At 38.8% G+C, this 62,264-nt stretch overlaps 2 protein-coding genes and 1 long non-coding RNA gene across 3 annotated transcripts; 1 reads left to right on the top strand and 2 right to left on the bottom strand.

Moving 5' to 3' along the window:
* Window positions 1–4,559: 4,559 nt before the first annotated feature.
* LOC131402965 (FRAS1-related extracellular matrix protein 2-like) lies at window positions 4,560–31,113 on the bottom strand. The gene is made up of 10 exons (XM_058537413.1): window positions 31,059–31,113; window positions 30,115–30,279; window positions 29,167–29,349; window positions 24,240–24,370; window positions 22,009–22,167; window positions 20,406–20,709; window positions 18,064–18,195; window positions 16,595–16,926; window positions 6,232–6,424; window positions 4,560–4,786 (listed from the first exon to the last, which is right to left on the bottom strand). The coding sequence occupies exons 1-10, from the start codon at window positions 31,111–31,113 to the stop codon at window positions 4,575–4,577; spliced, it is 1,866 nt and encodes a 621-aa protein (XP_058393396.1). The 3' UTR covers window positions 4,560–4,574.
* Window positions 31,114–31,150: 37 nt separating this feature from the next.
* On the bottom strand, window positions 31,151–36,467 carry LOC131402962 (uncharacterized). The gene is made up of 3 exons (XR_009219098.1): window positions 36,344–36,467; window positions 33,219–33,428; window positions 31,151–31,260 (listed from the first exon to the last, which is right to left on the bottom strand). It is a non-coding gene; the product is annotated as an uncharacterized LOC131402962 (long non-coding RNA).
* Window positions 33,919–62,056, top strand: LOC131402959 (proline and serine-rich protein 1-like). Its single transcript, XM_058537408.1, has 13 exons — window positions 33,919–34,077; window positions 37,167–37,232; window positions 39,076–39,144; window positions 41,687–41,781; window positions 42,788–42,881; window positions 44,754–44,864; window positions 46,920–47,003; window positions 48,558–48,636; window positions 49,272–49,367; window positions 54,047–54,091; window positions 57,352–59,137; window positions 59,888–60,038; window positions 60,636–62,056. The coding sequence occupies exons 1-13, from the start codon at window positions 34,033–34,035 to the stop codon at window positions 60,756–60,758; spliced, it is 2,844 nt and encodes a 947-aa protein (XP_058393391.1). The 5' UTR covers window positions 33,919–34,032; the 3' UTR covers window positions 60,759–62,056.
* The last annotated feature ends 208 nt before the right edge of the window (window positions 62,057–62,264 follow it).

Raw genomic sequence — 62,264 nt, 5'->3', positions numbered from 1 at the left:
CTTGTACATGAATGCTCACGGCAATATCATTCATAATTGCCAAAAAGCAGCAATAACCCAAATGTCGATCAAACTGATGAATGATTATTTAAAATGTGGGATACTCATACAATGTAATATTATTTGGCAATAAAGGGAATGAAGTGTGTCACTTAACAACCAGGATACGCTCTGAGATAGCGTCGTTAGGCGATTTTGTTGTTGTGTGAACATCATAAAGTGTACTTACACGAACCTAGATGGTACAGCCTACTACACACCTAGGCTATTTGGTACTAATCTTATGGGACCACCGTTTGTATATGCCATCCATATCTGACTGAAACATCGTTATGCTGGACATGACTGTATTGACATACGCCACAAGTTACGTGAACCTTGAAAACATCACGCTAAGTGAAAGAAACGATGCATAAAAGATCACAAACTGTAGGATCCATTCATATGAAATGTCCAGAATAAGCATATCTACAGAGACAGAAAGTAGACTAGTGGTTGCCCACACCTGGAGCAGCCAACCCTGGTAGTCTAGTGGGTAGGATTCTGAGCTCTCACTGCTGAGGCCTAGGTTCCCGGTCAGGGAATCACACCACCCATCTGTCGGTTGTCATACTGTGGTGGCTGCATGTTGCTGTGATGCTGAAAGTGGTGCCACCAGTATTTCAAATACCAGCAGGGTCACCCAGGGGGACAGGTTTCAGCAGAGCTTGCAGACTAAGACAGACTAGGAGGAAAGACCTGGCCACCCAGTGCCGAAAAAATTGGCCATGGAAACCCCGTGAATAGCAGCAGAGCACTGTCTGATAGAGTGCTGGAAGGTGAGAGGTTGGTGCGAAAAGAACAGGCAGGGTTCCGCTGTGCTGTACACAGGGTCACTAGGAGTCGCGAAGGCACTAACAACAAAACAAAGGCCTGGGGTGGAGGGTGGAGGGGAGGGAGGAAAATTAGGACAGACTAGAAATAAGTACGGGGTTTCTTTGTGGGGAAATGAAAAAGTCCTAAAGTTCGATAGTGACAATGGCTGTGCAACTCCATAAACATACTAAAATCCATTGAACTGTATGCTTTAAAAGGGTGAATTGTATGGTATACGAATTATAGCTCAATACAGCTCTTTTAAAAACCCTCATTTCCCTCCACCTCCAAGGGAGACAAACACAGCTGCAGAGCCTATCTAACACCAGGTCTGAGAAGTGCAGAAGGTATCAAATGCAGGATGAAAACAGCGGCCTCTGATGTTCTGCCTGGTGCCCAGCCTGCCCTCCAGTTCTATCTGCTGGAGGTGTCACCAGGCCCCAGGAGACGGAGTCCTGGAGTCTGCGGGGCATGTAGCCTTGTCTCCAGCCTCTACCCTGGGCTCCCACACACCTTTCCTGCTGGCCTCACCGTGGGCACCAGGGAGCTTCGTGGGAGATCAGCTCTTCTGGCAGCAAGTCCCGACGGGGCTGTGTGCATCCTCCACGTTCTGGATATGGGTCCTGCAGAGAGAGTTTGGGACACTTAGCCCTCAGGCTCGGGGGCAGGGGCAGAGGCTGAGGGCTTGAGGTCTCACCGTCTGTCTGACCAGGCCTGAAGCCTCTCGGGGCTGGGTGAGGCTGGTCCCGGGCCGTGTGGCAGCTGCAGCAGGGCCGCAGACCAAGTCCTCAATTCTGGTCCTGTCATAAGCGCCTTTCTTGTTCATTCCCTGTCTCGTCACAGCTCTATTGGACAGGTATTAATAGATTTCCACGAAGAGTGAAATCTGGGCCTTAGGTCCCACCACTCGCCGAAGCCTCGACACCTCATGGCGGTTCAATAAACAGCAGTCCTTATTACTGCCTTATTTCACTATCTTCATGGAGTGTCAGCACAGAGGGGGACACCACTGGGACAGAAGGTTCCTCGTTGCTGCTCATATACTTTGCTTTTCCTTCTTTTACTCTTTTCTGAGGGACTTGAGTACTACTTCAGAGGAGGGAAGAAATAGTCTAAAATTTTATTAACTTGACATTGGTTTTGAGTCTTTGTCCTTACTGCTCTGGTGTTGGGTATAATTAAATATCTTGGAGTTGAGATAAAAGATCTTGGCCCTTCTTCTAGAGTCCACTTAACCCCCCCCTCCCCACAAGACAGATTCAATTCTAGCCAGTTCCTAGAGATTTGTGCCTTTCATATGCAAACCAAGCAACCCAGAGCCTGTTCTTCATTCCCTGTCTGATAATGCAACCGCCCTATCAACCGTAAGGCAACTGCCTCCTTCATTAGACTTTTACAGGGCTCTCAGCTCTGGGCTACTTTCCTTCTGCTTTAATCACCCTAGGGCCAGGTACCAGACAACTAGGGCAGTCCCTATGCCCCAGAGTCTGCTGAAATTATTCAGATCAGCTAATCCTAAACCTGTTTACCCTGCCTTCCCTGTTCCTTCCCACAGAAACCACAGTAAAAGCTTTTGCCCACGTTTTCAGTTTATTCCCTCTGCCTCCTGACTGACCCTGGTGCTTCACTGTGTGGCCCCTGTGGAGTAGTGTGCCATCGCCTCTTGGGATCTGTGAGCACCATAAGCTATCTTTTCAATGTCAGTTGTCTCCCAGTCATCTGCCTCGCCATACCTAAATAAAAATAAACCCTACATTTAACTAACATACTGTCTGGGTCATACCAACAGGAAATCACACGTCTATAAATGATAAACAAAGCTTCTTTGATTCAGGACACTGCCTTTGAGGGCTTCTCCTATGAACCTTGGGTATTACCAGTGCCTCTTGATTTAGTGGTCTGTTTAGAATTCAAGCCAAGTGGTGGTGGTGGTGTAGAGGGGATGGGGGTCCTGTCATCATCAAAAGTGGCAGAACCATGTCAGGCCACAGCTATCATGTATTCTAATGCAGCCTATGTTTCTGATTCATTGTCTTCTGAATGGTTTCAACTCTGAGGAAGGCCTGGGGAGATATTTTGAGCTCTTTTTGCATGTAGCCTTCTCCAAATATTCTTCCCCTGTTGAGTACCTTGCATGCATCTCTGACTTGCCCTGACTTCCTTTGGATATAATCTTGCTCTGTCCAATAACCTTCGCTACCACATTTTGCCACTTTGCAATTAGTCACATTTAAATTCCTGGGATAAGATCTTAACATCCTGAAATTCTCTTTGGGCTGTTGGACTAGGATGTTCAACATCTGCTGTCAAACTTCCCTTGGTGCAGTTTACTGGCTTGGTTGGGGGCCAGGGAGGAATCAGTACAGTATAGGCTCAGATTGGCCTGACTCTGTTCCTGATAATTTTTTTTTCCTAGTCAGGTCCACTTTGACTAATTCTGGTTTGGGGGTTTTTCCTTTAAATTGGGTGCCTCTAGGGTGACTATGACTTTATGGCAGGGAGATCTTATCTCTCACTGTCAACATCCTGATGGGGCTGGATCATGAATCCTCCCTTCCTTGGTTCCCTTCTTGGTTCGCCAACTTCCTGAAGGCCAGGCTTTCTCCCTAGCAGCTTGGAAATTTCCTACCACACAGGCCCTTTTCTTTTTTTTCTATGGTGAATTTGTTCTTTTTCTTCTATAAGGAAGACTGATTGAGTTGCACACATCTGTTGCTGATCACAACCTTTCTGCTGCAACATGGCCATTTCTCCCCCAATCTTGAAAGCGCAGGAAGAACTTTCACACAGTTCTTTTTCTTCCACATCACCTTCTTTTGTGTATTTTGCCCTCTTCTTGGGGGTTATCCTTCAATACCTATAAAAGGCTGTCTTTGCATTTCCTTCTGGTATTAAGTGGTGGCTGCATATTAAAAATCTGACTGTATAGGGCCGGCCCCGTGGCTTAGTGGTTAAGTGTGCGCACTCCGCTGCTGGCGGCCCGGGTTCGGATCCCGGGCGCGCACCAACGCACCGCTTCTCCGGCCATGCTGAGGCCATGTCCCACATACAGCAACTATAAGGCTGTGCAACTATGACATACAACTATCTACTGGGGCCTTGGGGAAAAAAAAAAGGAGGAGGATTGGCAATAGATGTTAGCTCAGAGCCGGTCTTCCTCAGCAAAAAGAGGAGGATTAGCATGGATGTTAGCTCAGGGCTGATCTTCCTCACAAATAAATAAATAAATAAATAAAACTGTTTAAAAAAAAAAAAACCTTAGACATGGGACTTTAGCGACTGCTACCTTATTGATATTCAAAGCACAGTCTACCACAGTGAGTAAAATTGCATAGCAAATATTTATTAAAGATAATTCGTTAACATGTCTGAAACTTAAGTATGATAGTGAAGTGACCCTTCTGGCTCTATTATAAAGTTTCTTACAGTACTTAGAAAAGAGCTGTGAATAGAAAAGTGCTTGCTGAACAAATGACCTAAAATTCAATTTTTTGTAAAACGGAATAGAAGCAGAGAAGGGGATTGTTGTTGCTATGCTCTTTATCTAAGGAAAATTTCACTTAAAATTAACTCAGAGTTTTCTTTTAAATTTACTTTAATCATTTTGTATTTTCTCTAAAAGTTTACACAGACAATGATGATTTTGTGGCTTATGAGATGTAGTTGAACAATTATCAAGTCTTCATGTAGATAACTGCACATACACAATTCATTTAAAATTAAGGGCTTCTACGCTCATAGGGAAGCATGCTGAAGCATGTGTGAATATGGAAAAAGTATATTGTTGTTGTATGGGGAGTGGCTATCAATGGATAACGGGGCTTACCGGGATGTGAGAGCACAAACAAGCCATGGAATTGAGCCTCCGTCTTGAAGTTCACGACTGAGCGCCCCTCTTCCCCGATGCGCATGCCGGTTGGATAGAGAGAACCTACAACGGGATAGCGCACAAGAGTGGAAATATTGGTTACCAGGGACTCCTAATGTACAGGATTTCTTCCAAAAATGAATTCAGATTCATCTCATCTTTAAGCATTCTAGCCAAAAGGTATTATCAGAAGAATTCTGAGTGATAAGAGAGGCAGAAGTAGTTTTGTTTCTAATGAGAAAAGGTGTCTAGAAGGTATGCAAAAGAGAATTAGGTAACATGAGTGAGGCCAATATGAAATACATATACAGATGGGTTACAGTAGGCCAAGATTTTTTTTTAAAGCTTTAGTCTACATAAATGAAACTGTAAATTGAGAGACTTGATGAACTTGTCAAATTTTGAAGATTTGGACATGTAGGTGGAAATTGGTTTGTTCTTCAGGATGATTCCAAATTTTATAGGCTTAATAAAACTCAAGCTTTCCCAAGAAATTTAGCAGTTTGACCAAAGTTGACTCCAGATTCAAGAAGGAAACATGAGATCTTTATGTAGAAGTTGAGAACCACTGTATGGATCCATATTAAGATTCACTTAAATGTACATTTTCTAAGGCAAGATATGAAATTAAAACATTTGAAATAACCTGGAGTGATTGTTCAGAGTGATCGTATTACCTTTCACTTAGCTTTAAGGTAATTTGATCTGTTTAAGACAGCAGATTTTGAGATGCACTATCAACAGTATTTTCCCTCTGACTCGCAAAAAGTAATGCAGGTATGGTACTCAGACGTGCATGGAAGCATAGCACTACTAGATGCCTGAAAAGAAACAGCACTAATTCTACTAGTGGGGTAATTAGCTTTATGATTGTGGACTTTGAATTACGATTCTGACATGGAGATTGAAACAAAGTTTTATAGATGCTTATGGGCCCAATAGTTAGTGGCACTTAACACTATTGTTCTAAGATATTCAGCTAAACTATCAGAGAATAATAGAATTTTAAAACAGAAATAATAATAGAAGTCTAGCCTATCTTTCAGAAGAAATTGAGTGCCGTAAAGGTTAAGCAATATGTTCGAGATCACACAGCTAGTTAGCTGTAGAGCCAGAGCTAGAATCTAGGACACAATTCACTCTGGACTTTAAAACACACCTCCCATTTTCAGAAACAAAAATGTGTAACTTTTCCTCTCGGGTTCGTTCCTTTTTTTCAATTAGAACTTCCTCTATCCACTTTCTAGAATCTAGGGAAATATATAGACCGTGTCATGTAATGCATAAATCTCCATGAAATGTAAATGTTATATGTGACAGTCACATATTATGCAAAATTTGAGGCACCGATATGATTTAGTTAAAACAGTTTTTCCATGACAAAAATGAAATTATCTTAAAATATTGACTATAAAAATAAAATATATTGGAAGTTGCTTCTATTACTTTTAGCTACCGTAAAAATCCTCTTAAGTAATTCAAAGAGGTAAGAAAACTAGTTTGCCCACCTTGGAGTTCGGCTTCCGGTGGGCTGCCAATTCCATCATTCCACAAGATGGCAGTGTCATACACAAACGTGAGACGCAGCTCTGACTTCAAGTCAAAATGCTGCCAGCCTCCTACCCCAACGGGGGAATGGAACACGTAGGAAACGTACAGAGGGACTCGAAGAGTCACATAGGACTGCACTAAATTTAGGACCTAAAACAATAAAATGACATCTGTCAGTACGATTCAGTGTTGTTAACTAAATGAGCCTAATTTTGTACAAGCCATTTTCTCCTTTCACGTAACTGAAGATTTCATCTTCAGTTGAGGAAAGGAAATGACAACACTTACAACACTACTGTCCCCTCACTGATTTTGGAGCAATTAAATAGTTGTTACTATACTAACTTCCTTTGCAACAAAGGATATGTAGCAGAGATCTTTAAGATAAACTGCATTATTTTGAGTATGCTATAATTTACATAGCCCTTTTTGTTTTAGAGCAGCTTTATAAGATATGGTTCACATAACATATAATTCACCTATTTAAAGTGGACAAATCATTGGTATTTAATATATTCAGGGAGCTGTGCAACTTTCATCACAACCAACAGGACTCCCGTACCCATTCTCAGTCATCCCCTTATTCCCTCCTCACCTCCAGTCCTGGCAACCACTAGTCTACTTTCTGTTTCTGTCTATTTGCCTATTCTGGACATTTCATATAAATGGAATCATATAATATGTGGTCTTTGGGGACAGGCTTCTTTCACTTAGCATAATGTTTTCAAGGTGCATCCATGTTGCAGCATGTTTCAATACTTTTATTAGTGAAAAGCACCCAATTTTATGCCTATACCACATTTCATTTATCCATTCATCAGCTGATGGACATTTGGGTTATTTCTAGTTTCTGGCTATTATGAATAATACTGCTATAAGGTATTTTTTAATTATTATATAGAGGAAGATGAAATAAAGCAGGAAAGATCCAGGGAAGCAAATATGTTTAGTAATGACATGTAATATTTAAGGTGTCTCAGAAATAATTAGTTGAAATGAAGCATCTTGCTTAAAATTTATGCTTTCCTCTTTCAAGTATTTTGCAGGTGGATTGGGGGTCATGGAGGATAAACTAATATTTATTTACTGAGTGCCTACCACATTTCAGATATTGTGTTAGGTTCACAATAAAAGCTATTCAATATTTTCACTCTCCCCCAGAATTATATTTATATGTATGGATGGATGATTGGATGAATGGATGGATAGATGATGGATAGAAAGAGAGAAAGAGGAAAACTAAGATTCAAAGAAACAAAGCAAATTTCCCACAGAATTCTTTAAGCTTCTGGAGTGGCGCTGCCAATATCGGAACCCAGCTGTGGACCCATGCTTTTTCTACTCTATCACACTTTATCATATTCCAAACAAAGCTGAGGGTAGTCTTAAGATCACCTAACAAAGCTTATCATATTTAATTCTCAAAAATAGCTCTGCAGAATAGTAGGGCAAATACCACTATCATCTTCTACACAAGAGCAAATTTGGGTCAGATCACACTCCTTAGAAGTTCTAGTCAGGCTTTCTGATACAAGTCTAGTTCTCCTTCCACACTGAGCTGGCAACAGGAATAACAGTCATGAGTTAATGAATAATTTAAATCATGATAACTATAATTTGAGATAGAAGCAAACTCCTCAAATCACAAAAATGATGACTTGAATCATCAACAAATATATATATGAAAAAAAAACTATCAACCAAGCAAATTATTTGATCCTCGGCTGTGTAGTAGCTAGCACCCCCCATTATCTGCTAACCTGGCCAGCAGGAGAGGGGCCTTGCAATCAAAGTCCTTGGAGATAGTATTTTCTAAGGGTGGATATTATTGCAGTGATTGAGAAATTGATCTTGAAGTGCAATTTTAGCACTCTGACAGTGTAATGGAGAGTGATTAAGTCAATCCATATGTCACTGGTAATTGAAATTAATATTTTATCCTGTGATTTTAATAAATCAAAATTTTTTTAAAACTTAGGCTTTAGGCATGAATTTCCAATTAAACTCTCTAGGTGCTCAAAATAATTTTTGCCAACATTATACTCTATCCATCAAATGTTACTGAGAAGTGTAACAAATGTGCTATTTTGGAGAAGACTATTAACATTCACTTCCAAGGAACAAGTTACTTAGCATACACCTCCCTGACTAATTCTTATTTGATTTTATTTGATTCCCACGATAACCTAGAGTTTGATCATTTCTGGACCTGGTAACCTAGAGTTTGATCATTTCTGCACATGGAATCAGCATCTTATTGCATTTTCTTGTTCACCAGGTCTTCTTTGTCTGCTTAGAATTTCTGTCTAGAGGAATTGGAGCCTGAATGGAACTACGTTGATCACCCAGGTCACCTACCCATTCATTCCTGTAAAATTGAAGAATGCAATGTAACTTCTAGATGTCATCTTAATGAGCACTTAATTTTCTTTCAGTCTGTACCACAGGACTTTTTAAGGTTTTTGTTTATAGTAAAGAAATATATGTTAAATCTGGTATACCGCTCTTAAAGAAACTGTGACACGATGAGTGAGTTTTGATGTCCTTACTGATGTTTAAATTCTCCAACAAAGGCAAACAATACTTTAAATTCCATATTTAAAGGGATAGCGTAAAATTCAAATGCCCTGAAAAAGGTAACACACTGATGTACATTTCTACCACTACTACTAAGTGGCTAATAATGGGCAGCAAGTATGTATTTGGGGAGGTATTACCTGCTGAAGGGACAAAAGAAAGTCTGCTGATCTGTGTCACATAGGGGAAGAAGAGGAAGAAAAATGATACTCATAATGTTGCCTAAGGTGAGAACTAGTGTTGAGGAAAATTGCATTATATTTAATTGTTCGCTTATTTTGGACATGTAGCTGAAGTGATCCAACTTACATATTATCTTATTGATGTTTTAAAATTCTTATAGAAGTAGGCAGTATGTATATGTACTAATAAAAACTAATCTAGATTTATTTTGTTCTTTTGCAACTTTCACTTGAGCAAGGCTATATTTCACATGTATTGAAATCAAGCCACGAAAAAGATAGTTGGCAGGCCCAAGATTATTCAGTACAATCAGGACTGACACTCAAGTATCTAGACCAGCACTGTTCAATGGAAATATAATGTGAGCCACACAGGTAATTTAATTTAAATTTTCTAGTAGAAACATGTGAAACCAATTTTAAAAATATACTTAACTCAATATATCAAACCTATTACATTTTAATATGTAATTAACATAAAATATTTTTAATGACATATTTTATATTCTTTTTTTGTACTAAGTCTTTGAAATCTGATATGTTTTTTACCTGCACAACATATTTCAATTCTGACTAGCCCCATTTTGAATGCTCAATAGCCACACATGGCTAATGGCTACCGTATTGGACAGCACAGATTAGACACTTATACCCAAGGCGTTTTAACTAGACCACACATATTGAAAACAATAATCATTTAAAAATATTTGACAATCATGCAGCTACCCCATCTTTTTTTTTTTTTATAATTTTTATTTATTTATTCTTTTCCCCCAAAGCCTCAGTAGATAGTTGTATGTCATAGCTGCACATCCTTCTAGTTGCTGTATGTGGGACGCGGCCTCAGCATGGCCAGAGAAGCGGTGCGTTAGTGCGCGCCTGGGATCCGAACCCAGGCCACCAGCAGCGGAGCGCGCACACTTAACCGCTAAGCTACCCCATCTTTACGCAGGATATATGGTTTGCACTTACTTCAAAGATTGAAAACAGAGCCAGAGCTGTTAGAATTTTATCTGAGGGCTACCACTGGTGGGGATTTCCCACTGGTAGAAATTTCTTTCTGTTGCTGCTTTTGTTGCCAGAAGTATGTCTACATCATCAAGATGGCGGTGTTTGTGAATGTGTAACGAAGGCTCATAGATCTCAATAGCTTGAAATCTCAATACAGTGTGTACTTAGCTAATCAGCTGAGGACATTGTTTTAACAAGTTACAATTCTCAGCCAAGGTCTCTCAGTAATAGCAGTCTACACATCCAGGAACACCTGGAGGAAAGAGACCTTGGCTTCTGTTCAGCTACAAGCCTTTCTGAAGGTCTGTGGTATCAGAGATGCATGAGGGAGACTCTGGAACGAGGGAGGGTCAATATTGCTCCACAAATTTGTTAGTATTAAGGACAATTCTATGAGATATTTACAATAACAGAATTAGAAATAATCTAGAAGAAGGGTTAAATAAGTTATGCTGGCACACCCACAAGGCAAAAATATCCTGGAGCCATCAGAAGTCATGTATCTGAAGAATTTTTCTCGTCATGGGAAAATGCTCACAATATGTTAAGCTAAAAAGCAGTATACAAAATGGTATAAATAATATTACACTGCTATTATTAAAAATATGTATGTATATTGAAAAGAGACTAGAAAATACGTCTGTGTACAGTGATAGTGGGACGAGTGAGATGTTTTTTCTTATTTTACACTTTTTTAGTTCTCCAGCTTTCCAGGTGATATCGTTACTTTCATTTAAAAAATCCACATTATTAAAAAAATTAACTGACAAATTTGACAAAATAGGAAGTAATATGCTTCATGAAAGTTGTACATTTGGGATTCTCCCTGCTATTTCTTGCAAAATGATTTAGCGTGGCTTATATGTAAAAAAGAATAAATCAGTGTACTGAGTATAAAATAATGGGATGAAAAGAGATGACTTCTAAAAGCCCCAAAGTTCCATGTTCCTAAATCAAACAAATAGTAAAAAGAAAGGAAAATTATTCCTTGAACCAAACAACTAGGAATAAACATGTTTACTTTTCCAAAATCAAACTGTCTTTTCATAAGTACATTACAATTTCATGTTTCACGTGCAAAGTGTAATTGGGGTTGCATTTCTGCAGCATATTCATATTCCTTGAATGATGTTATGTCGCTGTTTACTTAACAAGGTGCGAGTTAACATTCTGACCTTGCAGTACAGCCAGCCAGGCCGATAAAAGGTGGAATGAACTGAGGTGTTTTCAAGAGAAAAATCACCAAAAATACCCAAGAGTTTAAAAAACTTAAGTTTAACTTTAATAACTATTTTGCATCACAAGTGTTTTTCATTGTATACCCAAACAATTTAAAATTTTATTTAGGAAACAGATGTCACACAAAAAGGTGGAGCAGAATCATTATTTTATTTATCTCTATTTTTCTTTTACTACTATTTATCTGCTTTTATAATTTAGAAACTAACTATTAAAAGTGATTTTAGCATTGACTATCATTAGAGAAAGTGCAAGTTTCTTTTTCTTGGCAAGTAAAATTCTTAACTTTTATAAGAGGGAGGATTTGATTCTTATAACTCTACTTTGTTGGGGTGTAAGCTCTGTATCTGGTGTCCTCAGCAGGTACCTGGTATGGTCTCTGGCACAGAGTAGGTGTTCATCGAATATTTCTTTAATGAATGAATGTGCAGTAAATAAGATGGCAAAAGCAGAAGTAGTCTTAATATCAGCTAAAGCTACATTGAAGCAGTAAAACTGCATAAAACTTCATTTGCTGTTAACAGATGACTTTCCTGGATGTTTCAGGTGATTCCTTCAGTTTGGCAACTCCTTTTTTTTTTTTTTTTTGGGAGGAAGATCAGCCCTGAGCTAACATCTGCCAATCCTCCTCTTTTTGCTGAGGAAGACTGGCCCTGGGCTAACATCCGTGCCCATCTTCCTCCACTTTATATGGGATGCCGCCACAGCATGGCTTGACAAGCGGCGCATCGGTGCGCGCCCCCAGTTGTGAACCGGAGAACCCCGGGCTGCGCAGCGGAGCGCACGCACTTAACCACTTGCGCCACTGGGCTGGCCCCATGGCAACTCTTTCTTATAAGTTAAATAATCTGCATGTGGGAGGTTAGGGAAGGAAGAAAATCCTTTTAGGGTGTGTTAGAAAGAGCTTTTCAATCACAAAGAAAAACGCAGGGACTTGGCAATATTTCACGGCAGGAGCTTTAGCTACTAAGAACATATAAAGAAAAAAAATCAATTCTTAATCATGTTGTTCCTGGCAGAAGCAATTACCAGTTAGTAAAACTTGTTTGCACAGTGATTACCTTGATCTAAGGCGCCAAGTCTAGAAAAGGACTAGAAGCGGGAAAGTAACATCTATTAGACGCTTGGCCACGGCTGTGTGGAACTGGCAGAGGACAAACAGACCCGGGCAGCACTGGCTTCCTTCGGGTGCTGCTGTCCAGTGGAGTGGGCAATAAAACTAGGAAGCTGCTCTGAAGCACATTTAGCCCATATTGATGGTTTACCTTTGTTTTTGCCCATTTTCCCATCCTAAATGCAGAAATGTAAAAGTTTGTTAGACTCTTAAGCACTTCTAAAGCAGAATGTGTTCACCAAGCATTTAGTTTGCTTGCCTTCAGGTGCTGTTTTGTGAAACTTGTTTTCATTTCAATCTGATCTGCCAGTACTCAAATGAAGCTGTAGACCAGTGTCATTAAGGTATGGATTTGCATAATTTCACCAACAGTGGGTGTGGGTATAATCTGGCACACATCTGTACGACCACTGTTGGGCAGCATTCTTGTACCAAGAACAGAGGGAAAAGTTCATTTGCCTTTCCCGTAATCGCATCTGTGACCATATCCACTCCTCACATTCACTCAATTACATGACATTTAATTCATTCAATTACATGTCCAGATAAGAATTATGACGTGGTTAAGAGCAGAGGCTTACAAGCGAATCGCTTTTGGGCAAGTTATTTGACTTCTCTTTGCTTCAGCTTTCTCATCTCTAAAAAGAGGACAAAATTAGTATTTTCCTTATAGTGGTGTTGTGAGGACAGGATTAGTGGAAATATGTAAAGTACTTAGAAGAATGGCAGGCACATAGTAAACATTAAATAAAATGTTAGCTAGTACTATTATTATCGTCGTTATTGTTATTGTTAGTACTATTATCGGATATTTTCTCTTCTTCTCTAGAACCCAAAACTAATGGGGGAAAATTAGGGAAATATCTCAAAGAGTTAAATTTCTTCTACTTTAATTTGTATTTTCTTCTCCATCACCTACATTTAAATAATGTGTGTATGTTGAGGGGGAGGCAGGGATATAGGAGAAGATCCTTAGCTAGGGGGGAAGTAGAAGTTTAAATCCAAGGAAGAAAGTCAGGGAAAACGAAATGGTCATCTCTGAGCTTCACTCTAAGAGAGGAAGCAACATGCTTTATTAGATTGTATTGCCATTTAGTTTACACTGAGGCTTTTAGAATTTTATAACAAGATTCTGAAATTCCAGTGATTTACACTGAACCTGGTCATCTCCTTTATGTTGATCCAGGTTACTCTATTAAATTTATTTTCAACAGTGCAAAAGCAGAAAAATTCTTTCAGAAGAAACTCATACAACAAGCTGGCCACCTTACTTAAGAAGATAACATGGACCAGTTAAGAACTGGATGGCTCAATAATTCTTATAGGGTGCTCTCTCTTATTCCGAGTATTATGTAATGTAAGCCTCTTCAGGCAGGTGAAACTTAACTGAAACCTGCAGTTCCCAGTTTTCACTAATGAAGCAGAACTGTCACCAACTAGGCACCTGGAGAAACTCAAAGGTGGGTCTGGAAGCAATTAACTGTTTTTCCAAGTTATTTCTTTTCCTTTTTTATGTTAAGGAGATGAAACCACCAACCATCCTGAAACTGACCAAACAAGAAACTCAAGGGAGATGTAACCACCAACCATCCTGAAACTGACCAAGCCTCACCACAAGACCTAGGCCCATGACCTTTGCCTTATTTTTAATGCAAAGATCTCTCCAGGAGGGGCTTAGGCCTCATTATGTGGAAGTATGTTCTCCAGCTGAGCCTGTGCAAGCTAATACCTGCCTCTCCCTTTTGAATATTCATTCCCCAACCGAAATAAAAGTTCCTGCTTCCCTTTGTTCGGGGATGCTATGACTTTGGAAATGATTCCTCATGGCCTCCTATTTGCTGCAAATACACTTTACTTTGTGAGACAACTTCCACTGGTGTAGAGTCTTATTTAACGCACCAGGAGGCGAGCCCACTTGGTTCGGCAACAGAACCATTGGCAGCTCAACTACAGAAGCAGAGCAATAACTTTTCTAGCTAGGAGTGGTAATGGGAAGAGAAGAATAATGAACGTAAATAATTAAATAGAGGAAGAGTGATTTTAAAAAACACAGCAAAGTATAATCAGTTTAGCTGAGTGTTTTATGGTAAGGTTTGGCCGGAGAGATGAACACATTAGAGGCAAGATTTGCATTCAAAATGCACTTGGTACATTGGAGAAGTGGGCAGATATAATAGAACAAGGCTTAAGCAGGATAAGCGCAGAGTTTTCACTAGAGAAAGCTCTCTGGGTTGCATATCTAAAAGACAGAAAAGTGCTGCCATTTTGTGGAGAAGATAGAAAACGTTCTTGAGCATGAAAAGAGGCTATAGACTAAGCGAGATCCACAGAGAAGCTCCAGGTAAGAAGTGATTTTTAACAAGGAAGAACTAGAACTACAATATAATCCTATTACTATATCCAATTTGTGCGTGTGTGTGTGTGAGGAAGATTAGCCCTGAGCTAACATCCGTCGCCAATCCTCCTCTTTTTGCTGAGGAAGATTGGCCCTGGGCTAACATCAGTGCCCATCTTCCTCTACTTTATATGGGACGCCACCACAGCATGGCTTGACAAGCGGTGCGTTGGTGCGCGCCCGGGATCCGAACCTGCAAACCCTCCAGCTGCTGAAGCAGAGTGCATGCACTTAACTGCTACGCCACTGGGCAGGCCCCACTATATCCAATTTTGTTTATGCCAATAGATCCTGTGACTTAAGCAAGATCCTGAGAGAAAAGCAAATGGAAAGAAAACAGGAATGATTTAATAATGGATTGAAAATAAGCTCTTTGAGGAAGAGCTAAGGGAACCAGAGATATTTGACCTATAAAGGAAAAAGGCTGAAGTAGATTTGTTAACATGAGTCCTTATTTTTATTCTGGGGATAGGGTTTTTTTTTTCTTTTGTGTTTCTTTCAGGTGGCAAAGATAGGTTGGGGAAGAGGGATCTGAAGAGGTAACACTTCTGAGGGCTTAAGTGACTTGCCTAAGGACACATAGCTAGAAAACATCAGAGTGACATTTAGGTCTGCATTTGCTTGATTCCAATATCCAGGCTCTTTCCACTGTTCCACACTGTCTTCCCATTGGTGTTTTTATTTGGGATTTTTACTAATCCACGCAAGTTTCTGAATATTTTGCTGCTTTCAGAGGAGGTGGTTAAGATAATGTCTCACTACCTTGGAGTCCAACAGTTCCCAGATATAATATAACTGCCCATTTAACATAACACCACCTCAACTTGTCAAGTTTCACACTTGGCTGTAGGATTAAACTGATAGTGAGTTATCATCTACTTTTCTCTTGCTACCACTTGTTTTATATTTTAACACCACAGGAATATAGCACAGAAAAAAACCAGCCTCACCTTTGCCAAATCTTGAAAGACATGATCTATTCTGGGTACCATTCAACACTTTAATGTATAAGCCTATTTACATAAACTCTTTTGTTCAGTCCTGTAGGACAGAGCATAGCTTTTAGTTCAAATACTCACTAAATTCTCAACTACACCCTACATATTTTAGATTCTCTATAATAACTGCTAGTGGAGACCTTGCTTCTTTATCATTTTAACAACAACTTTGTTGATGATGGTGGTGGGGAGGATTGTGTGTGTGTGTGTGTGTGTGCGCGCGCGCGCGCGCTCACATGCGTGTAGTATGAAGAGGAGTCAATAATTGTAGAGTAGAAATAACAATAAGCTTTTAAGGAAAACACTTTAGACCATGTTAGTGATGAAGAAATGAAAGAGAGGGAGGAAAAGGGGAGAAAACTAGAAAGAAAAGAGAGGAGAAATGAGGATAGAAGGAGAAAAATAGAAGGTAGAGGAAGAAGAAAGATAGTAAGGAGGGAGAAAAACTAGACTGACCCTGAGGATTGTAAATCCTCATTTTAGATGGTTTATGAGATATCACAGGCATCTATATACATAAGAAATGATAATGTATACTTTCAAGAGTAATTGGTGTTTCGATTTTTATAATATCAGAATAGATTTGGAGCATTGCTAAAAAATACATATGCTTTTGACACATTGTTCCAGAAATAGACATGGATTTTTCACACCAGTCATGCCAATTTTCTAGTCCCTCTTGTACCTAATGACCTATATCACCAAGATGGAAGACTGGAGTTGAGATTTAGTCCACATCTATGTAACTGAACAAAACCAACTAGTTTATCCAGTGACCAAAGTTCAGATGTTAAAAATCCATACCTGCCCATCTGTTCCAATGGTGCCTCCACAGTCAGTAAGAAGTTCCGACATGTCATAGCAGCTAACAAACTCCCATAAGCAGGCCTCTAAGTTCAGGTTTCGGTAGAAGCGTAAGGTATTGGAACCTCTGATAGATGAGCTGTACTGGTAAGGATACATCTCTCCAACTATTTCTGGATTTTTTGTAGCATCAGTCAAGAAACCGTGGTGGGTCTTCACTTCAGTATAATCCAGGAGGTTGGAGCACTTGTGGTTTCCAACCCTCGTGCCATCGGGCCTGAGGGTGAGCTCAAAGTTGGAAAGCTCTTTGGTGGAGATCACAGGGAGCATGCCTACAAGGAATTGTCATCATTGTTACCATTCTCACCAACAGCAAAGGGCTTAGAACACTTCATAATTTCCTTATCTCTTGAGAAGACAAGTCTTATAAAATACTGCAGAGGAGTGATTATTAAAGTGGTGTCCTAGGACCCCTGGGGGTCCCAGGAATTTTCCTGTGACATGAAAGCTATTTTCATAATGATACTAAGACATTATTTGACTTTTCCACTCTGATTCTGTCACTGTTATAGGTCTGTTTTTCCCTCCTCAGCCCTTTGCACCCCTGAGTCACATGTCCAATGTGAGCCTAGAGATGGTGTAGTCAAATGTGGGACCAACATTATGCTGTAAAGTAAACAGGCACATATTCCTGTCTACCTACCGTCCCACTCAACACAAATTTGGGTTTGTAATAAGCAGACAATGCAGAATTGTGTCCTTTTTCTGAGAGAGGTAGATTCTACCTTGTAGTTGCTAATGCTGCCTAATATTTCCTTTTCCTTACCTACTTAAAATATAACTAACATACCAAATAGTAAAATTAATATTAACAATTTACTTCAGTATAAAATGAATTGAGTCAAATACAACTTGAAAATGTCTCCTGAACATGAGGAAATATTCATAAAGTGTGGGTAAAGTTACTGACTCTCAAATTGTGGCCACACTTCCCTGTCCAGAGAAAAGGAACACAAACATAATACTGTTAGTTGCATTTTTTATTTTATTTTAATGCCTAGGAAATGTCTTAGTTATTGCAATAAATATTGGGAGGGATCTATAAAACTCCAGCTATGAAATATCAAATACATGTTGAAAGTGAGCGTTGAGATACCAAAATGCTTTACAGTAAGTCTAAGTTCAAGAGTTTTGAAGACATACTTGTGCTATTTCCTAAAAGCTATCATATTAATCCATGTTTTGTTTTATTGTGTTTGGACATGTATTAAATTTATCTAATTTTAGAGAATGCTTAAATTGTCAGACTTCAAAAAACTGGACAGAAAGAAAGCAGAAATACTTGAAAGGAGCAGAAGCAGCAAATTGAGCAGTTATTGTCTGCTTGGTTATTTAGGGTATTCAGTAAAATAACCAGGTAATGTGGAGCCCAAACCACCTCCACAGATTTGCTTACCCAAGTCACCTACCGTCTATGTGTGGCATCGTGACAGTGAGCTTGATAAGGTTTGCGTAGTCTGGGTCCTCGGGGCCCGTGTAGCGCAATTTAGCTGAGAATGGCTCTGCTCCCACTATCCCTGGCACCCGGGGCTGACAAAGACCTCAAGGAGAAATGAACATATTTATGCTAAGAGAAGAGAAAAGACAACACCTAAAGAATATTTTTAAAATAGGCACTATTATTTTTTTTATGTACTTTAAAATTCTCTGTGGACTAAGGCATTGCTAAGAGTAGATATCATAAGGAAGCAGAATAACATAGAGTAAGAAGTAATCACAGCAGACAGTTTAGTGTTTACTTCTTAATAGTTGGGGTATTTTATAAAGTATGAGAAAAAATAGTTATTGTTCAATGTGATTTAATATGTGCTGGACATTCTAGGTTATGATCACATTCACAAAATCATTTTAATATAAAGTGTGAACTGACACAGTAAAAATGATTAAAAGCCAATAGGAAAAAAGTAAGTATAATTTAATTAAGTGAATGGGATGCTTACCCTAGAATAATATACTTACGACTAGTTATAAAATATACATTATTTATAAACAAATAAAACTAAAAGTGCCCTCATTTTTAAAACAAAAAATGTCTCTTTAGAGGGGCTGGCCTGGTGGCATAGCGGTTAAGTTCGTCCGCTCTGCTTCTGGCAGCCCGGGGTTCACAGGTTCGGATCCCGGGGGCGGACCTACGCACCACTCATCAGGCCACGCTGTAGCAGGTGTCCCACATAAAGTAGAGGAAGATGGGCACAACTGTTAGCCCAGGCCAATCTTCCTCAGCAAAAAGAGGAGAATTGGCAACAGGTGTTAGCTCAGGGCTAATCTTCCTCACACACACACACACAAATGTCTCCTTAGAACCAGGGAGCAAAATGTGTAGTTTTCTCTATATATGTAATTTCTTACAGTATTATAATTTATAATATACTGATAATAAAACATATTGTTGCTGATATACACATACGCATACTGATATACATACTGATATATATCATTTTCTCTCTCTCTCTCTCTCTCAGTGATCTTTAAGAATTTTGACATGAAAATCTTCCTCCAATGTTTGCTTTAAGAGAATTTTGATGTTTCCATTTTAATATCATTTAGGGGACCAAGATGCTAGATTATAACTTCAAGAGAACTAGGGAACATATATTTTCTATTTGTACGAAACAGAGGAAATAGACAGGTATTTATTAGCATAGCAATAAAATCAGAGGCAGTCCTTAGCATCTGATCTGTGTGTTTTATTAATAGGGGAACTCATTTTAAGGCATTGTTTATTTATTTATTTTTTGGCACTAACACAATAGTTTGTTTTTAAGGCAAACTTAAAAACCATATATTTTAATCCTAATAAAAGAACATGTTTCCTATACATGATATCAATAAATATTGATCCTGAGTATATAATGGTGGGAGGTGGTACATATAACTCTTCTTTCTGTGACAAAGAAACTTCTAAAATTTTGTATGAAAATGGAAGTTTTAGAAATAGAATCTTATAAATAGACTGTTATATTAAAAATCTAATTTAAAAATTCTTCTTCAGAGTGAAGGATTTGTTATAAAGTGGATTTCCTGTCTTTTCAGTGTTGTCTCCAGCTACATCCTATTCTCCACCCACAACGTGTCTGGGCTCCAGCCTGGAACATCCCCCGTAATAACAAGGTATGGGCACTGGTACATACTTCTGCACCTGGACTGTCCTTCTCCTCCTGCCCCCAGCAAACTTCTACTCATCCAACAACCAGCTTGGAGTGCCTTGGCATCACGTATGTCGTTGCATACCATCCTGCTTCACCTCCTGATCCTTCCTCCTCTCTCTCTCACATGCTTCCCCACTTCTCTGCTTGTCGTTCCCAGAATATTCCAAGTTCTAGCATGCTTCTGTGAGTCATTGCTCATGCTTTTTTTCTCTGCTGTTTTCAAGATGCAGCTAAGCATCTCCTCTTTGATGAAACCTTTCCTGACCCACTCAGGGTAGAACTAATGACTCCTACTTTTGCATTTTGAGCCTTGTACAGACCTAAAATTTGTCTGTGTCCTCAATTTGAGTATAAACTCCTTGAGGACAGGAATCTCGCCTTATTTTTCTTATTGCCAGCATAAAGTATGGCATATAATAATAAGTGATCAAAAAATGAAATGAATTAATATTTGTTTTCTAAAGAATATTTTCATAAAAATGGATTTTATAGGGTATTAAGGAATATGTGAGGGCACTTGGAAGAATTAATAACCAGAGTTAGAGATTTATAATATTCCACGGTATTCCAGTGGTCTTCATGTGGGAATGGCAATGCATTACCTTCTTCTTTGCCAATGGTTACAATAGGACTCATCAGCTCCAGGCCCTCATTGCCATTGGCATTCACGGCACGAGCCACACACTGCACCCTGGAGCCAGGCTGAAAGTATATGGAGTCTAAAGTGATCATCTTGGATGACGTAAAAAAGGTGTCAAAGTCCACTTCTCTCATGGGGCTGGTCACACCATCAGGGCCAGCGGGTGCACTAATCAGCCATCGGTACCGCGTCGATGTGTCATTGATGTTCTCACTTGCACAAATAGAGCCTGTTTTGTCATAGTCTGAATATTTAGGGTTGCAAGCCTATGGAAAACAAACAACTATGTTAGGGCCACGGTACAGAACTATGTGGAAATGATTCCTCTCAAGGTCTCACAGTGTTTTCACTGCTGCGTTTTCCATTTCCAGATGCTAGTCCTGCAACTTTCAAATTCCTATTCTAGCCATAATAGCTTTTATGAACTCTAATCTTCCATTTCAAACAGCTTATTGGACATGTCCACCTCTACCTTGATACGTGTAAAATTATTATTCATTTTATCATCTCTCAAATCCTCAGAGTTGCCAAATCATCTTTTTTCTTTCCCCCTCCCTTCCTTCCTCTCTCTCTCCCTCCCTCCTCTCTCTCATCTTGCCCCCACATCCAGTGGGTCAGTGAACTTGGTCGATTCTTTTGCAATACTTCTTAAGTTGCTCCCTTCTCATTCCCAGGGACCACCTCCCCATCTAATTCAGAGCCTTTCTAGTCCAGTGACACACCTGCCCTGGTAACACTCCAAAATATACTTTCTTCTCATGCCATTCTTCTGTGCAAGAACTCCCTGCTACCCAACAAATGAAGCCCACTTTCCTTAATATAACATTTAAAGACCTCTACAACTTGGCAGCAAATTATGATGTCTGCCTTGTGAATTCAATAAACGTTTATGTGTAGCTACTGTATGTAGGTCATTATACCAGGGCTGTTGTTATGTAAAAATAAATATGACCCAGTGTTTTCTCACAAGGAGCTTATAATTTAGAGTCAAGAGAAGGCAAGTAAAAAAGTGATGATAACATGTCATTTTTTATGCTATTCCTCTAGATGTAGTTTGTGTTGCAATCACTTCTTCCTGGAATGACCTTCCCTTATCTGACTCTTATCTGAAACTACTGAAATTCCCCCAACTATCCCAAGCCTTCCTTCACACATGGAGCTGCAGCCCTAGCTAGTCTGTATCATTCTCATAATAATAATGATCACATCTTGCCCTATAGTACAGTAACTGATTCCTGTATATTTTTCTCTTCCTTATTTTTAAATTCCTTGAGTTCAGAGTTCAACACTTATTTATTTTTCCATCAGTGACAGACCCTGAGGTAACACAAGATAACACACTATGTACACATCAGTTAATAAACCTCTAGTGGATAAAGGAAGAAAAATGGGAGCTTTAATTGATTAATGTTATATTTTCCCTTCTAAAGTTCAAAGCTTCAAACTTGTAGTATTTTCCCACTTTTATTTCTGCATGACAAAGCCAATACTATATTGGTTAATGTTTATAATTATTTTAAATAATTATTTTACAAGTTTCTCAATTTTGTCAATTTCCTACTCACTGTGATACAGACGACAGGATAGCCAGACACAGGTCCAGCACTCTCTTTAGCTCTGGAAGTGTCATCATACATCAGTAAGGACACAATTTGAGGGACAGAAGGAGAAGTGACATCTGCCATGCTGTTCATTTCTTCTATATACACAATGGCTTTGGTCATCTAGAAGAAAAAGATAATTATCTGTAGTTACTGAAATAATTGACTCTTGGTGCATCTATTGTACAGGATAATACCCATGATGCGCGGCAAGTCCTTGGCTTCATTATGATGAAAACTGTCACATGCAGAGCCCCTGCAGAGTGACAGGCCCTATGCAGCTTGTTCCATGTAACCCTGACACCTTGGCCATATCTTATGGTACAGGGGAGGGTACCTGAGCCCAGGGCTTGCTGCGTTGGCCAGTGGTCCACAAGGTATTTGGGCTCTAATTTTTTGCTCCAAAGTGATGATAGTAGCTAAATCTGTCTGGGCATTGTGAAGTGGAAGATCCACGAAAAAGTCAATTAGTTGATAGTGGGAGGAAAGGTGAAAGACACCCCAAGAGAAGGCAGATCCTAGACGTCACATGATAGCACGGGCCATGTGGAAGTGGATGCTAGAGAAAAGCAAAGCTTTAATGAGCAGAGACCAGAAGCAGAGCCTGAAGCACAGGCAGAGGGAGAAGTTGAGCCACAGACAGAGGAGGAATCTATGAACATCCACTGCTGGGATGGTGACAGGAACACCTCGATGATAACTTTTCCTTAGCTCCTGAATAACCTTCCAATATCTGGCTATAAATCACAATTTCCAAATCTATATTTACATGTGTATTCTCTTTTTGTTCAGATATAAGCAATCTTTCTTGGTTACATGTAAAAAACCCTTTTATATTAATTTTAATATTTTTCTCTCTTTTTTTATTGTGGTAACATTAGTTTTTAACATTATATAAATTTCAGGTGTACATCATTATATTTCGACTTCTGTACAGACTACGCCGTGTTCACCACCAAAAGTCTAGCTGCCATCCATCACTGTCCACATGTCCCCCTTTACCTCTTTTGCCCTCCCCCCAACCCCCTTCCCCTCTGGTAACTACCAATCTGTACACGTGTATTTTTTGGTGGGGGAGCTGAGGAAAATTAGCCCTGAGCTCACATCTGTGCCAATCTTCCTCTACTTCATACGTGGGTCACCGCCACAGCATGGCTGACAAGTGGTGTAGATCTGCACTCGGGATCTGAACCTGCAAACCCCGGCTACCAAAGTGGAATGTGCCGAAATTAACCACTATGCCAGGGGGTTGGCCCCAATCTTCCACTTTTTTGCTTGAGGAAGATTAGCCCTGAGGTAACATCTGTGCCAATCCTCCTCTATTTTGTATATGTGTCGCCGCCATAGCATGGCTGATAAGTGGAGTAGGTCCACACCTGGGAGCTGAACCCGTGAACCTGGGCCGCGGAAGCAGAGCATGTGGAAATTTAACCACTTGGCCACGGGGCCAGCCCCAGCTGCCGTACATGTGTATTCTTAAAAGAAGCTTTTATCACTTGAGGTGATCTGAGTGAATCTCTGTTCCTTTCACTCAAAAGAGTTTAATGCAATGCTACATAAAAATAACAATAAAAGACTCATTTTTTATGTGATTAAAACTTTAGTTTTATAAATTACTTTAGGTTTAAAGGTCAAAATTCTGTGAAAATTATGTTTACCTTAAAGAAAATCTGGTTGATGATACAATATAAATAAACACGGAAAAAAAATGTTAGGACAGGAACATTTTGATCACTGAGGCTCTGGACATCAATTTAATAAAGCTAGAATGAACAAGTAGGAATTTTGAGGGTTAGCAAACTACCTTTGTGAGTTAAAATGTGTGTTTTAATGAGTTGTAGCACTGAATTAATCATCTCATCTTTGTGCTGAGATGAGACTTTCTTTCTGGAGGTTAATCCCAAATTCAAGTATTACTGACTGAAATGGGGAGGGTAAGTGGGCTGATGTGGGGCTCAGTGACTCTAGTCTTTGAGTTTCTACAAACGTGATTTTTCAAAGAAAGAAACAGAAATTTCTTGATTACGATCTAATAGGAACAAAATTTATTTAGGAGGTGAAAAGAGATTATGCGCATCTCCTTTATAAAGGCTTATACAAAGTCCCATTCCCTTATTGTATACTATATGATGCTTACATGCATTTTCCCTAATAATATGCTGGCCATGAATTTATATCCACATTTTATTGCTTACCTGTGTCTCTGCTATCATATTTTCATCGGGTTTTAGGTGAACAGTGAAGGACTCTCTCATCTCTCTTATCCCATCAAACATTACTTCAGTTTCAACAACGTGCTGGGTTTCTCCCTCCTTAAATTCAATTTCTACAAATGCAAAATCACAGATTTAAATCTTTTATGTATGAACATGAGAAGTTTTTGTCAAGCTTTCTTGACAATGGCTCACAGTGAGAAGTACATCTTACATTGTGGCCCAGTGTATTTGTGTGTGTGTGTGCGAATAAAATGGAATAAAAAGTTTAAAAACATCACTTATGCTTACTATATTCATTGCACTCTGATATTTTCTATTCTATTCCATTTTATCCAGAAGAAAATTCGAATCATAAGCTACTAAATTGAGTTATTGACCCACAGTTTGAAAAAATGCTGAGGTATGCAATGGAAAATCAGCAGGTCTAATGTTAGGACATAACCAGTCGAAATCGCCTCTCATTTCCCAGAATTTCTAAACCAACAGGACACAAGTCAAACAAATATGATCACAGGTATTATTGAGTGTGAATAGCATTTACATTATGTATGTATCTAGAAAAGCTGGATATAAAATTGAGACTTTTAATATCATATCAAACTATATTTTAAAAAGACTTCTTTTTGCTGTTGATGTAAATCTTGGAAACTCTTTTTTAGATCAATGTTAATGGTATTTTTCTCTTACCCCTATCCGTCCTCACAAAAAGAATGCTTCATTGTCACGAAAATCAAATGCAATTATGAGAATCCTTTTCTTAATGAAACCGGCAAAGAGTTAGCCATTGATAATTAAACAGCTAGTAACTATGGGGGATCAGAATTGGCCCCACCCCCACTAACTAACCAAAGGAGTATGGGATGGGAGGCCTGCCCCCAGAACAGACCATCACCACAGACATCTCTGGTGACTGGGTGGGTCCCTGCTAAGCCCATTCTTAGTTCTGGTTGCCCTTTATAAAAGACATTTACATTTGTAAAGAAAATCTCCATTTGTAAAGGTATCTTCTTCCCTGTACCAGGAGGAAGGAGGGGGATGGCCTTACCTAGAAACTTATCAGAACGGAAGATGAGGACTTAAATCTGCATGATAAACTTACGCATTGTTAACTGTGCTGTTTAGGTAATATGCTATCTGACTCCCACTAGGTTCCTACAGGTAACGTCACCCTGGAGTCGGGGTCACCATGGTAATGGGTGTTTGAGCTATTTTTTCAGGAACTGAACCCCTTGTCCACTTCAGGCCGGTTTGAGACCACCAACCCATCAACTGGGACTTTTTGATGGTAAGAGGTTGGAACTCCACCCTCAGGGCATGCTAATGCCGCCATTCTGTGAACATGTGTCCTACAAAGAGGCATGAAGCCTGACTACGCTTGTGCAGATCATCAATTACCTCATCTCTCCTCACCTCCAATCATTTCAGACCAGCTTGCCCCCTTCCCCATAAATACCCGAGTCCCTATCTTCGGGGAGGCGGATTTGAGACTTGTTCTCCCGTTTTCCTCACTTGGCTGCCTTGTGATTAAACCCTCTCTCTCTGCAATCTCGTCCGTCATCTCCGTAATTGGCTTTCTGGGCGTTGGGCAAAAACGGACCTGGTGCGGTAACATTAACCATTTCAAAATTATTAAAACATTAAGAATTAATTGATTTTCTTGAACTCATGAGTAAGCAGCTGACCATACTGTGAAACTTGGATAGACTATTTTGCTGGTTTTACCATACCTTTTGAGAAACTGGCTCAGAAGAGAAATAAAGAACATAATGCATAATCATTCCAATTAGAGAAGATAACAGATGCTGCTTTCTGACATAACTGCAGTTCCATCATTATAATTCTAAATTATAAATCCTTTAAAATGTGGCAGAACAAAATGTGTCTCCAACGTATTTTTCTTTTCCTACTTCTATTTTTTTTGTCAATTATGGAAAAGTAAGCCAGATTCATCTTTAAAATTAGCTCTGTTTCTAGATACAGCCATTATCCACATCAGCCTTAGCATGTTCTATAGTCTGAGATTTCTCATACCCTAAGAGATCTTATGGTTCTTGTTCCAGAGGATGAAAGTAGCCAATCATCTGGCCCACCAATTTGTTTGGTAGCACCTGTGGGATGTTGTATTAATTAGTTTCTAACACTTAAAAATCTGGAGATTTCATAGGCAGATGCAGATCTTTTTTCAGTTCTTTTGCATTTTTCTGCCTAGCAACAGTCAGCTGGCTAAGAGAGGACAGGCATTTCCCAGCAGCGAATGGACTTTCCAGTTCAATACCATCCCTGTCACTCCATTTTCCCCTCAAACCTCCTTGGTTCCTCATTTTCATTGCTTGTCTTAGCCCTGTAAGCATTCAAGTTTTGTAACTCTCTGAATTATACAAACCCAATTTCCAAGAAGTTAAAAAGTTAAGAATTTATTTTAAATATTTAAATTATTGTTTTCTTAAAGTACAATTGCTAGATGATAGACACTTTTCTCAATCACTGTAGCCTTTATCTGTCATTTTAGACACTTTTAGCACAACACATATTTCAACTTACATTCTATATTTAATTTTTTCTGTTTATTTGTGAAGGACTGACCTCAATTTGGAACACAAAAAGAGAAATTAAGATATGTTTCAGAAAATATTACTAAATTTTTATTATAAATAGCATGTTGACATTTATGGGCTAAAAGAGACAAAGGCTGATTTAATGTTATTTAACTTTTTTCTGACTTCATTTGTCAGTTTACTATATAGGTAGAATTTTGTTTCTGTTTTAGCAAAAAGAATTGTTTTATATTTTAAAAAAACATTTTCTGTTAAAGGTCATATTGTCCATATTTAGAAGGTGTTTCCTTCATGTAAAACCTACTCACTACAGAAAGACTTATTTTAGATTTTATAATTTAGTAGCTAATCAGGGTTTTTTTTTCTTTCCTTTTGGGTTGTATGTGATTTATATAAAATATATCACTGATGCCAGCCCTGATATCAGTTCCCCTACATTAAACCCAGCATATATGGGGTTAAAACCAAAAGTACTCATCCTCTTTTCCTGTTTCTCCAAGTTACAGTCATATGTAAATATCAGGGTTCTTTTTGAAGTCTTTTTTTTTTTTTTTTTGATGAAGATCAGCCCTGAGCTAACATCCATGCCAATCCTCCTCTTTTTGCTGAGGAAGACGGGTCCTGAGCTAACATCTATTGCCAGTCCTCCTCCTTTTTTTCCCTTTTTCTCCCCAAGGCCCCAGTAGATAGTTGTATGTCATAGTTGCACATCCTTCTAGTTGCTGTATGTGGGACGCGGCCTCAGCATGGCCGGACAAGTGGTGGGTCGGTGGGCGCCCGGGATCCAAACCCGGGCTGCCAGTAGCGGAGCGTGCGCACTTAACTGCTAAGCCACGGGACCGGCCCCAAATAGCGGTTTTTTAAACCTTTGTATCCCTGAACTTCACGAGGCAAACAGAAGTTACAAATTGTTAAAAGGCCAGGTGGCCTCACACTGGGCTCACACTGAAGTTTTGGCTAATTACCAGTTCTTGAGGTTTATTAAAGGGAGGCTGATATCCAGAGAATATCAAGAAGCTGAAGCTTCCCAGACCCCAACTCCTTGGCTTCCTGGCACCAGGATCCACCCATCATGGAGGCAGACCATCAAAGACAGTCCCGCCTTTGATTCTCTTATCTCACCATCCTCCTCCCTGCAAACAGCCTCACAAGGCCAAACGCAGGCTGCTGGGAAAGCGCCAACCAGCAAGGCCACAGACTCCCCCTCCCTATAAGCAGCTACATTCCTCACAACCTTTAAAGCCCCTTGCCTCCCATCTTTCAGGGAGACAGGACGAATTTGAGGGCTCACTCTCGTCTCCCGGCTGACGTCACCGGAAATAAAAACCCTTTCCTCGCCACAAGCCTAACGTTCCAGTTTTTATTTGGCCCCTCTTGTGTGGCGGGTAAAGAACCTGTGTAGGAGTCTGGTAACATTATCATCCTTTACATAGAGAATAATCTGAGGATAACTTTGAAGCTCTTTACCATATATGCAAAAAATACACAAGCTCCTTTGTAGAAGATGCTCTTTTTTCCTATTGTCTCATTAAATTTATTACTTAGTAATAACTATCAGTCACTTTCCAAATTTTGTTCGCAAGTTAGGAGATCAAGAAGAATGCCTGAAGCTCTAAGATCATCAAGAACTCATGATGGCTGGTAGTGAGAGGTAGGAAGCTAGAAACAAAGTGGAAAGTAGAACTCCAAATAATTCATAAACTTAATTTTGAACATCAATTTACGTCTGTTCTGTTGGCAAATAATTCATAGAAACAGAGAGAGAAGAACTGATTTGTTAAGAACTTACTTAAAAGTAAGTGGTAAAATGGTCCAAAAATTTGAAGGAGGCGGCGGATGGATGAAAGCCATCCGTAATGGGCTTCTAAGGCCCAGAGAATTCATTGTCTCTGTGTTTGGTATTTCACCACTCTTTCAGTGCCCTCCATTAACACAAAGTTTTCTAGCTTTAAGTTTTAAATTGTTAGTGTTCTATAAACTATAATAGACTATCATCTCGGCTATCATGCACATTTTCAATGTAACAGAATATGCCAGGAAAGTTATTATTTAATATCTGATTACCATAATGAAGTAAAACCCATTGAAAGTTAAAGTAGTCTCAAAACAGAAGGTCATCTAGTACATCTACTCAAAATTTCCTGACATCCTAACACATATACCTTGTAAGTCAAAAAAGAAAATCTTGGAAATAAATTCCATTGTCTTTGTTTTTCTGAAGGAGATTAATTTGAAGGATTATGTCTATTTTTATCTCAGTTTGATATTTCTCTTCTTTTGTCAAGGGCACCAGCACTAACACACAGTGTGAGCATGACCCATCTGGAGACAGGCCCTGGGAGCCCCCATACCTTCCGACACAGGGTGATAGTCTTCTCCAGAAGTGGCTGAGCCATCCTTGGTGTGGACTCTCACGATGGAAACCTTTGAGGTGTCTCCTTGGCGAATCACGGGAATTTTTCTAACCACCGACTGTCCTGGTTCTCTGGGTTCACTGACGCTAAATTTGGTTTCTCCAAATTTAATAATTGTCTCTACAATTGTAAGAAACGTGGACAAATTAAATTCTAAGGGGAATGCTTTTTCTTCATTTATGTTTCTTTCCATGTGGGAGGAGCTTAATTATATCATACTCCTGGCTTCTCTCTGTCCCCTCACCCAATATTATTTGTGAGTGTGTTAGGAGAAACTGAGCCCAGCTCCTTCCTTGGGAATTAACCAGCCCCCAAAGAGCATGTGCTCTGGGCAGTCTCTATATGCCAACAATTTTATGGGAGTGAGCCACTGAGAGTGGGAGAGGAGGGAGGAAACTGCTGGCTCAGGAATCACTGCACCCAAGGGTGTGTGAGGAGGGCAGAGGAGGTATGAATGTTTGGGATGCAGACTTTAGATATAAACCACATTCTCCAACATCAACGTCCAGTTTTGGGGGTTTTTTTGGTGCAAAAGATTGGCCCTGAGCTAACATCTGTGCTAATCTTCCTCTATTTTTGTATATGGGATGCTGCCACAGCATGGCTTGATGAGTGCCGTGTAGGCCTGCACCGAGGATCTGAACCCGCGAACCCCAGGCTGCTGAGGCAGTGTATGCGAACCCAACCACTACGCCACCGGGCTGGGCCCCAACTTCCAGTTTTGATGGTGTATTTCATTCCCCATTTGACTTAATCTTTTTCCTATTTCTCAATTACTTTAAAACCCTAGTCAGAAAGAGGGGGTTATTTTCTGAGCCACTTAACTTTACCATAGATGGATTTCAGTTCCCAATTTACAGCTGAGCACAAGAAATGACTTCTTACTATCAGCATCATCTCGGATCCTTATCAGAGTTTCATTTTGTTCACCAACTGTAGCCCCAAAGGGAGAGTTGCTTTGTGGAGTGCCGAGAACCAGGCGGAGCTCCTCTACCTCCTCATACAGTACATCCTCCAGCAGCTCAAGGATACAAGGCTTTTCCGTCTCACCTGGAACAATAATAATAACAGCAGGCCAATCATATCCCAGAGGCCAAAAAGGATACAACTGCAATTAGATGTGAGCACCACAAGGGCAAGGATATTGCTTTTTCCCTGCCGTGTTGACATTGCAAAGAATAGTGTCTGGCATGTAATAAGCCTTCAATAAATATTTACTGAATGAATGAGTAAATATTTGAACATATGTAATGACACGTCTCTATTTATACAGGGAATTTCTTTAATGTCTGTCTTTAAGTTCTGTCACTCATCTTAGAAAACAAGGGGAAAAAAAGCAAATGCCAGTTTTGTTTACGAATTTCTAGCATCATGATCAGGAAGCAAATTTAGCAAGCTTGTACTGGTTGGTCATTCTTAATTTGACTGCTGTACTAATTTCTAATACAACTATTGGATAAAAGTCATCAAATATTTTAAGACTCTGGATACATGCTAAAATGTGACATCTATTTCCTTCCATTTCTGTCATTTGAACATTATCTCTGAGCATTGTAAAATCTATACATTTGATATGCCCTTTTCCCCTGAATAAGTTTTGAATAAACAATATTGTACATTGCTGGAAACCAATCAACAAGTTGATACAGAAACCAAAAGGACATTCATTCAATCTGTTAGAACCTACCTCACCTTATTATCATCTAGTACACATAAAACCATGTCATAAGCTTGTTTGAAATCAAGAACTTGTATTTCCCTGATATACATTTCTCACCAAAAACTTGGCTTCCTCAAATTTCAAATAAAAATTTCAAGCTCAAACTTACCAGGGAGGAATGTGATGATGGCGATCTCACTATTTGGGCGTTCTTCAAAGTCCATCATCACTTGTGCAGACCCCTGCCGTGTATAGATAGCATCTCACTGAAGACCTGTACTGGATATCTCCACTCCTGTGGATCACTGCAACTATCTGCCCATCATTTTCATTTCCAATATATACTCGTTCTTTGAATTGCATCTTAGGCACTGAAAAAACAAATACAGGCATACCTCGGAGATCTTGCAGGTTCGATTCCAGACCACCGCAATAAAGAGAACATCGCAATAAAGTGAGTTACACGAATTTTCTGGTTTCTCAGTGCATGTAAAAGTTACGTTTATACTATACTGTAGTCTAGTAAGTGTGCAATAGCATTATGTCTAAAGAAACAATGTACATATCTTAATTAAAAAATGCTAACCATCATCTGAGCCTTCAGTGAGTTGTAATCATTTTGCTGGTAGAGAGTCTTGTAAAAAACTCAATACCTGCAAAGCGCAATAAGAGGAGTGCAGTAAAACGAGGTAAGCCTGTAAACGTATAGATCAAAGTGAGCAGAAGTTTCCTTAAGGAAAATGGCATTTCAGAAAACATGGGTTAGTGGAAAGAAGAGTGGAACAGAAGTGAGAAGAATTGAGTCCCAGTCTTCACTTAGTCACTTGCCAATGTTTTGGCCCTGAGTAAATCACTTAAGTGTTTTGATTTCTTTGTCTTTGAAATTTTGCTCTGCCCATTTTGTGGAGTAGGAAGATGCAATGAAATATTAAAAAGTGGATAAAACCAGAGACTTTAAGATATCTGTGTCTATATATGTTGCTTAATCATGAGTTTTCAGAATTTCTTGATATGAATAGCACTAAATATCGTGCACATAATTATAAGTATAGTTTACCCAGACGGTGTTGGAAAAACTGATGAGTATAATATTATATATATATATAAGATTTTTAGGTGACACCTGTGCTGGGTCAATTAAATATAGATTTCATTGACAATAGGTTAGACTCCTCCAAGCAATGTCAAGATTATCATGGTTGAAGATTATTTATAATTCCCTTGTGATGACATGACAGAGAGCCCTGCTGTGTGTCCAGCAGCTGGTTGTCTCAGAACAATGTTTTTGGCACCTTATTAGGGAAATTTCAGGAGTGTCTGGGTGTAAGGAGATGACAGAAAGTGTCTTGTGTTGAGAAATGGAAAAAGACCATTGATACTCAAAGGTCTGTGCAATTTCATATGGTTCTACTACCCATTTGTAGTGAAAGAATTATTGAGACACAATCAAGATATTGATGACAATCTCATTTTCTTGTTTTTAATTTGAGAGGAAGATTACAAGTTTTCTTCTGAGTTTACATAATTCTATCAAAATGATCAGGAAGAGAAAGGAAGACAGGGTCAGCTAGGGTATTGTTATGGGTTGAACTGTGTCCCCTCCAAACTCATAGGTTGAAGACCTAACCCCCAGGACCTGAGAATGTGACCTTATTTGGTGATAGGGTCTTTACAGAAGTAATCACGCAAAAATGAAGCCATTAGGGTGGGCTCTAATTCAATATAACTGGTGTCCTTATAACAAGGGGAAATTTGGACACAGAGACACACATAGAAGATGATGTAAAGACACATAGGGAGGGGGCTGGCCCAGTGGCACAAGCAGTTGGGTGCGCACGCTCTGCTGGGGTGGCCCGGCATTTGCCAGTTTGGATCCCGGGTGCGCACTGACACACCGCTTGTCAAGCCATGATGTGGCGGCATCCCATATAAAGTAGAGGAAGGTGGGCATGGATGTTAGCCCAGGGCCGGTCTTTCTCAGCAAAAAGAGGAGGATTGGCAGATGTTAGTTCAGGGCCAATCTTCCTCACACACACACACACAAAAAAGACACACAGGGAGAAGATGGCCTTCTACAAGCCAAAGAAAGAGGCTTGGAACAGATCCTTCCCTCACAGCTCTCAGAAGGAACCAACCCTGCTGACACCTTGATCATGGACTCCACCATCCAGAATTGTGAAAACAAGAAATTTCTGAGTCTGTAGTACTTAGTTATGGCAGCCTTAGCAAACTAATACAGGTATATAAATCATAGTTTATCATTTTACTAACAGTTATATAAACTCTAGCTCATCATTTTACTTATCATTGTAAATTAACAAACACTCACAATCTGAGATGGAATCATTTATGGACACTGTGGCTTTGCAGGGCTCGCCGAGGGCAGCATTCATTGTCATACGAAGCACCAGTTCAAATTTCTCAATTCCTTCCAGCACTGGTTGTCCAAGATCATCCAGAATGGTAACACGAACAGTCTGCATGTTGACTCCAGGTGCAAAATCTAAATTACGACTGATTCCCACATAGTCTGTTCCAGCTATGACAGTAGCAAAAGAATTATTCAATTGGGGATTGACTAAATTTGAACAAAATTATGAAAAGCAAATTATGTAGATTTATTTATACTTATTTAAAAAAATAAAGGCCAGCGTAACATTACAGAAAAGTATATTTAATGAAATGCAAAAGATTAGTATCTACATTAGTTATTGAGATAGTAGATCAACGATCATGTTCTGATCTTTGTTTTATCTATGTCTAACTATTTTAGCTTTAGTTATTTTAGCTTTCTGTCTTATAGTTCTTCCGTCTTTATTCTGGAATTCTCAAATAGAGCTAATAAAAATCAGGTCTAAAATAATCAGCCTATCAATCAAATATATGATTATCATAAATTGTATATAAAATATATATGTTTAAATTTTGTTAACATTAGTTAAATATCTATATTTTTACAGTTAAATATCTATATGTTTTCTATATTTTTTGGAGCCACTGCGGAACATCCTATTTAGGTGTGTTTAAAGCACACCTAGTTAAAGTAACACATTTCAGATACAAGTTTTTGTCCCACAAGCTCCACCCACACTTGCCCCAGGCAAAGAGGGCAATCCTTGATTCTCAAAGAGATAGTAATCAAGATGGACAAAAAGTCCTTTGAAACGGTGCTGGATGAAATTAGAAAGGTAATTACACTTAATTCCTTAAGTCGTATGCGCTACGAATTCTCATAGTTTATTCTCTTTGAGGGACTGCGTGCAGATTGTGCAAAATACGGGTTTAAGGATTGCAAAATTCGTTGGAATTTCAACGTATAATGTAGGAGTTAATATCTTGATACGTTTCAAGATACAAATAGAAATTAAATTAACGCTAAAGTTCTTGAGAGTCAGTGCGGTATTGTGGAAATTATATTCAGAGTCCTCGGTTCCGGAGCCGGCTCTACAAATCTTTAATAGCTCTGTCCTTTTGGATAAGTGATTTAATATTTCTGAACCGATTTCCTCATCTTTCAATAATGTAAGAGTGACTGAAAACTAGAGACAATACGTACGTAGAAAGTTTCTTGAAGAGTAATTATTATTGGAACAGATTTTTCAAATCTGTGAATAGGCAGACGATATTTGTTGTCTGGGCCGGACAAAATTAGCGTCCTGAGGAAAAGTGTGGCATTAAGTTTAAAGCTCTTAGGAATGAGCTTCAATAACTTGAATTTCAAAACTTTTTTGCTTCCTGCTTTCCTAGTTTTTGGTTCTTTTTGAGGCTATATTGTATGTAGCCTACCTCCCACAGTGAACCGGACAGCAAAAAAATTTAGCCTTGAGATAAATGTACCTTAAGCTAATGAGCTAAATGTAGTCTTGAGCCTAGCAGTACCTCTAGCACAAAGATAGAGAGTTTACCGAATTAGGAGGGGAAGGATTTACTGTACCATCCTTATGCTAATACAGGGTCCTTTGCTTAGAACTTCCAGGTAATTATCTCGCTATTTCCATACCTTTAGAACCCTTGACTGACACAGAAAGATTTGTTACCTTGTGCTCGGTGCTTATTATGTGTTTCAGCTCATGAAATTATTAATAAAATTGCCTGTGGACATGTTTTTCTTCACAATAAATGATTAATTTATAATAAAGCAAAATGTTTTTCTTCATCCTTTATAAAGCTTCTTTTCTTTTTCAAATTCGTATGTTAGGTTAAAATTTACGTATTTGACCATATTGAATGTTCTCTTTTGAATGAAACTCCTGCTTCTGCAAACCCAATTTGTCCAATTAAGATTTGCAATAAAATGTCAGCTTGCTAACTATATATTTAGAATTTGCCACAATTTGTTAACGAGCTGGTATATAATTGCTGTTTATAAGAAAATAGTTTGTGCGTTTAGGTAGACCGGAGTTCTACTTTTGGAAGCTATGGAGTGTCAGTTTGCATATATTCTCCCTTCCAAGCTGTGAAAAGATCACATCGTAAATGCTAATAAGGGGAACAGGAAATTTTCCAGAGATGAAAATCATATTCATATGAGATACCAACTTAATTCCTTATTTCTGTTCTGCAGTCAAAATGTCTTTTGCTGTTTATGCCAAATAATTAGATGCATCAACATTGTCTTAGTTTATTAAAATGGGATAAAAATATAGGCATATTTAAATATGAGAATTATTGGTTTTTTAAAAATTGCTCTCAGACTTTGTGAATGTAAGTCAGTTTAAAGCATGTAATCTCTTTCTGCATGTCACCATAGGTCTATAGATAATAGTGGCTGTCTGTCACTACTGTCATTTCAACCAAAGGCATGTAAGAAGATACTAGGAAAAGACATAGGAAGGGGGAAGAAAGGGGAAAAGACAGTGTTGAATTTGCTTTTCAAAAAGGAGGTAATTATAATAATAACCGGTAATTGTTGAGCACTTACTGTGTGTGCCTGTTGTAAGCACTTTCTCCCCGTGTTACTGATTGATCCTCCCGACAACCCATGAGGTGTAGGTACTATATTCGTTTTACAGATGGCAAACCTGCTCTCTGTGAGGTTAACTAGTCAGCTCAAGGATACCCAGCTGGTAAGTATTCACACTCACGCAGTCTGACTTCAGAGTGCCGTGCTGGTGTGCCTGGGGACAAGGCACAACAGCACAGCTGGGCCTCTCAGGCGTTGATGGAAGAATTGAGGCATGACTTGGCATCAACACAATCTAGGATCTGGTCCAGAAACTTGCTTTTGACTGTTTCCAATAATGATAATGATAAACTCCCAAGAGTACCTTATCCAGAATGCCATTTCCCCCCCTTTTTCAGTGACAATTAGACTACTGAGCACCCTGGATGTGTTTCTCAGTTGACTGGTCACTGTATTTTCCCCTAGCAGAATGATAGATGTGGAAAGTACAATTATCATTGTTTTGTAGTAAAAGAAAAGGGATTAGTTGATTATTAATGATTAGTAGTTACCAAATCATGACAGTCTGGTGTTTCCATCTCAAAGCTCGGCAAATAGTTGCAAGGAGAGCATATGTGATTTCAGTCATCTCTACATAGTGCTGGGTCAAGGCCTCCGAACTCCCTGAACTTCCCATTGATGAATATCCTGTAAGGAAAGGAACCATCCTTTACTGAATACGTATAATGTGTCAGATCTATTGACTCTTAATCCTCACAGTAACTCTGGGGTGGGTAGTGAATGGTATTCCCTTTTAGGTGAGGAGGCTGTCAGGATATAAAATGCCTCTCAAGGGCCACAGTGCCAGTTAGCAGCAGGCACACAGATTGAATTCAGGCCGCTCTGGCTCCTTGGGTTCTCATATCCCTGTGGAAGTGCTGAGAGCCTCGACTAGACCATGTTTTATTTATGTTTCTCTACCACTTAGCACATAATAGGTGCTCAGTAAATAATTGTGTGATGAATGAGTAATGTCTGATACATTTAATTTTAAAAATGACAATTTGGTTTAATTTGGGATGTTCTGAAACGCAAATTACGTTTACAGGAATTCTATATGTAATTTCTATTAATGTCAAATCTTATTACAGTTCTATTCCCTTTCTCTTTAGAAGTGAGTAGAGAGACTGAGGAGGTTTTCCTGCTATCTCAGCGTGTCCCTTAGAGCATGGAACCTAGAAAGGTAGAATGTCCTGTCACCACAGTGACTTTAGCTGCCCCTTGGTGCCGGGGCTGTAGAAGGTCCACCACTGTTTGAGTTTCTTCAGTAGTTCTGGTATATGCATACAACTGCTCTGCTTATGTGTATTAATGCTGTTTTTCTATGTTTTTTAGGCTGTTTTGACGGAGTACAAGTTAAAAGCAATCGAATATGTGCATGGATATTTTTCTAGTGAACAGGTATTCTTCTATTTGTTTAAGCAAAAATGTTTTTTTTGATACCGGTGTTCTGGTTAATGTCTGTTGACTGGCTGGTCAAGTTCAGAATTGCTTTTACTTTGTTGCTGTATTTGTTTAGGAACTTTAGAAACTTTCTGTTTGGGTAGAAAACTACAGAATTTATAGTTTGGGTATTTTATAAACGTACCTGCTATCACCACAATATCATATACTAACATGATTTTAAAAATGTCTAAAAAAAGCAGTTCAAAGTGTTTGTCATTCTGGATACACGATCATAAATTTATAAACTTCTAATGGTAAACGTACCCAAACTTGTACAGTATTTATAAAGTCAGTAATTGCAAAATTCAATACATATTATAAAAGAAAAGTTGAACAAATGGTGAAATATGTTCTTATATGAAGCCACTAAGTAAAAATTTTGGCAATAGGCAAAAAAAACAATGTCTAATAAGTAGTTTCTGTAACTGGCAGAAGACTGATGTTTTAAGCATGGTAGTTTAGTCATAACTTTCACCCAACTGTAGGGGAAGTTTGCTAATTTTGAAAAATATGAATGCATGCGCACACACAGAAACACACACACAGAGGCCAGATTTCTGAGGGACACTTCGAAAATACTTGATAGAGAAATAGGGCAGAAATAGAAATGCACATCTGTAGAACAGTTCTGGGAAAGGGTAGGGTAGACAATGGATGAATCTGTAGATTGAGTTAGTAAATGCTTCAACTTTTCTCTGTTTCTCAAGAGTTTCAAAACTTGAAGCTTGAATAACATTAAGCCTGTTGAAGTTCTGCCTACTAAATTGCTAAAAGCTACTTGATGATTTGCATGTGTTGGTGTCTATTTAATGAGTGTTTTTCAGCTGTCCCATTACTTTTCAAAAATTATATATTATTTTTATATATAATTCAAAATAATATATATTATATATTAAAATACTAAATTATATTACTTACTGTATTGCTATACTAGATTTTTCTTCCTATACAGACGTGATAGTTGGTAAAGTTTTGTGGTTGGTAAAGTGCCAGGTAGCATTTACTATATAGTAAAACATTATTCTCATAAAACTAAGGATATACAGTCTTACCAAATTATCTAGAAAGTACGCATAATACTTGTTTGCTAATTATGTATCTCTTTATAAGGAGTAAAAAGTATTTTTACTCTTTTTCACATACCATTCCAGTTTCTAGCATTAACCTTGCCTTGTAGAATAATTGAAACCTTAACAAATTTTTCAGGAACTCACAGTAAAGTAATTCATTAGCCCAGATTTATCACCCTCTCTTCTTGTGTCATTTTTTTTTTTTTCCTTTTGGAGTGTCCTTGGAGGCAGTGATTGATTAAAACTGTCACTCTCCACTAAATGTTTTAAGTTTTCCATTCATAATATATCTTTATATTCCTACGCTGACATTGTATCTCCATCTAGTACTTTTGCAACCTTCCTTTTCTCTAGGTGCTTTCTTTTTCTTGTATACCTTTTACTTTCCTTCGTTTCTAGACCAGCGATGTCCAAGACTTCGTGATGATGGAAGTGTTCTCTGTCTGCGCTGTCCATTATCATAGCTACCAGCTTCCTATGGCTACTGAGCACTTAAAATGTGGCTTGTGCCAGTGAGGAACTGAATTTTTTATTTGACTTGATTTCCATTGATGTAGCTGCAGGTGGCTACTCTATTAGCACAGTCTAGACTCTGGTGCCATGTTTGTCCCTCATCATCTGGGCCCAGGCAGCACATTTTGAATAGTAATTCAAAGTACTGAAGTAAATCTTGTAGGAATGTTTGCGAACACATTGCCATTATAAGTAACTTAGTTCCTTGCTTACAGGTGGTTGATTTATTGAGATATTTCTCCTGGGCTGAGCCTCAGTTGAAGGCAATGAAGGCATTACAGCATGTAAGTAACTTTATTTTTCCTTAGAATATAGAATTTAAGTATTTTTAATTCTCCCCTAGTTTTCTATAATTCATCTCAAGTTGTAATTTGTTTGCATTAGAAAAACTGGCCCTAAATTTCATTATACTTTTATTATTCAAAAAAACTGTTAAAAAATTAAAACTTGCCAAACTGTAGATTTAAATTGTATGTATATAATACTATTAAATTGTATACCAGTAAGTAATGTCTGATATATTTAATCTTAAAAATGACAATTTGGTTGAATTTGGGATGTTCTGAAACTCTAATTACCTTTACAGGAATTCTATATGCAATTTCTATTAATGTCAAATCCTATCTATTGCAATTCTATTCCTTTTCTCTGTAGGAGTGAGTAGGGAGGCCAAGGAGGTTTTCCTCTGTCTCAGTATATCCCTTACAGCATAGAACCTGGAAAGGTAGAATGTCACGTCACCACAGGACTAATTGGCAGATTGAAGGAGAAAGTATAGGCGAGCAAAACATAGGGTTTGGATTCTTAAGTGTTTTTATGCACTTCCTTTTATTTTTGGATGTCTTCATCTTGTATTTGTATTATATTGTATTTAGTCTTAGAAGAAGAGTCAGGCAGGTTTATACTTTCATTCTTTAGACCAACACTGTCCAAATGACCTTTCAGCAATGTTGGAAGTGTTTTATACCTGCACTATCCCATACGGTAACCATTGGCTACCTGTGGCTTTTGAGCACTTAAAATATGTCTAGTCTGCCTGAGGAACTGTATTTGTAATTTTATTTAATTTTAATTCAAACAGGCACATGTGCCTAGTGGCTGCTATATGGACAGCACAGTGCTAGAGCCTAGATTAACAGACATCTAAGTCAAATAGGAAGATTTTCCTCAGAGTGTCAGGCATGGATAGCTGTAAGGGAATCTGCAGATCCTTAACTTCCTGAACTGATTTGCCTAAGAAAATGTCTGGATCTGTTGGTGCTCTCCTCTTTAACAATTGCTTTTTTTCTACTCTACCAAAAAAAAAAAGAGTTATCTCTCCCATCCACCCACAACCTGAGGGTGAAAATCTTTTGCCAAAGATCAAAGAGATAGTGCAGTCTCCTGAGAGGGAGAGCAAAGCAGAGAGCTTCTGTAAGAAATACTGATGGGGACCTTGCCTCGTTTTATCAAGACAGCAATCTCATGACTAAGCTCTGAGACCTGCTCCTCTGTCCACTTACTTTGGAATTAAAATTCAGAGATGAGAAGGCCAGCGCAGGCACAACTTAATGCGTTTATTTGAATTAAGTTAAATTTGAGCTTTTCTGACAAAGTAAGTCTGATTTGATTGATTGTTTTCACACTCTGAAGACTGACTTTGACAATTAGGTTACAAAGTAGACATTTTCATAAATTAAATGAGCTAAATCAGTATTTCTGAGGTTTTTGCAAATATATAATAAACTTTATTATATAAGGAAATCAATCTTTTGCGAATATTTAAACTTCTGGTAAAATTTTTAGATGCCAATTTAAAAACATGGAAGGGGTATATAGTTTTACCACTTCTTTTCGTGGTACGTGAGTACAAGTGTTTGGGAACCACTGTTCCAAATTTTAGGAATCTATTGGCTGTTGATTCTAACTGATCTTCTTACAGTGACTTTCCTTTTGAATTTCCTCTACTGTTAACATAAATCTATAAATTGGCCAAATCTTCTACCTGCTCTTCAAAGATACATGTACCCTAGTTGAATAAATTATGTAACATTCCCCACAATCTTGGAGTGTCACAGTGCACATTAACATAAGACTCTTAAAGTTCTGCAGTAAAGAAACCTGTTTAACCCATCTTTCCCCTAATTGACGTGACTGTAGTACCCCTTTTTAGTAACACTATTCACCATGGATCTCACTTGGGGAAGTGCTGATTGTGGCTTACCTAGCATTCTAACTGAGGAATGTAATTTTTCCTAACTTCTCAAGCAGTGTATCTCCCATATTTGTAAGTATCCACTTTTTATATAACCTTTCTGAGAAAAGTAGTATATGTAAATTTTTTTTCCTATAAATGAACACATTGAGAAATGTGGATTAAAAAGAGCACATAGGAGAACTTAGATCTTCAGTTGAAATAGTTATTGAAAAAGCCTAAGTTTAATTCACTTAGTTTTTTGGGTTTTTTTGAGGAAGATCAGCTCTGAGCTAACATCTGCCAATCCTCCTCTTTTTGCTGAGGAAGACTGGCCCTGGGCTAACATCCATGCCCATCTTCCTCCACTTTATATGGGACACCGCCACAGCATGGCTTGCCAAGCGGTACGTCAGTGCGTGCCTGGGATCTGAACTGGCGAACCCCGGGCCGCCGCAGCAGAGCACACGTGCTTAACCGCTTGCGCCACTGGGCTGACCCCTTCACATAGTTTTTAGAGCTTACTTTTGAGTAAACAGTTTTCACCTCAAATATTTATATTAAGAACATTTAACTATACTTCCCCTAAAAAAGGCAATTTCTGGCATGAAAATTTCTCAGGTTGAAAATAAAATTATTTTTTATATTAATAGAAAATGGTGGCTGTTCACCCAGCAGAAGTGGTCAATATACTCAATTGTTTCACCTTCAGTAAAGACAAACTAGTTGCTCTTGAACTGTTAGCTTCGTAAGTATTTTTTTCTTTTTACTTTATTAGAGAAAATTTGAAAGACTTTTTAAATGTCTTTTAACTCATTAGTGTGTGTTAATGTGTTAGAATTATATTAGTGAATGGAACTCTAATAAAATCTACGAAAGCATAGACCTAAATTCTTATATCTAAATATCTAGTGTACTTATTACACATGGTTATAACTTACAAAATAAGGGGGCTTATCAAAAGTATTTGTTTTGATTTGTCTGCATTTCAGTGACTTGCTTTTACCTTACTACTCTGAATGACTTGAAAGGCTCATTGATAAGGCCCTAGGACTTACAGTTAGACGGGTTCTGCCACATTCTGACAACATATTTTTTGGTTTAATATGTACTTATTGTTTCTAGGCCTTATTTTCCTCAGTCATAAAAATGAAGATCTCACCTATTTAGTAGGGTATGTGAACTTTAAATACTGTAAGATAGGTGTAAGCATCCCTCACAGCATCTGATAAGTGACTGTAATGAATGTAAGCTCAAAGAGAAAAGGAATCTGCTCTTCTGCGGAATGAAAGAGTCTATAAGTTGCCGTTTATTTATAGCACATGCATTTTTAAGTCTCTTATATATTTACAGATGTCCACAAAAACACAAAATTAAAATAAAGATAAAACTTCATTTTTAGATCAGCCATGATTTTTCTGCATTTAACACCTGGTTGGTTCTATTGCCATAGCTCTCCTAACACTCACTGAGAGGGTATATTTTCAAGAATGTCAAAATAGTGATTTTTATTTATAGTATTACTTTTGTTGCTTTCAGGTAACCAGATAAACCTCAGTTCAGTTATTATATTTACCATCTTTATGTAAACATGTTATTTACATTCACCAATTAAAAGGAAATAATCACAGTTTTCTCCCTGTGTCATGGGGAAAAGCTTACTCAGATATATTTGTGTGGGAAACCAAGGTTGTTGGCCTCTGTATGTGTGTCCAGATTCTTAAATGAAAAGCTGAATTTTATTTCCTTGGTAGAAACATTGTTGACGCCCAGAATGCTCGTCCCATTGAAGATTTATTCAGGATCAATATGTCTGAGAAGAAACGATGCAAGAGAGTACTTGAACAGGTAATTTTCTCAAGATTGCTGTATAAATGGTACATTGGTTTTTCTGAATGTTGATGAAGAAAAAAGTACCAGTCTCACTCCTATGTTAACTTTGATGAATAACCTGACTGCTGTTATGCGATGGGTTCAGAATGACATCCCTGCAGTCTGTGGAGGAGAAACAGCTGAGTGAAGGGGATGCTGGAGGATGAAGAGATGGCTTGAGAGTGAGAGGCTGATTGGCCCCTCAGCTTGAGCCTCATGGGGTATTTATTCTCAGTCCCTCAGTAACTTTGCCCAGGCTCCAAGCTTTTGTCTTTAATTTTATGTATTTAGGAATGTTTTAAATTTGCTTTGTCATCAGGCTTATGTTAATCAAATTCCTAAGAGATGAATAATAAAGCAAAATTCTAGTTTATTAATTTAAAATTTCTAAGAGTGAGAGAAATAGTCCTTGTCAAGCCTAGAAAATTTGATTTGTCATCTAAGGTAGTTATTTCTCAGAACTGTTATGGCTAGAAACTGAATTAGTAATTAGAAACCTGCTTGAGGAGACACAGACTGCTTTCTGCAGCCCAATCATATTTAATCCTTACACCCTCCCCTCAGCTCAGGGAGAGGAGAAAACTTTGCCTCAGTCATAAGTTACTGTAGCAGAAGCAAGATCTGAGCCCAAGTTTCTTTGCTTTAGTAACTTCATCATTGGTTTTCTTGACTAAATTCTTTAAGGCATCATGCATTTACTGCTGTGGTTTTCTTCCTTATAAAGTATTCTGATCATGTCACTTTCTTTCTCAGAAATAATCTAGGCCTGAGTGTTCTGTGGAATAGGCCCTTTGGTCAATGTATATTAGTAGAACTTTTCTGGGAGGTAAACTTGAAGAGCCTTTAAAATGTTCATACGTTTTGACCCAAATATTCTATTTCTAGGAATTTATTCTAAGGAAATAAATAGAAATATACAAATACGTATATATGGGCATTCACCATGGTGCTATTTATAATAGCCAAAAATTGAGAAGATTTTTAGTGTTGGAGTGTTTAGTAGGGGCCTGGATAGTATAGCTAATTATATGTGTTGTGAATCAATTTATAAAACCAATATACCTCTATAACATCATACATACTTGTAAAATATAGCTACGTATACATAACTTGATATTCCTATAATACAATATAGATCTATTGGAATACATGTCACCTAATATAGTGTTTTTCATTCACTGAATAAATACTTATTGAGCACTAACTCGGTATGTGTTAGACACTATTTTAGAAGCTGGGGATGCAGTAATGAACAAGCTGGGCCACACTCCGTCCCTCAGTGCATCTCATCATCGTGTAATATTATGTTGAACACTGTGTACCCGAATAACTCTTGCTTTTTCAACAGCACAGCTCTTTGGACATCCAAGGTCCCATGTTATTTGTTTGTTTGTATTTTTTCCACTAAATTATAAAATTCTTGAGAGTGGAGACCATGTCTCTTTGGTCTCTGTGCTCTTTTTGCCTTGCCCGTAACATGAGTCTTGGTGTTTGTAGAGTTGGATAATGTTCTTTTCTGGTCGTCAGAGAAATGGGACGTATTAAATAGTAAATGGACTTTTTTGCACACAATTTACAAAATCTGTTTTGAAGATATCTTTGTATAGGAGTCTATTAATTGTGACATTAAAAACATTATGTTACCATTTTGATAATTTCGTTTAAATAAAGTGATTTTACTTACTAATTTTGGTCATATTCACCACTGTAAATGCTGATGGATGGATGAACAGATTGAATGTGATGCTATTAATTCATGTTTTTTCAGCCGGGCTTCCCAATATCCAGAGTACTTAACTTTATGAGTTTATTTGATTTTTTAGCCACCTCTTCTTTTTTATGTTACAGGCTTTCAAGGGGGGCTGCAAAGCTCCTCATGCTATGATCTCTTCTTGTGGAACAATCCCAGGAAATCCATATCCCAAAGGAAGACCTAGTCGCATAAATGGAATTTTCCCAGCAAGCATGCTTTTATGGCTTACGTATGAAACTTCTTGTGGTTAAATATGAAATTTAGCATAGTTATGATATTTAAAGAAAATGCCAGTTGATGGTGCTTCTACAAAGGAAAGGAATTTTATGTCAGCAACTTAATTCATAGATTCACCACTGATTGAAAGTTCATATGTAAACTACATTGAAGTATTTGTGTAAAATGTACAGAACAAGCCAAACATAAAAGAGGATGATTTCGTTTTGTTTTGTTTTTCCAAGTATTTTAGAAGCAGTGATTTACATTTAATAAAGGAGCATTTCTCAAATTCTCAGTATTCCTCAGTTTCACAGTTAAGTGTGTTTGGGAAACTGCATGCAATGTTTTCTTCCTGGAGAATCACGTTGCATAATAAAGGCTCTGAGAAGTCCCATAAGAAAGAAAACTTCTTTTTGTATCATCCAGTGTACTTCAGACTTCTTTGCAAAATAACTTTTGCAAAGAACGATATATTTTTATTGCGGTGTAGCAAATAACCTTAAAACCTAGTGGATTAAAACAATAAACGTTTATTGTCTTGTACAGTTCCTGTGAGTCAGGAATCTGAGAGTGGCTTAGCTTGGTTCTGGCTCAGGGTTTCTCATGAGGCTGCAGTCATCGGAAGGCTTGATTGAAGCTCAGGACTATGCTTCCAAGGTGGCTCACTTACATGCCTAGCAAGTTAATGTTGGTTCTTGGCAGGAGGTCTGTGTTCCTCACCGTAAGCACTTTTCCATAGTGCTGCTTGAGTACCTCATGATATGACAGCTGACTTCCACCAGAGCAAATAATCCAGGAGAAGGCAAGTGGAAACTGTTGTCTCTTGTGACTTAGCCTTGAAGGTTAAATGCCATCATTTCTGGAATATCCTATTTGTTGCACAGGTCAGCCCTATTCATTCTGGAAGGGAACTGTATAAGGACATTTAGGAGATGAGGCTCACTGGGGACCATCTTGGAAGTTGGCTTCCATACTAGTATGTACCGTTAAGGGACTCACATTATTAGGGGGACACTTTGTAATAGTCTGTCACCTTATTCTGATCTGTTAATTATAGCAGTCTTGAATGAGGTCTCATTTGCCCTTGTATAATATAAACTATCAAACTTAATACTTATAAAGAACACCATTTTTTATCTATTCTCAACTGTAATACAGATACTCTTTTTGATTCTCTGAGTATTATACATACTGTAGCATTGGAAGTCTATTTCTGGTTGCTCCTCTTGTGGAGGGAAAAACATTAGAACATACCTTGTCCTGCCCTTCTGTCATCCCCATGTGTACAGTGTGTGTGTTACCAAACCAAGTGGGCTCACCTCCTGGTGAGTTAAATAAGACTGCACCAGTGGAAGTTGTCTCACAAAGCAAAGTGTATTTGCAGCAAATAGGAGGAGATGAGGAACCATTTCCAAAGTCATGGTGTCCCCGAACAAAGGGAAGCAGGAACTTTTATTTCTATTGAGGAATGCATATTCAAAAGCGAGAGGCGGGGTATTCGCTTGCACAGGCTCAGCTGGAGAACATGCTTCCACATAATAAGGCCTAAGCTTCTCCTGGAGAGATCTTTTTGTTAAAAATAAGGCAAAAGTCATAGGCATGGCTCTTGTGGTGAGACCTGGTCAGTTTCAGGATGGCTAGTGATTACATCTCCCTTGAGTTTCTGGCTTGGTCAGTTTCAGGGCTGCTGGTTACATCTGCTTAACATACAAAAGGAAAAGAAATAACTTGGAAAAACAGTTAATTGCTTCCAAACCCACCTTGGAGTCTCTGGAGGCCCCTAGTCAGTGACATGTTTATTTCTGAGTGCTTCTGTACATGTTAGGATGGGTCTGCGCCAGAGGAGAGTTCCTCAGCCCTTATCAGAGTCGTGCAGCCAGAGCAGGATTGGGTCTGGAATCCAAGTCCTTAAACTGCTACCAGGTTAAGTATATTTTGTTCAATATAATACAGTGAGGAGTTTGTTTGTTTGTTTCTGGTTTGGGGTTTTTTTTAAGTCTCAATTATCTTTCTTTCTTTCTTTTCATTTATTTTTTAAATAGGGAACCCCTTTGAAAAAAGATGGTGAAGAATGTACTAATGAAGGCAAAGGAATAGCTGCACGGATTCTTGGACCATCCAAACCAGTATGTTTAGAAAATAAATCATGAAACAATTCTTAACTCTTACGTGTAGCTTCCTGTCCATTCAAAGTATGAATTCTGTTTTTGTGTTGTGAAGTTCAAAGTATACTAGAAACTCTAGGAGAGTGAATGGTATAGAGAACTACAGTATAATTAGTTAACAGTGTGAAGGGCCCTTCTGAGGTTTAATGTTTTAGTTTAAAGTAAGCCCAGTCAAATTGTTTTTATCTTTTTCTCCAGCCTCATTCAGCTGTCCACTTGGAGGTATGGAGTATGGAGAATTCACTTTAACTAAGGTTGTGTTTTGGTCGAATTAGTATTAGTATTAGTGAAAGAAGAATGGAGCCAGGAGGATGAGAGTATTTTCAAGGGAGTGATTATAATGATTGATTGGAATATAAACAGAAGAGAAGACAACCCCTGGGTTGAAGGATTGTTGGGGTTGAAGTACTTGAGGCCTCCACATGGCCACCTTGCAATCCCTGCCTGTCCACTGACAGGAACTCCAGTGGCAGTGGTTCGTAGCAGAATAGTCACAGATGATAGTCATTGCATGAGACTAGCGCATCATACAGGGCCGCCATTATGAGAGCCAGAAAGAATCTGGATCCTTTACCACCAGTGGATCCCCTTTGCCCCGAGGGCACAAGTGCACCCTCCCTAGGGCATGCCCTCCAGCCCTCCCTCCTTCCCTCCCTCCCTCTCTCTCTCTCTCTCTCTCTCATTAAAAGTATATTGTTTGGGGGCCGGCCCGGTGGCGCAAGCGGTTAAGTGCGCGCGCTCCGCTGCGGCGGCCCGGGGTTCGCTGGTTCGGATCCCGGGCGCGCACAGACGCACTGCTTGGTAAGCCATGCTCTGGCGGCGTCCCATATAAAGTGGAGGAAGATGGGCACAGATGTTAGCCCAGGGCCGTCTTCCTCAGCAAAAAAAGAGGAGGATTGGCTGTTAGCTCAGGGCTGATCTCCTCACAAAAAAAAAAAAAAAAAAAAAAGTATATTGTTTGACTTAGCTTCAGATATCTTTGGTTCTCTAAAGACTAGTTGTTTGAATGCTTTGTTACTTGTATAAGTTCCATCAAGTATAAAATAAGATTTGTGGATTTAAAAAGGCAAAACCACTAAAATAGTGAATTCATAACTCCAGTCAACATTCTACTGCAGTTGTCAGAATTCCGAATTCCAAAGCCTAGTGGATTTCTTGTCTTACATAGGAAGAGATGGGAATTCTTGGATTAACCTAGGCTGGGTTTAGAGAGGAGTATGCTGTTTACGATAAGGTCTGACCCTTCACTGGAAATGATGTAATACTAAAATAAAAAATAAACACCTCCGCAACAGTCTTTGACAGGATCTGCCTTTGCAATTTATAGGAACCACATTTGTTAAAGCAAAGAATTTCCCTCATTTGTGCCGTGTATGAGTCCAGTAGCATTTGGTATGCTGGGGCATTTTTAGCCTCTTGGGACTAAATATTTTGAAAGACAAGTTGTACCTTGTTTTGCCAGGACACTGCTTACTTGGTTTTCTTCTAACTGCTATACTTCCCCCCCTCATCTAGCCTCCTTCAACGTACAATCCACATAAACCTGTTCCTTATCCAATACCTCCATGCCGGCCACATGCAACTATTGCACCAAGTAAGTTCTTTCATTTTTTAATTTTTTTTCACTGTTTACTTATTAAATTGAAAGCAAAGTAAATGTTCGTATATGTTCTTGGGAATCTGGAGCACTTAGGAAGTATGCTATGATGAGTTTAATTTTGCCCACAGTCAGCTACTAGTGTCTTGGTCTACAAGAATGCAGCAGAGAGAGCTTATTTAGGATATTTTCCTTTTGATAAATTAATTATAGATTATTTTTAATCGTTATTTATTATTATGGCTTTTCGCTTTGGTAAATCATCTTGATTTACCTTTTTGGTAATTGGTGTTCAAAGATATCATTAATGCATTTAACTTAAAAAGGTCAAGTGTATGTGCTTGACAGAAAAGACGAATAATTTAAGTATGGCAGGTTCTGCCTGCCATGCCATTCAGGCCATTCAGTGAGCTTATGCCTGGAGTGAGCATGCAATGGGAAATGGGAATCTTGAGGAGTCTCATTTGATCTCAGTTTTCACCTAACCCTAGACCCAAACCTCCATGTAAAATGCAACTCTATTATGTAACAGTTTTAAAAATAAATCAGATAGCTGCACTAACACGGTTTGAACTCCTGACCACAGAACGATACTAAATTATATATTTTTTTCTGTTATATTTTTATTTTAGGTGCTTATAACAATGCAGGTCTGGTACCGTTGGCCAGTGTCATAGCTCCAGGTGTGCCCCCTCCACCTCCATATACTCCTAATCCAGTAGGAACAGGTAAAATCATGTTATCATGGGGTGTTAAAAGTAAATAACTTATTCATCCACAGATGTGCACTTGGAGGGGACAGGTGTTTGACATGGTGTGTCCTGACAGAGGGAGCACAAGCTTAGGAGCCTGATGATGGATCTGAGTACGATACACAGGGTCCCCTAGAGTGGCCTTGGCCTGCATGTGTGAACTCGAGCACATTGTAGAAATAAGAACCATTTCTCATCAGCGAGAAACTTGGACAGGCTATGAAAAAGTATGATTGACACAATGAGTGTCGCCATTTGGGCAAATTGCTCCTGCCATGGGAGGAAAGTCTCGTCGGTGCTCAGAAGGGCTTAAACTCTTTCCCCAGCACGCCCCTGTTCAGCCTGTTTCTTGGGTCTGTTGGGAACACGGGATGTGAAGGATAAATATTTTTCTGTATATTGCCAAAGTGTTCTCCAAAAAGACTGAACTAGTTTATACCTGCCAGTGAGAGGATACAAGCATACTGTTCCTTCATGTCCTTTCAACATGGGATATTACCAGTTTTTTAACTTCCGCGAATTTGATAAGGCTGATTGAGCTTACATTTTCATTTGGCTGTCTTTTATAAATAAAAGTTTAATTTTTATTTTGATCAATTATTGTTTATTTGATTCTTCTGAGTTTTAAATGTCTTGCTTAGAAAACCCTACCCTATCCCAACAGTATGAAAATATCATCTATATTCTCTAATTATTTTTATAGTGATTCTTTTTTAATATATAGCTTTTATTCTACTTGCCATTTATTTTTTTATGTGTGTAAGTAAGGGATAGAACTTGTTTTTTTTCACTTCCCTCCCCAGAAACTCAGTTACTTAATAGCATTTAATAAATTCTTTTTCTGTTTTACCAGCCAGAGTGGTTCTGGTGTTTGCAGCTGCATACTCTTACTGATAAGACTTGTAAAACATTTTTTCCAAAATTTATCATTTCTTGCCCTTGTTTATGTACCTTTCACTCTTAGAGTTTTACATTTTTGCCTAGACAAATAGAGACAAAGAAAAGCTGAAACCGTGTTAGCTTGATTAGATCTTAACCCTAGGTAGTTCAGGTAATTTAGAGCTTGTAAGACTCCTATTCCGTCTGGAATTTATTTTCGTATAGGGGTGAAATAGAAGTTCATCTTAATTTTTTTTTCAGATGGTAGCCAGTCTTGCTAGCACCATTTATTAACCTAGTTTTTACACTGATTGGAAATACCACATTTATCTTAAGTTTTCAAAGACACACATGACTCTAATGCTGGGGTTTTTTTTTTCTATCCCAATCTACTTATTTTATGTTGTGATGATCCCATATGGATTTGGTTAGCAGATTTATAATATCTTCTGATATCTAATAAGACTAGCTTTCTCTCACTATATTTTTACATCTTTCTTATCTATTTTTGGAAGTTTATTCTTCCATCTGAACTTTAAGATCACTATAATGTGATTTTGAACACAATTACACACTTAATGTGCAATTGAAAACAGTTGAATTTATGTATATATACTTATATAGTAATTTTGGGAGAATTTTTTGTGTGTGTGTGTGTGAGGAGATCAGCCCTGTGCTAACATCTGCCAATCCTCCTGTTTTTTTTGCCGAGGAAGACCGGCCGCAGGCCAACATCCGTACGCATCCTCCTCCACTCTATATGGGACACCGCCACAGCGTGGCTTGCCAAGCGGTGCGTCGGTACGCGCTCGGGATCCAAAGCTGCGAACCCCAGGCCCCCGCAGCAGAACGCGCACACCCAACCACTTGCGCCACCGGGCCGGCCCCGAGAATTGATATTTTTATGATATTAAGTCTTACCATTCAGTCATTTTACATCTTTCTGTCATGTCAAATAGTATTTCTCCTCCACCCCAGGGCTTATTTTATCTCTTTCAACAAGATTTTGTAGTTTTCTTCATATAGGTTCTTTGCCATAGGTTTGTCTCTAGGGGTTTTAGAGGTATTTTTTGGTACAGTTATAAATGGAATATTTCATTTCTAGCTGCTTATTACTAATTACCTAGTGTCAGCTGAATTATACTTTACTATAAAATATTTCTTTTTTCCCTGGCCTTATTGGGCATTAATATTGTCCTAACTCCTTTTTGCTTTCATTTTACATATGTATTTTACCTGTATCTTTATTTTTAATTTTTTTTTAGGGTTTTATTTGGTAGGTTAGTTGGTTTTTAAATTGCATTTATAGCTAGATTCTGCTTTTTAAACCAGTGAAGAGAGACTTAATAGGAATTTCCAATAATCATAAAAATTACATGTTTGTTATTAGTCCTTCCATTTTATTTTTGTATTCATTATTATTCTTTTATCCTAGTTTTTCATTTTCCTTACTTTTGTTTGCTTGGATTAGTCAAATTGTTGTTTTATTTTTTAACTCTCCTCTTCTTGCCCCCACCCAAACTTTATCTGTAATATTGCTAGTGATTACCTTTGTATTCTTAATAGTTGTCACTGTACAAAAAACTAAAAAAGCTGTGCTATACTCCACCGTTTGACTTACATACTGCCTCTCCTTTTTCATCCATTTCTGTGTTTTGTTGGAATACTATACCTTTTTTTCTTCTGTGCCTTTAAAGTTACGGCTTTTTACTGTTTCTTCTGTTCTTTGATTCCCTTTTCTGACATGCTCATTCTAATTTTCCTTTAGCAGAAAATTTCTCTAAGTCATTTCTTCAAAAAGAGGACGGGGGCAGCCCAGTGGCGCAAGTGGTTAAGTGTGCGTGCTGCGGTGGCCCGGGGTTCGCCAGTTCGGATCCCGGGCGTGCACCAACGCACCGCTTGGCAAGCCATGCTGTGGCGGCGTCCCATATAAAGTGGAGGAAGACGAGCACGGATGTTAGCCCAGGGCCAGTCTTCCTCAGCAAAAAAAAAAAAAAAAAAGAGGAAGATTGGCAGATGTTAGCACAGGGCTGATCTTCCTCACAAAAAAAAAAATTTTTTTTTTTTTTAAAAAGAGGACATATTTTAGGGTTGTAGATGAGAAACCCAATTCCAGTTAATTTTCTTTTCTTTGTTAGAACCTTGGACTCTTTCTGTAAGCTTACAAAGAAGAGATTCCTTATCTTTGGAGTTCAGAAATGTCTTTTAATCTTGGGGTTCAGATATTTCACCAGGATGTCTAGGGATCTATCTTACCATTAATCTTTCCTGAAACTCTGTAAGCCCTTTGGATATGAAAACTCAAGTCTGTGAAGCTTAGGAAAATTTTGTTTTTATTATTGTTTAATTATTGCTTTTTCATCTGGTCTTTTTTCTCCTTCTGGCACTCTTATTTTGCACTGTCTTTGCCTTCTGAGTCTCTTACCTATTCATTTATGATATCCTTTTCTGTGTATTTTTGCCGTTTTAAATGGGAGTTTTTTTGTTTCTTATTTCCAACTAAGTAATTGAGCTTTCAGTAATATTATTCTGATCGTCACCATTCTTTGCAGTTATCAATTTGGAGTCGGATTTTTATCTGAAGTCGTCACCTGCTCTGCTTACTTTCTTGCAGTATTATGGGTGTGTGTGTTCCTAATTTGCATCACAGGTTTTTTCTCTCTTTTTCATTGAATCTCCGTTGATAGACACAATTCGTTCTGGTTGTTTATTTGTACTAAGTCCCTGAAACAAGCCATGATCTTTCTTTCTCACCATGTCAGGCTTGAGGGTTTCCTTTGCGCCTTGTGCCTGTCACAATGTTGGTTTCTTGGACAGTTATTGTCAAGCCATGAGAGGTCATTTTTCCCGTTGTACCTTTGACTGATGGTCTGGTTAGATGGGTCCTTTCCCATGTGGGTGGGGAGGAGCGTGTTTTAGGTTGTCAACCTCACAGGCTTAGAGTAAGCCTTAACTAGGGTAGTTCTCCTTATCAGCTCCTAGCATAGGTCCTTTTCCTGACCTGAGTGCAACAAGTGAGGGGGGCCACTTTTCTGTTTGCTTGGGTGATCCACAATGGCTTTCGAGATTGGTCCCTCAGATGACAGTGGATTCTGCACTCAGCATCCACCTCCCACTTCCGAGTCTTCCTACTGTTGTAGGCAGTGGTACCGAAAAGTGACTGTCTGTCAGCTTAGCCAGTGACAGTGGTTCTTTGCACTCCAGCTGCAGGCTGCGCTTTCTCGTGGGTGCCACACTCAGGCCATCATCTTTCCGGAAGGTGTTCTTAAATATATCTATAAAATAATACTTATTTAAAACCTGATATGTTAAGGAGTAGTCGGGGGGAGGGCGGTGGGGATCAATTGCTCATAATCCTACGTGTCTTCATATAGTTACTACTATGATTTTTGTTTATTTCCTTATTTTCCCCCATAGGCATACATTGTTTTTCCTTTTTTTTTTTTTATAATTTTTTTTTTTTTAATTTTTCCCCCAAAGCCCCAGTAGATAGTTGTATGTCATAGCTGCACACCCCTCTAGCTGTATGTGGGACGCGGCCCCAGCATGGCCGGAGAAGCGGTGCCTCAGTGCACGCCCGGGATCCGAACCCCGGGCTGCCAGCAGCGGAGCACGTGCACTCAACCATTAAGCCGTGGGGCCGGCCCTGTTTTTCCTAATATAGTATACATACGTGTCCTGAGTTTTTCTTTTCTTGACCGCAATCTCTGATTATTATGGTGTTGAATAATTTGATAAAGCTTCAAATCAACTTTTATATATTTATTTTTATATAGAAAATGAAGACCTTTCCAGTCAGTCAAAATCTACACAGAATCAAAGTAAGTACCAGGTTTGATCCAGAGATAGTGATGTCTGCTCTGTTATTCACTGAAATGATTTTGAGTTGAGTGCATTGGAAATCTTTATGCTTTGGGGAAAGTTCCTGGTTAAAGAATCTAACTAACCAATACTTGCTAAAACTGGCTTAATAGTGGTACATTTCATACACACAACATGAAATGCACATATCAACTAGATTTAAAATGAACCATATGCTTTTGTATCCTATTTGCAAAACTTTCAATGTAATCTAAGTGCTATGTGGCATTATATCCACATTAACTTTATGTTACGGGATATTAGAAGCCTCATTTCTTTTTGATATAAACACATATGGTGATGAAAACCGTTTTTGACAAATGCTATGTCAGATACTACTTTCAGATTTAATTACTTCAATAAGCATTTGGGGTAGCATAACTTAGAATAACTTAGAAAGAAAAGAATAAGGGGTGCCAAAGGGTAAGTGGAATTGAAAAATGAAGATGAGATGTGGCCTGTAATGCCTGCAGATGGCAGCAGCACTGTACCATTTTATGCCTCCCCTAGCTGAGGATAAGTGTGGTCAGGATGCAGACACTTTCCGGTGTGAGACGGAATCTGGGATTGGTTCTTGTGCAACAAAGTAGTGCGTGAATCTCATCATTATGGTGCGGGATCAGGAGTCTGGATGGGAGAATCCCACTCCCTGAGAATGGTGCCTGAGTGGTGCTTTTGAGCTGGTGGTTTCTAAAGGAGGTAGCAGAGTGGGGTGGAAAGAGTGCTAAGTGAACTGTCAGGACGCCCAGTTTCTTGTCCTGGCTTTGGCACCACCTGGCTTTGTGAGCTTGGGCAGGTCATCTAACTTCTGCGAAGAGGGGGTTAAAGAATCTTCAGTCTTTATACTCAGCTTCATTAGCAGATCTTTTTTTGAAGGGAATAAATAGGTTAAGTGTCATAAGCTCGGTTGTTAGGAATAGCATACTTTGTTTTCCTGTGCTAGGTTATTTTAGCATGATTAAGATTTTTTTTTTTTTTCCTTTTTGAAGCACAGTAAGAAACAAAAATAAAGACAAACTAGTATAGTGGTTAGGAACATGGGTTTGACAGACCCAGGTTCAGATCTCAGTGTTACTACTTCATAACTACATGACCTTTTTCATTGTTATTATTATTATTATTGTAGTAAGATCTCATTTATTGAGATCTTTCCTCTTAAATATTTGAGTACCCAGTACAGTATTGTGCTGTAGGCACAATGTTGTACAGCAGATCTCTGGAAGTTATTCATTTTGCATAACTGAAACTATACCCTTTGAACGCCACTTAATAGCCGCATGATCTTTTAACAAGTTCGTTAATCACACCAAGCCTCAGATTGCCCATCTATAAAATGGAGGTGTCAGTACCTGTCTCAAAGGGTTATGTGAGGACAAATGACATGATGGGCGTAAAGTACAAAGCACAGGATCTGACAGATAGTGTTTAATGGTTAACAACCAAATTAGATGACAGGAGAGTGATATTTATCATGGTATGTTTTGGGGGTTTTTTGTTTTTTTGTTTTGTTGCATTTTAACTGTAGGCACTATGATTAACAGTGCATGGCTTTTGCTCTATTATATAAAAAGATCTCCAACAGAGGCTGCTATAAAGAACACTATGAGACAGGTTGGTTTTACCTTGCAATCTGTCATTAACTACATGGTCCTCAGCATGTAGTTAAATAAAGTAGTGAATTCTCAAATGTTTCCCACCACTGTTGACCTAAATAATTTCTTAGTACATTATTTACAAACACAAAACTAAGTATATATTCCCTGTGCTTCTAGTTCTTATAAAACAAATTCAGTAAAAACAAAAGTAAAAATCCATGTTCATACGAACTCTAAATTTAAAATGATAGCTACTCTTATTTTCTTGAAACTAAAGTACTGCTTACAACACAAATACGGTACAGACTTCAGGCCTTTTGAGTTTGAAGTTTGTGTATTTATATATTACCGTTGGTCAATTCTTCTACCATGTTTCTTTTCTAAAACAACTGTAAAATTTGTTCAGCTCAATGTGGCTCCTTTGGCCATCACTTAGTGGAAATGTATAATGTATATGCCATTTTCGTCTGTTCTTTTCCTATGGTACCCGTGATTAACATAGCTGACATTGGCCATGTCAGCTTTGGTATGTCAAAAGTCTTCATTATGCATAGATTTAAAAATTTAAGTCTTAGTCCATGAAAATGTCTTTCGGTTGATTATGACTGCAAAAAAACATGTTCTCTGTTTACAACTGAAACAAACTTCAATGTGGGTATGGCAGCAGATGATAATTGTTATTACGACATTAGCTACCTAAGTCGTGGTTTCCATTTGGCATCAACAAGATCATCAGAGGCTAACAGTCATTTAAAAATTGATTTAGAGAGGAAACCCAAATCATCCCCAAGAATACTTATGTTAATTATTTATAGAGTTTATCAAAATAAAAATATTATAGCAAACTATAAGTCTTGAGAATAAGTCCTTGGATGGGTTTGGGAACTATAGTTGAGGTAATCATGATGTATCCAGTGCAGCAAACACTTATAAAATATAAGGTGCCATGCACTGTGCTAGGTACTAAGGCTCTGAAGATGAGTTAGACACGGCTTCTTGCCCCTAAAGGAACTCCTAGGAAAAGCCAAGTAAAGTTAGAGGTTAAGGTAGTGTAGAGGAGTCAGTATGAGAAAATGCTTGGGGAGAAAACTGTAGGTTGATAATCTGGAATATTCAATTCAACTCCCAGAGTGGCAACAAAGAATACTGGAGAGATGGGGTGAATTCTGGAAGGCCTTGTATGCCCCTAAAAGGAAAGTGATGTCCTGAAAGCTCTTAAGAGGGAGAAATGACTTGTATTATTACTCTAGATAAGTGGTTTGAAAGAGTAAAAGGTAAAGGCAATACACCAACCTTAATCACAGTTAAAATAAATTCTTTGAATTTTTAAAAATTGGGAAAATATGAAAGGAAAATTTATTTGCTAACTTCTCAAGACTTCCTCACTGTGAATTGAAGGGCTATTCTGAGCAGAGTCTAGAAGACAACTGGATCTAACTGAGGCTCTGTAGTGAAAACCAGGATAAGGGAATCTAGCAATTTATGCATTGCAATAGCCTGTTATACCTGTCACTGATTTTCTTTGATATTTGTTAAATACTACAAAAATTTTTATGCTTTTCTTTTGAGTTAAAATATGACATTTCAGCATAATGATAAATTCTTGCCCCTTTTTCCCCCCACAGCATTTTCTACACCAGCCAGTCAACTCTTTTCTCCTCATGGTTCTAACCCTTCAACACCTGCTGCAACTCCCGTCCCCACTGCATCCCCGGTCAAGGCAGTAAATCTCCCCTCAGCATCAGCAACCGCCACCATTTCTGGGATGAACATGCCGAATACTGTCCTTCCTGTGTTCCCAGGGCAGGTCTCCGCAGCCGTTCACGCACCACAGCCATCAACGCCAAATCCAACAGTTATCAGGACCCCTTCGCTGCCTGCTGCACCTGTCACTTCTGTCCACAGTACAACGTCTGCTCCTGTTCCTTCAGTTTTTTCTGGGCTAGTTGCACTGCCAGGTCCTTCTGCTGCTCCTGTCCCAGCCCCTCAGGCCACACCCACACCTCAGGCCACTCCTGCTTCCAGTGAAATATTTGCCTCTACTTCTGCCCCCTTCACTAGCCTCCCTTTCTCTGCCACCTCTACTGCTGCTTCTACCAACAACCCAAGTTCTGCTTCATTGTCCTCAGTCTTTGCAGGGCTCCCCTTGCCCTTAACACCAACATCCCAAGGCGTATCCAACCCAACTCCTTCTGTAATTGCCGGTGGTTCTGCTCCTGGTGTTGCTTGTCCACTTGGTGTAAATAATCCTCTTCTGTCTGCTTTAAAGGGCTTTCTGACGTCAAATGATACCAATTTAATCAACCCTTCTGCTTTATCTTCTGCCGTTACAAGTGGGCTGGCTTCTCTGTCTTCTCTTACTAATCAGAACTCTGATTCTCCTGCTTTAGCTGTTAACAAGTGCTATGCCCCATCAGCCATTCCCGCCCCACAGAGGTCTTCCACTCCAGGGTTGGCCATGTTCCCAGGCCTGCCATCTCCTGTGGCTAATTCAACCTCCACTCCCTCTACTTTGCCTGTGCAGTCTCCTCTAGCTACTCCTACATCATCTTCGACTTCAGTGCCAGTTAGCTGTGGTTCCTCAGCTACCCTTTTGCATGGCCCCCACCCAAGTAACTCAGACCTTCACATTTCATCTGCCCCTACTGTAACAACTCTTTCTGTTATGATCAAAACTGAGCCCACGAGTCCTACTCCCTCAGCCTTCAAAGGCCCATCTCATTTCGTGAATCCCTCTCATGGCACTTTAGGTTTATCAGGGACATTGGGTCGTGCATATACTTCAGCATCAGTGCCCATCAGTCTATCTACTTGCCTTAATCCTGCATTATCAGGTCTCTCCAGTTTGAGTACTCCCTTGAATGTTTCAAACCCCCTCTCCTCTATCTCCCTTCCTCCACATGGTTCCTCCACTCCCATCACTCCAGTATTCACTGCTCTTCCTCCTTTCACTTCTTTGACCAATAATTTCCCTTTAACTGGCAACCCGACTCTTAATCCGTCAGTATCTCTTCCAGGATCGTTAATAGCCACCTCATCTGCAGCTGTCACCTCCGCGTCTGTCCCTCATCCTAGTTCGACAGCGGCCGTTCTCTCAGGGCTTTCTGCCTCAGCACCCGTCTCAGCAGCGCCTTTCCCCCTCAACCTGTCCACTGCTGTCCCCTCACTTTTTTCAGTTACTCAAGGACCTCTGCTGTCTTCAAATCCCTCCTACCCTGGCTTCTCTGTCGCTAACACCCCTGGCGTCACCCCTGCTCTCCCTTCGTTCCCGGGGCTGCAGGCGCCATCTACAGTGGCAGCCGTCACACCACTTCCCGTTGCTGCCACAGCCCCATCACCAGCTCCCGTCCTCCCAGGATTCGCTTCAGCATTTAGTTCCAACTTCAACTCTGCCCTTGTTGCACAAGCCGGGTATGTGAATATTTTGGAAAGAGGATAAAATCATTCTTTACTTAACTTGTGGATCATAGTCTTATTTATTTATTTATTTATTTTTTGTGAGGAGGACCAGCCCTGAGCTAACATCCAATGCCAATCCTCCTCTTTTTTGCTGAGGAAGACTGGCCCTGGGCTAAGATCCGTGCCCATCTTCCTCTACTTTATATGGGACACCGCCACAGCATGGCTTAACACGCGGTGTGTCGGTGCGTGCCTGGGATCTAAACCGGTGAACCCCAGGCAGCTGCAGCGGAGCATGCGCACCTAACCGCTTGCGCTACCAGGCCGGCCCCCATAGTCTTATTTTTAAATCATTCAAATGAAAGTCAAAATCTAATTGTTTGGTGATGCTAAATTATATTTTTCTGGGGTAAAACTTCACTGCTCAAAAAATGTTTTGTGGCTCTTCGAACATGTTAAAACAGATATATAAAATATTAACGCTGGCTCAGATAATTAGGATTTGTGTTTGGTAATTTAACTTGATTATAAAATAGCAAGAAGTATTATATGCAAAACATAGACTTATTGCATTCGCAATAATGTACTTTATAAGAGTAAGTTTTACATCAGCGAGTGGCTGACTTTTATGGTTCCTTCCAGTAGAGAAATTCTAAGATTTTTTGTTTTTTTTTACATCTTAGGATCTTGTATTTGACAAATATCGAAGCTGTCGCTTTTATGTCTTATCTACAGTTTGACCTGTTCTATCTACTGTTTTAGCTTATCATCGGGACTTCAAGCTGCAGGCAGTTCTGTTTTTCCAGGCCTTTTGTCCCTCCCGGGTATCCCCGGGTTTTCCCAGAATCCTTCACAGTCATCCCTGCAGGAATTACAGCATAATGCAGCTGCACAGTCAGCACTGCTACAGCAGGTGAGCAGGCAACATCGGGCGTAAATAAAATGGCAGCATATGTAGCATAGGTTCTGTAGTGATAACATTGCAGTACCGATTGTGATATCCCAACATTGGCAAAAAATTTCATATGAGAATGTCTAGGGGTTTGATAATTAGTTCTCCCAAAACTTGCAGATTATGCTTGTCTTCCTGCAGAAGGGTAATGAAAGTGGTGGAATATATTCACCTGTGTGAAATGGTTTTCCTGGTCGTAGACTTTAAAATCTCAGTTTGGAGATTTTGCAAATGGAATTTTTATACGTGACAGTTAAAGTTTGCTTGTCTTCTACAATTTAAGCTGAAATAAGGGGCCATTAAAGTAAATTATCTTGAGAAAACCTATTGATTTTTTAAAAGAATGTTAAATATTTTAATGCATTTTTAGGTACTTCCTCCATCTAAAGAAGTTTGAATGTTTCTTAAAAATTTCGGGAGACTGAGCAGACTTGTGCTGCCCCCGAGTTCTTCTTTTCTTTCCTATTCTGAATATCTGTAGCGTGGCACAGGCCAAAGCAAGTACAGACCTGATTGAATCTGGCATTCTGCTAAACTGCACATTCTTCTTTCTATCAGGTTCACTCAACTTCGGCTCTGGACAGCTATCCAGCTCAGCCGGATGGATTTCCTAGTTATCCTTCAACACCAGGAACACCATTTTCTTTGCAAACAGGCCTGTCCCAAAGTGGGTGGCAGTGAATATATTTTAATTTGTATTCTCTTTTGGAGCAACATCACAATTGCCTAAGGACTGCAGTGAACGGTCTGACAAATGTGAAGTTGACCAGAAGTCAGAAAATGAGAATGAGGGTGATCCTAGGAAAACGGGGATAAGAGTTTAAAAAACATGGTTGCATTTTTTTAAATGGTTTTAAATAAGAACACTCCCCTATGTAAATATACTGACAATACATTATATGGGGAATAGTATTAAAAAACTATTTGGGGACTTTTCACCTCTCACCCAATGAAATTTTGAGTCGTGTCTGTAATCTATGTAGGAAGAATACTAAAGAGGAGGTTGAACTCTTTATAGCCGAATACAGCCTTAAATCTGCTCGTACAGCATCCACTGACGGAAGTAATAGTTGTGCCTCTGACTTACGGGTTGCGTGTGGCCCTTGGCGTGCATGAGTGGTTCCTGTTGCATCATGGGAACTCTGTACTCCATGTGTATCCACAGACAGGAACTGGAGACCCACCATTATCTTTCATTTCTGACATTAATGATCATACATATACTGCTGAATTTAACTCAATATATTTCAGGTAAGTGAAAATGGTGCTTAATATAGTCTTTAGAGTGACTTTCAGGTGTTTTCGACTAAAAATACATATCCAGAACTACTGTCTTAACAGAAATACAAGTAAGGCTTGTGATAATTTGCCTTCAAAACTTTTTTCTTAATCTCAGCAGTATCCAAATGAGTGAGGAACATCTGACTGACTCTTGGGCCACCTCTATTACTCATTGTACTCTGGAAGCTCTTGGTGAATGTTTACAATCATGGGATGTAGTATTTTTATTTGTACTTAAAGTCAAATGCTTATCTAAAATAATTATGTGAGAACAAATAGAGAAGACTTGCTCTGTTAGTAGATAATGCAGCCTGTACTCTAAGGATCTGTGGTAGTTTAACATGATTGAATGTCATTAATTTAAGTATAGTAACTGCCACATTGGGGGGAACGGGGGCGTAGGGAGAATGATTTCCAATCCTGTGATTCCAAGTGTAAACTATAGAATCTACTGTAGTACATTTCAGCATCTAGAAGTTTTACTTTTATAAAGATGGTGTCTGGAAGATGTTGCTAATGTATCTTCCTTCAACATGGGGGACAAACTTTTTAAGTATATTAATAAATATTCCTGTATGGTTAGTTTTTAACAGTTTTTTAAAATAAACTTTATGGATATGACAAATATTTTATAAGTGTTTTATTAAATACTTGGATAGGCTTTTTAATTTTTTGTATGTGCTTGAGGTATAGAACATTTTTGTCCGAATTTAGTTGTAACTCAATATATACTACTGATTGCTCATCCTTTAAGTAATGTCTTATGTGAAAGTTCTATTATTACCAACACCTGAAACAGACTATTTATGCCTTTAATTATCTTCAAACACAGAATGTAACCTCATAGTTAATCGATACCAGTTATTAGAAGTTGTCATTTGTTCTTTAAGTCTACACTCATAAAAC

This window comes from Diceros bicornis, unplaced genomic scaffold, assembly GCF_020826845.1.
Source record: "Diceros bicornis minor isolate mBicDic1 unplaced genomic scaffold, mDicBic1.mat.cur scaffold_396_ctg1, whole genome shotgun sequence".
In the NCBI taxonomy this organism is placed as follows: domain Eukaryota; kingdom Metazoa; phylum Chordata; class Mammalia; order Perissodactyla; family Rhinocerotidae; genus Diceros; species Diceros bicornis.
This window is presented reverse-complemented; position numbering and strand designations above follow the sequence as displayed.

What these genes read in the sequence shown, in the direction of transcription:
- LOC131402959 (XM_058537408.1), top strand. Translation starts at nt 34,033, where the DNA reads ATGGACAAAAAGTCCTTTGAAACGGTGCTGGATGAAATTAGAAAG. An exon ending in TGCTGGATGAAATTAGAAAG is followed by an intron (nt 34,078 to 37,166) that starts GTAATTACACTT and finishes TATGTTTTTTAG; the next exon opens with GCTGTTTTGACGGAGTACAA. An exon ending in GCAAGAGAGTACTTGAACAG is followed by an intron (nt 42,882 to 44,753) that starts GTAATTTTCTCA and finishes TTTATGTTACAG; the next exon opens with GCTTTCAAGGGGGGCTGCAA.
- LOC131402965 (XM_058537413.1), bottom strand. Translation starts at nt 31,113, where the DNA reads ATGGACTTTGAAGAACGCCCAAATAGTGAGATCGCCATCATCACATTC. An exon ending in GATCCGAGATGATGCTGATA is followed by an intron (nt 29,350 to 30,114) that starts GTAAGAAGTCAT and finishes TTACAATTGTAG; the next exon opens with AGACAATTATTAAATTTGGA. An exon ending in CTATCACCCTGTGTCGGAAG is followed by an intron (nt 24,371 to 29,166) that starts GTATGGGGGCTC and finishes TTGCATTTGTAG; the next exon opens with AAATTGAATTTAAGGAGGGA.